At 48.8% G+C, this 69655-nt stretch overlaps 3 protein-coding genes across 5 annotated transcripts; 1 reads left to right on the top strand and 2 right to left on the bottom strand.

Annotated features, from left to right (window-relative positions):
• Positions 1–32015: 32015 nt before the first annotated feature.
• Positions 32016–36859, bottom strand: FOXL1 (forkhead box L1). Of its 2 annotated transcripts, none has more exons than XM_048316772.1 (2): positions 34968–36859; positions 32016–34132 (listed from the first exon to the last, which is right to left on the bottom strand). In XM_048316772.1, the coding sequence occupies exon 2, from the start codon at positions 33968–33970 to the stop codon at positions 33089–33091; it is 882 nt and encodes a 293-aa protein (XP_048172729.1). In that variant the 5' UTR covers positions 33971–34132; positions 34968–36859; the 3' UTR covers positions 32016–33088. The 2 variants fall into 2 exon arrangements, 1 of the variants encoding a protein (XP_048172729.1); XR_007206367.1 differs by having other exon boundaries at positions 33974–34132.
• Positions 36860–39588: 2729 nt separating this feature from the next.
• FOXC2 (forkhead box C2) lies at positions 39589–42318 on the bottom strand. Its single transcript, XM_048316768.1, has one exon. It carries the CDS (start codon positions 41972–41974, stop codon positions 40505–40507), a length of 1470 nt encoding a protein of 489 aa, XP_048172725.1. The 5' UTR covers positions 41975–42318; the 3' UTR covers positions 39589–40504.
• Positions 42319–48759: 6441 nt separating this feature from the next.
• On the top strand, positions 48760–63010 carry MTHFSD (methenyltetrahydrofolate synthetase domain containing). 2 transcript variants are annotated; one of them, XM_048316769.1, is made up of 7 exons: positions 48760–48930; positions 49536–49649; positions 50357–50470; positions 52159–52249; positions 53024–53136; positions 53348–53473; positions 61256–63010. In XM_048316769.1, the coding sequence occupies exons 1-7, from the start codon at positions 48775–48777 to the stop codon at positions 61769–61771; spliced, it is 1230 nt and encodes a 409-aa protein (XP_048172726.1). In that variant the 5' UTR covers positions 48760–48774; the 3' UTR covers positions 61772–63010. The 2 variants fall into 2 exon arrangements, with proteins under 2 accessions (XP_048172726.1, XP_048172727.1); XM_048316770.1 differs by lacking the exon at positions 49536–49649 and adding an exon at positions 49380–49493.
• The last annotated feature ends 6645 nt before the right edge of the window (positions 63011–69655 follow it).

Here is a 69655-nt window from a genome sequence, read left to right as displayed (position 1 = left end):
TACGTTCTCCCGTTGGGAATAGGAGCTCAGACTTTATTGTTCTGCTGAATGGAGATGCTGCCCACGCTGGTGGCCTGGCCATGCTCCCATCCAGGGGGAGGATGGGGACAGGAAGCCACAGGCACATCACAGGGATGTGCACCACTGGAGGTCCTGCCAGTGGGGCTGGAGCCAAATCCATGTCTATTCCAGGGGCAGGTGGGGTCTGCCCTCAACACACCTTGAATTGCAGAATCCAATCAGTAAAATCCTCTCTCCTCCCAAAACCAGCTCACAGGAGTAGTGTGTTGACCAAGCACAAGCTGAGAACTCTTCTTCTATTTGCCATTATTATTATTATTATTATTACTATTATTATTACTATTACTATTATTTTTGTTGTCGTTGTTATTAGCAGAAACACGGTGGAAGACACTCAGATGTTCTGGCCATGAGCAGAGAAGGAAGCTTTGAAATAAAATATCTTTATTGTGGCTGCATATTTCAGCTGGCATCAGATGAAGTCTGCTGTGATGAGCACTGCACAAGGAATTGCTGGAAGGCACCAGGAACAAATGGCAGAGGAAGGCTGACTAGTGGTGAGAAACCCAAAATATCTTCGGAACCACTGGGAATTATTAAAGTTTCGAATGTGCTTCGTGGCATCCCTCTGCTCTTTCATCAGCTGTGGAAGTGATTGGCATTTTCTCTCATTCAAATTTTGGCAATAAGCTGTGCTTTGCATCCCACAAAAGAGGATCCCATGTTCTTATTTCCTTTTCCCAAAGTACTGAGCAATAAACAGAAGCAAAAGGAGCCTTTCCCAAGGCCATACAGGAAGTTTAAGGATGGGGACAGAAATCAAGACCTGAATTTCTGAGTCCATCACTACAATCGAGAAAATGATAATAAAGGATATATAACAGAGGATATACAATGCACATTCCTTAGCCCAAGTAATTTTGGACAGGGGATAGTTAGGAAGTTAGGAAGAGCTGTAGTTGGCTGTGGAAGTTTTCCAGCTAATGCCAGTGCTTGTGCAGGGCTTTAAAGTGTTTAAATGAGAGCACAAACTTTTATCACACTGCAATCACCACCACTTTGCATTTTTCTGATGAAACCCATGCAAATGGTGATGATCCTGAAAGAGAGGAATTTTTACTGTCATCTTTCACCAGGCTCTCCATTCCCAAACTGGTACACCTCATTTGAGCAGACACTTTTGGGAATGGTGTTGCTCAAGATGTCCAGAGCACAGAGTAGAAAACACTGACTCCACTGTCTTTTCTCCTTTCTTTTTTAAGACTCCCTCTTTAGTTTTTTTTTGTCTTGTGGTCCACATTACTCACAGACTGCAAATGATTCCCAAGAAAGCCACAATCAGTGGATTCTCCTGTGTCTGTACAAACAGGACCTGCCATGAGGTCACCGTTTGCAGCCCATTTTTGGTTGGAGCCGTGAAGCCGATTCCCACACACGACCACCCCTCATGAGGGCTGGGTTGGAGAGGACCAGCAAAGCTCCCGTGGTCACCTCCCAAGGCTTGGGCAGCCAGTCTTGGTCAGTGAGTCAGGACATCTTTGACCACCCTGTGTCTGCCACGCAAGCAGGTCTAGAAGGGGATGATGCTCTTAAAGCAACATGGGGCATAAAATAATGAGCACAGGGTGAATTAGTGGCAGGCACTGGGGTGCCCCAGCAGCATCGTGGGGCTCAGCACCTCTCGTGGGGCTGAGCAGCTCAGCGTGGCACACACAGGGTGACAGAAAAGGCTCCTCAGCTGTGGGCAAAGTGCCATTGCAGCCCGGGGTTATCTGGTTTCCAGCCTGAGTTATGACCTCAGCTCTGTTCCCTGCAGCCTTAACCCAGCACTGCTCATTTAGCCCCAGCATCCCGACTGGCAGAGTTGGAAGCAAAAGTTCTCCTCGTCCTGTGTGTTCTCCTCAATGGAGCTGTGAGTCACTCCCAGGGCTGGGAGATGGGTGGAGGAGGCAAGGAAAGGTGTCACCAGAGACAATCCTCGTTTGTGCTCCGTGCCCCTGCATACAGTGGGACTTTGTTCTCCCACAAGCCTGAACCAACACAGGCATCCCTCCTCCCCAGGCACCCCCTTTGCCAAACAGTAGGCAGAGGGAATTAGCCCTCAGCACCAGAAGCGCCAGGAAAGGTGGCAGGTTTGAGCCGTTCATAATCACATTGTAGGAGGAATTAATTCGGAGTTATCACAAAAGGTGACAGAGTTGTCTTGCTTATGAACTGCTGCTGAGTCTGTGTGTACTGATCTGTCGGGGAGAAAAGAGCCAGAAGCCTTTATTGGCTTTGCTGTGCCTAGTGAAAGTGTCTGCCCTCTTCCACGAGATAAGTTCAGCCTTGTTTATTTTCATTTTAGCTGTTCAGAAAGCGCCGTTCTGTGCCGTCCCAGACAATATCCCTGTGCCTTTAAAAAGGAAAGGAAGTGTGGTCCTGGCAAACACAACCGGAGCAATAAAATATAAATCTCTGTAATTGTTGTGGAGACAGAAAGCAAAACAAACTGTACTTAAGTACATTGTAAGAAAATGTCAGAGATTTGAGGGAATGGTCATTAGCATACAAAATCACTTATCTCCCCTGAGTAAGTGAGTTGGATGGAGACCAACCCATTTAATTTCCAGTATTTTTCCCTTTGGGATTTCTTGGAATGTCAGAACTACTATTTTTTCCTCCAGGAAAGAATATTGCCTTCAAGGCTGGTGTTCAGAGGCCACTGAAACAAGCTGAACACAGTGTCAGCTCCCCCAGTCACCCCCGCACATGTGTGTTGACAAATGCCCTGCTCTGGATGTGGATGTCCCTGTGGCCCAAGCTCCCATGCAGGCACCCCAGCTGTGGTATTAGAGCCCATCCAACACCCATGGACTCTTCCTGGCATTGACATCCAGCTCCTGAAACATCTCCCCCTCCCGCCCATGAGGGTGTCCCCGGGTGCTTAATTTGGTGGAATGAAAATTACGGTTTGCTGGAGGTCTGCAATCCCCACAGCCACTGCGTGAAACCTTCCCAGGAACAGCAGGACCATTTTAGTGTCACCTCAAACCACCCGCTGGCCCAGCTGGTGCCTTCCATGCCGGGAAACTCGCCTGGAAAACACTGTCACAGACAGCCACATCTCTGACTCTGCGTCACCCCGCCAACCTCACATCTCCTTCCCTTCTTTCTTCAAAATCTAAATCCTGGAGGGAGAAAGCTGTTGGGAAAAACATGACAGAAAGTATCTCCATGCACCTGGTGATGGGTGAAGTGTCCTTCAGTCCCACCAGAATGGTCCCTGTCCCAGGAGATCCCAGGGACAGGGGATGGGTTGAGGCCGATGGGGAGCCCCACGCTGCTGCTCTTGGTTACACAGCTGGAGAGCCGAAGTGCATGAAGTTATTTGAGACACTTATGGAAACATTTGGGTACCCTGAACTTCTCCCTGCTGGATTCTCGTCCCAGATGGGAAGAAAATGAAGTTCAGATCTTCTGGGATTAATATAATCAGAGAATCTGAGAGGGAAAGCTCGTGAGTCGTTTTGCTCCTTTCTTTGATGAGGGGGGGTGTCTCAAAGGTTAATGAACTGCATCCCTCCCAGCAGGCAAAATGATCCCACCCGTGTTTCAGAGCAGAGCAGGCTTGGAGGTACCATTGAAAAGGCTTATTCTTTTAATTGCAGAACAGGAAAATTGTGTTTCACCTCGCTAGCAAGGCTGTCGCTAGCAAGAAAGTAGTGAACAGTACCGAATGCAAATATCTGGCCTTTTTTTCTCCTTTTAATAAGGTGGCCGAAAGGTCTAAGGGGAAGCAGGGATTTTGGAAGTATGCACAAAGTCAACAGTGCAGTTAGCAATGGGATAGTAAGATTTCACAGCTCTGCTTTGATCAGGATTTCAGCAAAGTGAAGCCATAGCACAGAACGTCCTCTGAACTGAAACCAAGGCAGGCTTTGTCTTTTATCTCAAATATCAGCTCCGAAAAGCAGAATGATATGAAAATGCTGAACTCATTACATTTTACTCGCGGTTTCACAGAAGTGCTCCAGTAAGGGATAGGGGTTCTTAATGAAGGTAAAACTTTCTGGGACACTCTGAGTGCTTCGCAGGGTCTCTGTGGGAGCCAAAGAATGTGTGTCCCCAAAATGTTTTACAATTTGAAGCTGCAGTCACTTATTAATTGTCCTTGGGGTTTGGAGCATAGTGGTGGTTTCACTTTCTTTTCAGAAGACACAGATTTAGCCACTAAGAAGTCCAGTAGGACGGGAATGATTGATTTTGCTTTTCAGACTAATTACTTATTTTCTCCTTGTCACACTTTTTTAGCCCTTTTTCATTATTTTGCTTCACTGCCAAAGTCCTTACCATGTTTGTTTGAACTCACACTCAGGAAAAGAAAAACGCCCATCCATCATTTGAAGCAGATGCTGCTCCAACACCCAGAACTTGGATTGTACCTGGAGGTTGTGTTAGGGTCTTCTCTTCAGAAAATAATTACAGATGGATTTGGTGACATCTGTGGCTTTGTCATCTTCAGTGGATTTGGATCAGGCCTGTAGTTGTATAATAAACATCCATTTTAATCCTGAACACCAAAATGCTGTCCACCACCTGCATTTCCATGGCTAAGGGGAGACAGCCCGAGTTGAAAGAACCTAAGCAGGCAAAACAAACATGATAAGAATTTTACTAATGAATTCCTACCTATTGCTGTTTTTCTAAAGCATTTTCTTCCTCTAAAAAGAATAATTATTAATAAATAGACAATTGAAGTTCAGGAATGTTCTTTGATTTCCCCTTATTCTTGTGAACATGTGATTTCAGACAACAGCAACTCCTCCCAAGCATCCCCTTATCCAAATAGCTGCAGAACCACAAGTGGCACAGAGGGAAGGGACAACCCCCAACCTGTGCTATGGCACTGATCCCGATCCAAACCACTCGGATTTAATGGGAGGTCAGACAGAGCTGGAGGTCAGGACCTATTTGTGTAATTATCCCATGTCTGTTGCTCTTAGCAAAACCACAAGACCTCACCCAGGATGCTTCTGGTCCATGGGGGTGACGGAGCAAAGCGAAGAGTTGTGTGAAATTTTGGGGGTTTTAAAGCAAGTAGAGTTTTCTTAATCTTCTGTGAACTTCACGCTCACCACCACGGTGGGGTTTGTTCCAAAGTCAGCTGCAAATTATGGGTGACAAAATCAAAACCCTCCTTTGGGTTGTTCAGCCTGGCTGAGGGGAAGGGTGTGGGTGGTGGGGAGAATCAGAGCCACCTCCAGCAGCGACTCAAAGTCGGGGAAAACTCCTTGGCACAATTTGGAATCTAATCTTTGCATTTTATCAATGTCTCTGCACTTCAGTACCAGCCTAAGCAACTACTGAGCACACCATGAAAAACAAGGAATAAGATGGAGGCAAAATTTTGCTGTCCCAAGGATGAGGAGTTCTTCTCCATCACAGTGAAGAAACAAGGAAAATGGTGGTGGGAGTACGTGGGATGACAATGCCAGAGACCTGGAGCAGGAGGAAATCTTCCTGCATCCTAAGCCCTCCCCTGACAGCAATGCCATCATCACCCTTGGTTTCCCAGGCAGCTGATTTGCTTTGGATTTCACCAGAGCAAATGTCCACGGAATGATGATTTCTATCTTACATCAGCACATTTTCAGGGAATGAAAGCCCTGTGCTGTTAAGTGGAGCTGTTCACACCAGAAATGACCCACATTCCTCCCGCTGAGGACTGGAATGGGTGCGCTGTGCTTATCCATCCCCAATCAGCCCGCTCAGCAAAATACCTGAAGGAGCATTTCACAAACTACATTGCTCAAATGCCCTTTGACAGCTCCGTGATTGGCCTGGCAATGGTCCTGGGCAGAAAAAGAGGTTAAAACTGTCCTCTAAATGGAGCATTTTTCTCTGGTCTCCAGCTAGGATGCATCCCCAAGGAGAGGAACAGGAGGAGGAAGGGCAGGACAGGTTGGGGCAGCAGAAGTTTCGGAGCTGGTTTGCTCTGTGCTTGCCAGTGCTGCTCTGAGATGCAGCCCCAGGTCCTGATCTTTCCTCCCTCTGTACCATCCCTCTCACAATGTGCCCGTGTCTTTCCTAGCATGGGTTTTTCCAGCAGCTGTTAATTGACTTCAGGCCTTGCTTCTAACTCCAAACCGAAGCCTGAGGCGCTCCAGGAAGGTTACTCCAGCTCGAGGGGCACAACCATCCAACCGAGGAACAAAAAACACAGAGATGTTTATTTTGGGATGCTCTGGCTGCTGGTGACTAACCCCGCTAAGCCTTTGGCCCCGGGATGCAGCTTGGCTTGGGTTTGGTTTTTTGCAAGCTGGCAGGTGACACCACTGCAATTCCCTTTCCCACTCCAGGAGTTTTTTGTGCTGAGGACACACCACCATCCCGGGGGCTGGGTGCTGGGTCAGCAGGGAAAGCCAGAAGTTCCCAGCCCTCAGGCAGCTCCACATCCTGCCAGAGGGCCAGTTCCACACTGTGCTTTTCCAGAGGCACCTCAGGACACGAGGCTTCAGGGACACCTTTCCCTGTGCTTCTCATTTATGAGCTTCCTGCTGTATTTAAGGATTATTTCTCCTCTTCACCTCCTTGACATAATGTAGCACCATTATCAGCTAGAATGGCATTTTACCGCGGCCACCTTTGCAAATTTTTCCGTCTTTTATTTTTTTTTTACAAATTCACTGACTACAGACCCATAAAATGGTTTTCTACTTATTCCTTCTCTTCCCACAACCTTCTTCAGTTTCTGGTTGAGGGAATAGCAGCCCACCTTCTCTATTCCCCATGAACCCACCCATTTTCACCCCTCACCACCAGGAGATCCAGTAAGTCCCAGGCTGACCCTTGAAGCTGCCCTTGTCACAGAGACTTGTTGGAGACTGAGACAACCTGAAGCCTTCACTGACATCTGTATGTGGGGAGAAACAAGGAGTTTTACTGCTTTAAAAGTGCATTCTTTGTAGGGGTGGTGAGAAGCTAAACATGGCTGCTGGAAGGATCAGGCATAAAACACTTTATCTTTTCTTTCAGAAACAGCTGGAACCTTCCACTGCGTTGGAGGAATTTTATCATAATAAATGATATATTACTGAATTTAAACTATTTTCACTTCTTTCTTTTTAATGAGGTGAGATTTATAAGAACCTCCCCATATTCAGAGGATCCACTTCAACCCTTGTTGCCTGTACATTTTCCATGGCAGATGTTCTGGGATGACAGAGATTTTTCCTCAAGGGCTTCTCCACCATGGAAAACGTATTAATATTAATTAATTAATGATTTCATTTCCCCACTCCATTGTACAAAAATGGCACAGAAGTGCTGACTTAACAAAGCAGATGCAAAAGGTTAACAATAAATTGAAATCTTTTTTAATTTCAATAAAACCACACCCAGACTCACAGTTAAGCCATGCTCAGAGTCTTTGCTGTGTCATTGCCTACATATAGAAAATCAAGTGAATAAAAAGGTTTTTTCCCTTTGGCTTCTGTGGTCTTTGTGTCATCAGTGTGGTGGTGACAGTCGGTATTTTCCTCAGGGGCACCATGATGGTTTGTGTTTGTTAAAGAAATTTTGTGTCAGGAGTTTTGTGTCAGGAGTTTTGCATTCAGCTTTACTGCGGAAGCCAAAACAGTGATAATTCAGATTTTATACTCTGTTCTCCATCCCCTTGGAGGCATGGAGAGGTGGATGGCCAAGGGAAAAACAAGCTCAGGAAAGTGCTGAGCATTTCCACGGTGTTGTGGAAATCAAATAGTGCTGGGACTGCACACATCTCTCTTCATCTCCTCCCACTAGATATATTTTTAAATATAAAATTAAAAGAAAAGCAGCCTTCCAACCATTCCTAAATATTAATATATATTAATGGAGGTGCATTTTTACCTGAGCACAGGAGAATGTGCCAGAATTTGCCAGAAACCTACTGGGCTTTTTCCCTTCGGAAAAACCCTCACCCTCAATAGATACCAGTTGGATGATGGAGCACTAAGGAATGTCATCTGGATAAATGTCAGTCAACCTGTGCATTGCTGTGCTCCTCCCTGGTGTAAATCCATGTGTTGTTCCCCATTTACAAGAGTTTAGAGGGGTTTTTATTCTCTAGTCCAGCTAACACTCGAAAATTTATTTCACTGTAATCAGTTTGGGCAGGGGAAAAATGAGGGAAAGAAAGGAAAAAGAAGAGGAGGAAAATTCTCATACAACAAAAACTCCATGACAGCAGAATCCAGATAAACATAGGATGATAAAAAAAACCCCACCTCCTTTGATTTTAGTTGGGTGCCTTGGCTTTTCTGGCTTGGCTAAATTAGCTGAGAGCGAGAGCTCCCGTGCAGTCCCATCCCCTTCCAGCCCATACAAACAGAGGAAGTGGTTTCCTGGGAACAAAACCCACATGAAAGTTTTGCTGATGGTGCTTTGCTTCCTGTCATTTCCTCCCCTCTCCACATTTCACACGTGAACCCCCCAGCAGGACAGAGCACCTGGTGCCCAGGTCAGATTTATTATCTCATCCGAACGGAGAGGGCACAGCTCAGCATCCAGGATCATCATCCCAGTCCCACCACACAATTCAGTCTCTCCTAGAATGGCAGAGGTCGCGTCAGGTTTGTTTGGAATGAGATCCATCCATAAGTGGTGGGATAAGAGCTAAAAGGGCTTTCTCCCCTCCACCATCTCTGATCCGTGTCTTTGCCAGGGTGCCATGGTCATGAGGGCCTCGAGTCACAGGGATTTGTGTCTGCCTCTATTTAAAGTGATGCTGTTGCTGTGTTTACTTTAATTAAAGAATTAAATGGTGACTTAATCAATTTCCAAGGGGTTGGATTTAAAAATGCCTTTGGAGTAACCAAACATCTGCGTCGTTCCAGGCATTTCTGGCCTCACCTGGCTGCAAGCAAAGATCACACAGGGATGGTGTTGCATTATCAACCTCCAGACCTTCCCAATTCTTGTGGAGTAAAGTAAAGCACAGAATCATGGAATGGTTTGGGTTGGAAAGGACCTTAAAGCTCATCCAGTGCCACTCCCTGCCATGGGCAGAGACACCTCCCACTGTCCCAGGTTGCTCCAAGCCCCATCCAACGTGGCCTTGGACACTTCCAGGGATCCAGGGGCAGCCACAGCTTCTCTGGGCATCCCGTGCCAGTGCCTCCCCACCCTCACAGGGAAGAATTTCTTCCCAATATCCCATCTACACCTTCCCTCTCTCAGTTTAAAGCCAGGTTTTTAATATTTAAGACTGAAGGATTAAAACTTAGATGCTTCCATAAGCACATTTCTCAAATCATGGCAAAGATTAAAAGACTTTAATGGGTTAAAACTCCCTTCTCCTCGGTCAAGGCTGCATCCAAAATATTGAATGGACTGTCTTGAATGTGGCAGGAACCTCATGGAGCAGAGACATGCCTGGATCTTAAATACCCTTAGTGTAGTTTACTTAAGTCCTGTTTAGGGAGCCACTGGACATTTAACGGAGCAAGGAAAATAGTCTGGTAAGACTGGGCAAAATAATCAGGGAGCTAGTAGTCAAAAATTCTATTTCCAAATCAAAGCAATAATGTCTTTCATCATAAAAAATGAGATATTTTGTTGTTTTGTTAATTACTTTATGTTAAAATATTGCAAGTCTACATTTTGCAGAACTCTGAAGAACGATACAAGGGAAGGTTCTCTGCTGGACACCTCAAATGTTAATAAACTGCAGGTCTCCCAGTGGTTTATGTCTTGCAAATTAAGCCTTTAACATGTGTTTGAAGAGTCAAACTTCAGCTGTTTCAGTTAATTAGAAGGCTTAAAAATTGCAGCTTAATGAATTCAGTGCTTGTTTATGTTAAACTGTCAAGGAGTTAAGCAAGGAAAAAGTGTGATTTGGGGAACATCTGATTGCAGCCCATGTGGAATTCCATATGTCAGAGAAGCTGGAAAGCATTTTATTGAGCCATTGTCTAGAATGTGAATTAAGTCCCTACTACTTCATAAAAGACTTCTTAGTAGGGTTGACAAAGGATTTATCATAATTATTGCTCTGGCCTGGATCATGATTATAAATGATACGTGCATGTGTTTTGTTTATAAAATTCCCAGTTTGCAATTAGAACAAGCTGCAATTTGCTCTTTCCCTCCTTCTCCTCAGCAGCTGAGCTGAAAATCTACCATTCATTTTCAAAATTAATACCTGTCAAACATTTCTTTTGGCTCCACAGAGCCAGGAAAAGTGAAAAAGAAGAAACGTTTGAAAGATTTGAGCAGAAGGGGATTGGTACCGAGCTGGTGGAGGATAAATGATGCTTCGTATTTGTTGGGACCAAAGCTGCAACCACTTTTCTGTGCGAGGTTGTTTCATTTCTGGAGAGCCAATTTAAACACCCTTAATTATGTGAAGCACCAGCAGTTTGTTTGATTTTAGTGAAATCACTTCAGAGGTTCCTGAACTTGGGTTTTCTCCAAATTGTCGCTGTGTTTGCGTGAGTTTTTTGGGGCAGGTGTGGATGCCACATGCATTAAAAGGATGTGTTAAATTAACAGGGCTCTGTGTGCTCCTCCAGGCAGTGTTTGGATGAGTTTCCAGGAATTGAAAGAGCATCCCAGGACTGACCTGGCCAAGGTGTCTTGGGTGGGAAACATGGAGTGGTCACGCAGACATTTGAGGAGAAGGAAGGAGCATGATGTGCTGTCCTGGAGTCCTTCCGGTGGGAAATACTGAGCTCCAGTGGGAGAAAAGGCAATTTGGGAATAAATCAGGTGAATTAAGGGTGCAACAAGAAGGGGGAGATGGCTCTCACACCTTGGGGTCATCACCACTACCGGAAATTTGGCATCTATACAGCCTGGAAATGAAGAGTCCCAGCCCAGGACGAGGAGTGTCCTCAGTCCCTCTCATTCCAGAGGTGTAAATCCCTTCAATCCCTAACCCTGCATGCTCCAATAATTATCATGTCCAGGTAATTCAGCCTGGACACCTCGAGTCCTCTGCTTTTCCTCCTCTTCATCTCTATTTCCTCAGAGGTTTCTTTTACATCCCAGACTCTTGCCCAGGCTCTTCAGGATGCACAGGAGTCTGGGTGAGGAGTGGCTGATTTCAGACACTGTGGCTTTAACTTTACAACACTTCTAGTATTAAGTAAGTTTATCTCATAAATATGAAAAACTACTCAAAGAGGATATTCCAAGTCCAATGAAATACTCATTGGTAAAAGAACAGACCTGAGCGGGGTTGAAAACAAATTTTTCATAAAATTTGATTCAAAGAAACATTTTGAACACCAAAAAAATCCATTTCAGCTCAGAATTTCAAGCTCTTAAAGGTGTCCAATAATTTTAAGTGTTTCAAATCCACTTTTTACTGCTCAATACTATCTCAGAGCTTGCAAGGAGAACCACAGCCATGCTGGGCTCCCTGAGTGCTGCAAGAATAAACAACTCTGCAGACATGGCCAAGCCTACAAGTCACTTGTGTCACGTGTGGTTTTCCATAAAATCGTGGCCCCTTTCTTTAGAAATTTGGTTTTAAATGCTGTTGCAAACACCAGTGGTACCAAGTAAGCCCCAAATCAATAGATGGCCCATTAAACGTAGCAACAGCCTATGGAAAAGTTTTTCCTCTCCCAGCAAATCAAATTCCCATTTTCCATTCACAAAATTTGTGTGTTGTGTTTTGAAGTTGACTGTGCTGGATGGTGTTCAAACATCAATACATTTTTATCACAGGTTTTGGGGTAGGCTTTTTTTTTTTACATCTGAAAGTTAAAAGCCTAATGGGATCGCTGCACAGAGAGGGAATAGTTCCCAGGGAGGAAGTAATATATGATAAAAAGAAGGGTGTTTGATTTCAAAGACTTCTAACAGAAAGTTTCAGAAAGCCATGAATAGAAAACACTTACACTAATGCTGCCAGCCTACATTATGTATATCAAATAAAAATAAGGGAAAAAAGGTTCTTTTTTTAGCTCTTGGGGGAAATTAAAATAACATTCTTGTCCAGAAGAATATGCAATCGAAGCGAAGGCTTTGTTTATATTTCATACAAGGCAGGGAAAGGAGTTTTGAATTCGCTGGAGCAAATCAAGCTGGATGCATTTCAATGCCCGAGACTGACCACTGCAGTGATCCTTGTGCTGGCCTTTATCCTGGTGCTGGCCTTATTCCTGAGTTATTCCTGAGTGGAATCAGTCCCCACGCTGATTGCACTGATGGCCATCACCAGGGCATCAGACTAAACTCAGACATTAACTAAACCCCTGTTCATAATCTCAAATGTTTTTCATTTCTTCTCACTCCTTCGTTTTTCGTGTTTGATGTGAAGTTTTCCAGAGTGTTTTTCCTTGGTTGGGTTCCTAATTTTTTTCCCTGGAGACAGGATTGCATCCATCATCCTGAGAACATTTCGTGTCAGTTCCCTGTCCCAGTTCCATAAATACGTGTGAGTTCATAAACCTTTCAAAAGGCCAAGTTCTCTCTGAAAAGAAGAAAAATTTTTAACACATGATGAAAGTGAAAAATAAGAGAGGTTTGCATGTGCAGTGTGAGGTTATGGGAGCTTTAGGCAGCTTCTGGAACCCCTGGAAATGTAAAATGGAGCTCTCGGTGTCGTTCCTGCTGGATGGTCCAAGCAGAAACACTTGGCCCTTCTGAACATCAAACAACAATTTCATCTCTGTGGAAACATCCCACAAGGAAAATCCACTTCTGCATTCAACCAGCAGAAGTTGTGCAAACCTTGGCCCAAACTAGGGTGTGAGCTTGCAGAGAAGCTTTAAATCTCACGTATTTAACTTTTTCAAATTCATTTATTTCTCTTTTCCCTTTCTCAGTCTTGTCTCTGAGCAAGTCTGCCTCAGCCAGTCCTGTGTTTGCTCCCAAGCCAAATGCCACCAGGAGGTTTTCCTCCCCCAGGACACATGGGGTGCTCAGCTGTGCCAAGTCCAGAGAAGTGGTGCAGTCACCATCCCTGGAAATGTCCAAAACCCACATGGATGTGGCCCTTGAGGACACAATTTAGTGGAAAACACGGTGGTGGTGCTGAGCTGAGGGCTGGATTTGAGGATTTTAGAGGTCTTTCCCAACATTAACGATTCTACTGAGCAGCATCAGCCACCACAGGCGCAACAAGGAAGAAAGGAGGAAAGGAAAGGAAAGGAAAGGAAAGGTGTGGCTGCTTTCCAGAAATCAGGATTTATCCCTGGATGTGGCAGGACGATCATCTCAGTGCATCCCACATGCACATCCTACCAAAATTCACTGATTTAAAATATGTGCAATTGCTTTTCTGCACCGATTTGCTGCTAACAATGTTTGGCTGGTATTTATTTGTTGGAGCGCTTGAAGAGGGACTTTTATCCACGTGAATATGGGTATTCATCATGGAAATGAATGTATTTATTCTGTAAAGGCTCACCCTGTCTCTGCTCCACTCCTGCAGTTACTTGATAGGAATGTGACAAGAGGAAATTGAATATAAAGTCTACTGGACAGCCAATAAATCAGGCTTATATCTTTCTCTCTACCTCAGACAGGAAGGAACCCAGCTATTTTTAAATCTCTGGTCCATAGAACCAGCCAGAGCTGGTTCTCCTGTTAAAAAAAAAAAAAACAAGGGAAAAATAAAAAAAGAAAAATTAGCAAGATTTTAAAAGTCCTGTGACTTGTTTACCTGGCCACATAGCTCTGAGGGCATCGCCTCCCCTTCCCAGGGGCGCAGCCAAAACCTGCTCAGGGACCGAGGTCAGATCCAACATAGGGCACATTCATCAGCCCCAACCAAGAGCTGGATAAAATAGAGAGCAATAAAAAGCTTTCAGACCACTGCCAGCACCGAGAGCACGGGTCACGATCCTGGAGCCACCCTGTCCAGCTGTGACAAACCCTGTGTGCTGGGTGGGCTTTGCAATCCCATCTCTGCAGCCCGGAGCGTTCCGCTGGAGCCCGTTACTCACACATGACCTCGAGGGGCTGCCGGGGAGGAGGGATTCATTCCAAGCAATCCCCCAGTGTGAATCTCTGCTGATTAACATTTTCATTTGTCTTCCTTTAACAAGCAAGTTAAAGCTGATGAGGAGACGAGGGATTCTTAAGTTTCCTAGAACTAAATTAACTATTCCTACTCGATTCGCTCTGGCTGAGCTCACATTATATTGCCCTCAAGGCTGCTAATTTGAAAAATGGTCTTGGATATTTTCTTTGTAGGTTGGTTTTTTGGGGTTTTTTTCAGTGTTCCTGATAGGGATCCAAGTGCTAATAAGGAGTTAAGTTACATTTCTTGGTAAGATTTCTTAATTGCCCGTGTTGGCTGAAACTTGAACAGTTCAGAGATTCTGTTGATTGTGTCGGCCTGAATATTATTACATGGAAATCCCTTCAGGATAACTGCAGCTTTTGTTGTATCCATTGCATCATCTTCCTAACATTGTTCAAACCCAGCACTATAATAATTTTGTGGATTGGAAGGAAATGGAGTGTGTCCATAAAGCCGTGCCTCTCCAGTAGGGTCTGCACTGTCTTAGAGTCATGGAGTGGTTTGGGTTGGAAAGGATCTTAAAGCCCACCCAGTGCCACCCCTGCCAGGCGCAGGGACACCTTCCACTATCCCAGGGTGCTCCAAGCCCCAATGTCCAGCCTGGCCTTGGGCACTGCCAGGGATCCAGGGGCAGCCACAGCTTCTCTGGGCACCCTGTGCCAGGGCCTGCCCACCCTCACAGGGAACAATTCCTTCTCCATATCCCATCTAACAAAATGGGGTTTGGCCATATTTGCTCCATCATCTGGATGAAGCTTCCCAATATTTTCAAGGAAATATTTCCCAGTGTGGAATTAGCCACAAAGACAGGCAACATACTTTAGGACAGTGTGAGAGAATTTCCTCCATCCATGAGCTCAGAATCCAGGGGCTCAAGATTAACAAGAAGCTCTCTGATTTCTCTGTGCAAGAACACCAATGAAATTCAAAATGTAAGAGGGGAAATTTAAATTAGATGTATGGCAGAAATCCTTCCCTGTGAGGGTGGGGAGGCCCTGGCACAGGGTGCCCAGAGAAGCTGTGGCTGCCCCTGGATCCCTGGAAGTGCCCGAGGCCAGGTTGGATGGGGCTTGGAGCAGCCTGGGATAGTGGAAGGTGTCCCTGCCTGTGGCAGGGGGTTGGAATGAGATGGGCTTCAAGGTCCCTTCCAACTGAACCATTCCATGATGATTCTATGATAGGATTTTCAAAACAAGCAGCTGCAGTGGGACACGTCCCCAGACACGTCCCCAGATGCTCATCCCGAGACAAGCCATGGAAATCAGCGGGGACATCCTGTCATCCCCATCCCCACGGCTGCAGTGCCTCAGCAGTACCTGCCACTGCCATCAGAGCTCATTTCAAACATGCCTTTCCTACACATGCCCCTAAAAAATCCCAGCCTTCAGACAGATCATCCGTTACCCGCATCACCAGCAGCTCCAGAGGCCATTTGTTCCCTTTGAAAAATGGGGTCTCTGAAGGGACAATATTCTCCCTAAGCCGCAGCTCTCACTGTCTCATTTATCAGCTCATTAAGAACGCGGCTGGGCTCGGTGGGGCTGATGTAGGAGATAAGACACATCAAGCAGCAGCCCGTGACAGGAGCACGAGAGCTCTGGCTGGGCTGATTGGACTCAGCTGGCCTTTCCATCCCCAGCTCCAGCAGGAATTCCCACCTACGTCCAATTTTCCTGGTTGCTTTTAGACAGCTCTCACTCCAGCCACGATGAGACTTCTCATTTGTTTTTATTCTCTTTTCAGGAAATGCATCGTTTTCTTCCTCTCTTGTTAAAACTCTCACTGTGTCCCTGCAAACCCGAATCCTTGCTCCACCAAGGAAATGTGTTTCTCGTTTTCCCAGTGTCAGATTCTCAGAAGTGATCTCTGTATAAACTTTCCACCCTTCTTCTCCTGCTGTTTTCTGTCTTGTGTTCAAAAGGCCTTAAAACTGTGTCAATTTTCTGTTCCTTTCTATGGCACAACAATCTTTTTAGCAAATCTCATAAACATCTCTGCTGAAGATGCAAATATAACCCACTGCTGTTGGCTGCATATTTCCTTCTTCTTGGGTAGGCACCAGGAGTTACAACCCACAAAGCTTCCGAGATCAATATAAACATTAAAAATATATAATGGATAAAAATCCTCATTTATTCTGTATTTTGTTATATTCAGTATTCCCTAAACCAAGGAGGAATAGCACAAAATTGATGCTAAATGGAGATTTTAGAGGTTGTTTTTGGAGATTAACCAAACATGGGTTAATAAGTTATTTAAGGGTCTCAGGAATTTTGTTCCTGTAATATTTGCTGGGTTTTCTCCCATCTCTCCTTCGAGACAAAAAACACAAGAACAGGAATGATTTTGTCACTCAATTAATAAAAGTTTTCAGCTTTCTGAACTCTGCTACCAACTGTGGCTGTGCTTGGATTTTTTTCATCTCCTTATGCTTCCCTTCCCACTCCAACAATAAACGTGGGACTTTGTCACTGCTGTGACAAGAAGCAGGTTTGAGGTTTCAAAACGGGAAATTGCTCATTTCTGGTTTGTTCTGTTAAATTTTGGGTTAAAAAAGAAACTTTCCGTGTGGGGGAAGGAGAGTTGCTGGCTCTCTTCATTACCCATTCCCCATCCATCCTCCTGCACTGGCACTTTGCATTCCCAGCCCCTGCTCTCTCCTGCTCCAGGTGATGCTGCCGCGTGAGTGTCACGTCTGTGCTGCACAATTTGCTCTTAAAGTGTCAACAGGTTCCTACAGAGTGAAAAGTTCAGCTCAAGAACAGTTCCATCCTGACCCTTCAGCCTTGCTCCCATCATCCTGATTCCCGCTGCTAGGAGTGGAGGCAGGATCAGAGCTCACATAATGCCCAGCTTTGTTTTTCCCGGTTTATCCTTGCTATCGGTGACTCCGGTGTTCTCGAGGGTTTATTCCCCCTGTCTCCTGGATATCTCTCTCTTTTCACGTCCATTTTTCACTCCTTTGCACAGTTTCTGGTTGGGTGGATGAGATCATTGGCCTGGCAGTGTTGTTTTTGGACAGCCTCTCACCTTATCAGATGGGAGCAGAGTACCCCTTCTACTCGACAAAGCTGCACAGCCGGTGAATTCTGCTTTTGGTGAGAGCTCTGTTCCCAAAAACTCCCCTAACCAAGTGGATTTGTGTGTTTGTTTATTGACCTGAGCATCTGTTTGGTGAGAAACGAGGTGATGAGCCCCCTCTCCCCAGGGCTGGGCTGGGAGCTGATGAGCTTTCCTGCCCCAAGCCCCCCGGGAAGCTGCTCCAACATGTTTTGGGAGCCTGGGAAGTGGGGAAGGAAAGCAGCCAGTCCCAAGAGTGGCTGTGGTGTGACAGCACCTGCAGGGTGATGTTTTTCCATCATCTGCTTGGCTGTTCCCAAATGCTGGGAACTAGAGCCAGCCAGACAAAAAAGGGGGAAGGGCTTTTATTTTTTTTTCCCCATTTGGTCAGAATTGGAAAGGTGAAGAAATAAATCTTTTCCTGACTCTGAGGGTGATGCTGGGTGTGCTGCTGGTCCCACATAAATAGCAGAAATTGGGAACACACCACATAACCCTGTGACTTCTTCAAACAAGGGTTTCCTAAAGAATGAGAATCAAATTATTTCCCCCTCCCTTTGCCTTAAAAAAGATCACAACCTTCCAACTGGGGCAGCATTTCAGCTGCCAGTGCAGCTCTCTGAAGGATGAAAGAGTCTAGAGTAAGTGATAATCTAATTTATTAGCACTAGGGTTGAGAAAACAGGGAGGAGAGAAGAAAGAGGAATCAGGGAGAAAATAAAAGGTGGAAACCTGTTGACAAAAAAATATGCTGTTGTACTGAACTTCTCAAATCCTTGTGGCAGCAGGTCCCACCTTGATGGCTAAACTTAACTTGCAAGCCCACTTTTAAATGCCACAAGCTCACTTGGAGTCCTGACCCCTGGTTTGGGATCCCCAGAGATCTCCAGGCAGAAAAACAGCCTTTAATATACCAAAAATCCTCAAATTTCCATATCTTGATGAGTCAAAATGGCAAGAGCTGACGGTGGGTTGATCCTGTGAATTTTATTCCAGTGAGCAAAGGAAACCTTTGTCAGATGAGTAGTTTTTGTGGCGTTTCTAAAGAGTTCACCTGACACTCAGGAGAGGTAAAGCTGATTTAGCAGGAACAACATGTCTGGGGATGAGCCAGGGAAATGTGCTCACTGACCTGCCTTCACCCAGCACCTCTGGCTGGCACCTCACCAAAAGCATCCAACGTTCAAAACATTCCCTTGTTTTTCTTTCGGGTTTATTTTTCCCCTTTCCATTTCTTCACTTCTAAGTCCCAACCAACTTGAGAAGAGCCCAGAGTAGCATCAGAGACAACAGCTCACTCTTCACCAGGAACAGGGGGAGAAGAAAATCAGAGCATATTTTCAAACCAGATAAACCAGTTCCCAATATTTATCTTCTGTGATGCACCAGTTTCGTTTTTCTAACTGAATGGCTCATTCTCCCTTTGAAACCCACTTGCCAGAAAGAAGATTGATTAAATCAAACAAAAGAGGATATCCCAAGAGCCAGGATCTGGTCAGCTGATGAACTGTCAGAAATTGAGGAAGGTAGAGGATGATTTCTAGTCAGAGCTAGTGAAAAGGAGGGGAAGAAGCAGGGAAACTTTAAGACAGGATTGACTTAAAGATCACCTGAAGAGGTTGATTGTGCCTGTGTGAAATCCCTCACTGCCATTTCCTATGCGATCTGCACCTTTTGAAGAAACACCTAAAACTTTCTCCCGAAGGTGTGTGGTTTGGTTTCCGTGTTAGAGCCTGCAAAATGTGAGTCCTACAGCACCTGGGGCAGGATCAGGGATCCCTGATCTGATGGTTCCACCAGGGTTATTGCTGCAACTCTGCTGAGCCAGGCTCTGTCTGCAGAGGAGAGTGAGGTTACAGCTACTCCAGGTAGTAAATGTGCTAAGGCAGCACTGCTGCTATTCCGTGAGATAGCAGCCAAGGGAATCCGATTTCTTCTCTGTTCTGCTGGTTTCTCAAAGCATTTATAACCTTTAATAACCTTTTCCATTTAGGAATGGAGGAAGAGAGGTGGGCACCGACCCTTCAGCCGCTGGTGGGACCTCCAGACTCCTCTGCCCCAAGCTGTGAGCACTCAGAAGCAGCACAACAAACAGACTAAAGGGATTTACTCCCTTAAGTAATTTAGTGTGTGTGAGAAGGGAGGCATCACCTCCGAATGGGAGGTCAGGGAGGCAGGAGACTGCCTTGAGCATCTCCTGTGGGGTGCCTGAAGGGGAAGGGGGATGCAGGAGACCTGGCTCTCACCCTTTAAGTCAGAGAGAGGAGCTCCAGCACAGAGGAGCAGCACTGGGAGCTCCCTGCTGCAGGTTCAAAAGGCCGAAGGGACTGAATCCCAAGCTGATTTGTTTGCCCTCATTTCCATAGGCATTAGAAGATCCCAGATCCAGCCAGTCCCGTGGGGGGACAAGGCCGTGCGGGCTCTGTTCTACCCGGTGTCACCATAAGAGGGATCCTTTCGCCTGTCCCTGGAGGCTCGCCTGATATTTCTCTTGGAAATGAAGCAAACAAAAGCCGTGTGAGTTGAGTGAAAGTGCAATTACACAACGCTTTGAAGTGCCCTGCTAATCCTCTCCTCCCTCGGGCCATGAGGCACAGCTTTGTGCAGTGACAGCCACGGAGCTTCACCCAAATGTTGGCGCTGGCTCAAAGGTGCTGGAGGAACTGCAACCTCAGGACAACGCTGTGCACATAGGCAGAATGTGGCCCGAAAACCCTGTCCAAAAAAAACCCCCCGTCCTTTTCTTCTACCATGAGTGAGGAGGAGGAACCCCAGAGAAGAAGGAGAAACTCCAGCAGTGATGCAGAAGCACCAGGACTGGTGATGTTTGTGAAGCCCATCTCACCTCCTGGGATGAAACCAAAGAAAGCTGTGTAGGACTGTGGTCTCCATACTAATTTAGGATACCTCAATGCAGCTCCCTCATCCTCAGCTTCAGGATGCTCTGAAGAAGAATAAGGCCACATGAGGCTGCTGTGGACCACACAAATCCTGTCTTCGGCTCAGAAAGGAGCTGTGATTTTGCCTCCTGCCTTCCACCAGCTCCCTCTTGGACCTCAGGGATGCAAAGACAGCAGCAAATCATGGGGCTGTCAGAGGGACTGGGGAGAGGCGCTCCCACCTGCCTGCAGCACCTTGGCAGAGCTGCTTGTCCCAGTGTATTTACACAGCCTTTCATGCTCCTGATGTCAGTGTGGAGACGTGTTAATAACCCAATTAAACCGTTCACCCAGCTATGGCAAATCCCGGCGCTCGGGGAAGGCCGGCGTGTTTTGCTTTGTAATTCTTGGGCCACGTTGCAGCACGCCAAAGCCACGTCGTCGTGGCTGACACGTAGGCCCAGCTCGTCCCCAGAGGGGTCTCATGCAGGATTGAGGCAGTGAAGTGCTAAAACCTAAAGCTGGATGGACACGTGAACTCCACCAGCGCTTCCTGACTGTGTCCACCCCCTCAGGAGGATGGAGACACGCGAGGGCGCGAGGCCACGTGTGAAACGTGGCAGAAGGTGCCCAGCTCGTGGCTTTCAGAGTGAGAAACATCAATTGCCCTTGGCAAGTGGGCTGCAAAGGATGGAATTCCCACGGCAAAGGCACTGGATGGACGGCAGGAGAGCCCAGCAGCTGCCCACTGCTGGGGAAGGGTGCAGGGCATACGTGGCCCTTCCCACACGGGCTGGGAGGCAGAAGGACGAGGGCTCGGGGCTGCCTGGGCTTGCCTGTGCAGGGCTGTCGTGACTGTGCCTCTGCTTTCCCATCCGCCACAGGAAGGCAGGAATGTTTCCCTGCCCCACCAAGAGGCTCCAGTCGCTCCTGTCCACGAAGGGATCACAAGTGTGGAGCTCTGTTTTGCAGAGGTGTTTGCTGGAAAAGATTAATGTCCCTCTGTCACCATCCGTGGCTGTCACTCTCTGGATGTGAGCAGCCTGTGGAGCACAGGTGCGTAAGTGTCCGTATGTCCACATCCACAACAGATCCACGTTTATATCTGATATATTTATATTTGAATGATGTGGTTTGTATTTCCTTTAGATAGATCCAGCTTCCTTCAGATCAAAACCCGTAAGCTCAGAGTGCCCTCAGCGCTGTCCCCTGAACTAAGAATTTAATCCAAACTCCTGCAGGAACAAAGAAATTGACTGTGTTACGTGGTCCCACCAGAAGAAAAAACCTCCCCTCCCAAGAGTCCTTAAGCTTGGATTTAACTGTGGGCATGTTTAATGCCAGCTGGGATCCCCAGAGCTGAAAATCACATCCACAAAGCTGGAATTCACCAATTCACTCAAGGGCTGTTCTGAACTGGGACCAGCTTAAGCCTGTGCTTAAATATTTTCTTGAATCTAAGCCTGTATTAGTGGAAAAGTCATTGTTCCGGAGTAGATTTTTATAGGTCTGTGACTTTGGGGTAGTTTTAGTATTCTCAATAGGTTTTTTCCTTGGATGGCTTCCTCCACTCATCATTAATATCTGGCGTCAACTGTCTTTCTTTCTCATCCATTCCCAGAGACAAGGAAAAAATTTCCCTTCTTTCCACAGATGTATTTATGTTCCCCATGGAAATTCCTCTCTGTGATATATGAACTATTTTCAGAGAAGTTTAGCAAAGCCTAAATCACAAAGGGGAAGAAAACCTCCTCGGCTTGAGTTCATGAGGGGAAAAGTTGGGATTGCAGTGACCTGTAGTGTGAATTTTTTCTTGAGTTTAATTGTTATTTCCATTCAAATCCCTTATATCCTTAGCCATAAATAATACTCCTGAATAATCCTTAATTTTTGTCCCTATTTCTGCCTCCCATAAAATTAGGAGGGAATATTTAGGACCTGCCAAGATGACAAAATGCCCTTTATGGTGGCCGAATGAAAGGAAGAATATAACTTTGGGAGAAAGCAACATGCTTTTCTTCAGCGTAGGATTTCCTCCACAGAGACATCATCACAGACTGTCAGAAGCTGGGCAGCTCTCCAAAGGTTAGAGACGGGGCCAAAACTTACAATTTCTGCTTTGCACAGGGCCAGTTCTGTCTCGGAGATTTTAAAGGCTCTCTCACCACAGCTGTGAAATTCAGAGCTCGCCGATTGCGGCTTGCTCACGGCGTTATCTCGCCAGGCTGGGATGGTTCCCATCCAGAGCTGCACAGGCTATTCCTAGGGAACTAGCTGGGAATTGGTTGTAAAACTGGTTGGGAATTGGTTGTAAAACGCGGATGGCAGAAAGGACACAGCCCAGTCCTGGGAGATGTCTCTGCTGCAGCCACCATGGGAAAGCTCAGCTGCACACCCCTCTGCCTCCCTCCCTCCTCTCCCACACCAAACCACCCCAAACCCACTTCCTACACAACCTCCCTTCTCTTGCAGAGCCGAGTGTGGTCCCTCAGCTGGGTGTGAGCCTCCCTGCTGGGCAGCTGAGTCACCTCAGTGATGTTGGGGTGGTGTTGTGTGAGGCAGCGATGCTGGGCTGTGTGTGAGAGCTGTGTGGAGGCACAGGAAGGAGTGCGGGCTTGGATATTTCACATGTGAAGCTTCCGTGGTCTGTAAGGTCACCCTCTGGGCCGGACACCACTCAGGGTCAGCTCCCACGCCTGCCTAAGCCAGGGACTGCCATGGAGAGAGGCCAGGCTCTGCTCAGGCCACCCAGGAGAGATGTTCTGCTCCTAGAACCCAAAGGCTCCCTCGTTAGCTGAGGGTGTAGCTGCCCTGGACAGAAGGTGGGTGATTCACCTTCAATCCCACAGCGTTCCTTAAGAACAGAAGGAATCACCTGGAGAGAAAACCCTCGCTGTGAAAAACTCCACATCCACATCTCTGCGCCACAGCCACAGGGCTGCAGAATCCACACGGGACTCTGCGCAGCCATGACCCTGGATTTGCATCCCAGCACTTTCCAGTGGATGCAAAGCAATCCAGGGAGACCCTGGGCCTGGGAAAGGTCTGTACAGCCCAGCCCAGCTCTCTGGTGGTCGCCCTTTGGGCCACAGCAGAGCTGCTGGTCTTACCCTGGCTGGGGCAAAGCCAGCCAGGATTTATGGGCTCCCAGTTCTGCTCCAAGCCCCCAAATGCACACACAGGAACCCCCGGTTCATCAGCTCACTGATCCTTCCCAACCTTAGGAAATCAGAGGAGATGGATTTTCCCTCAGATATCACTACTGCAATAAAGTTTGGGAGGCAAACACACAGCCCCTGGCGCTGATCCAAGGGAGTAAGCCTGGGATAGGTTTTCTTTCAAGAATTCCAACTCATTCATGCACTTTCTTAATGATCCAAAGTCTTCAAGGAGTTGCCTTTTAGCTTCAGCTCCCTTTCAATATTTGTCATGTGTGTCAGAGTTGATTCTTCACGCTTCCTCTGTAGTTTTAATGTTCTCAAGGAGAAACCTCATTCCTTAGACATTTGAAAGATATTTTGCCCTTCTGTTGATTTCTTTTTTCAATGGAAGGAAAGAAGATCCCTTTTAAAGCAAGCAGGGGTAAGAGCAGAGGGAAGTGTGTCTCATGTGGAGATGCTAACGAAGAAATCTTAACAAATGACTGGAAAAGGCCATGGAGTCACTAATTCCTCAGTGTATTTGGATAGACAAGCAACAATCTACAGGCAGTAACCACTTGTCCACCACTTCTGGGTTCTTGGAAACCCCAGAATATGTCCTACACCAGCTGGCCCTGCTAAGGAGCAGGAGTGGGAATGAAAGCCTCCCTTCATGCAGCTTTTCTCACAACCTGCCTCCACCTTTGGAAACTCAAGGAAAGGCCAAAAGGTCTCTGCTGGGCCACCAGGGTGGAGTATGACTAGTCCTGTCTTGATAGAAGACTTGACAAGAGCCAAGGCAGAGAAGGCAAGGTTGGGAGGCCAACCCAACAAACCCTGGTAGGTGCCTGCCCAGGCAAAGCCTGAGTGTTGCAAATTAAACACTCAGCGAAGCTTGGCTGAGCCCTGGGAGACAGAACCTCCTCCAAACATCCCCTCCTGCTCCCCTTGGCTCCAAGGAAGTCACACCAGAAGGAGCTTCCACAGCTGAGAGCCCTCTGGAGAGACAGGAGAGCACCTGGGATTTTTGGATTTTGGATGGGGATTTTTGTTTTCCCCAGCAACAGAAATCATGTATGGGTACAATAAGAATTAGAGACTTCAAAGGGCTGAATCACATCTCAGTCTGCTCTTGGGCTGGCTCTGCTCAGCCTCAAGCCTTATCAGGCAAGTTTGGCTACGTGATTGCATTTCACACTCTGAACACAATTATTTTCTTAATTGTATGTAAACTGTGCCTACAGCTTTCTGCCACTTGTTTTTGCCAACAGTTGTGACCTGTTGATGCTCAAGCGAAGTAAAATATCTCTGAAATTAGCTAAGAAAATAAAACTGGGCAATCAAAGGCTTCAAGACAGGCAGCAAAGCAGAGCAGAGCAGCAGCTGAGTGCCCTGTTTTAAGCTTTAACTTAGTCTGCTACTATTTACCCTCATTAAATCCAGAGTCGTCTGGCTTCATTTGGTTTGCCAGAAATTTGCTTTAGGATAATTCAGATCAGAGTCACCAGGCTTTCCCCCTCCACCACCTTTTTAGGACAGAGGATAATAATAGAGGATTTTTTTCCATGAAAGCATATGCAATTTCCTCTCTAACCATCCAAAACAAATAATCAGGAGATTTCCCTGTGTTTGCAATGGGTCTTTCTACTGACCTTCCCTGCAAAGCACTTTAGGAGAAATCAGTGGAAAATACTCCATGAGAAGTGGGTCACAATTGCTGTTATTGTTGCTCAGAAATTCTGTAGCGTCTAATCTGAAACCAGACACAACAATTGAGGGCTTCTCTTTGCCCTTTTCATAACAAACCAATTATATTTAACAGTAACTGCAGTTAGATGGGAATAAATCTGGTTTGTAGACAGAGACATCGCATGTTTATTAATAATCTTTGTGTTTAGTGTTTAGACCAGTTCCAAATCTGAGCTGCAGCAATGTATAAAAACTTTTCTCTTGGCATGGTTGAGTCACCATGACTGACTTGGCTCTGCCACTCTTTTTGAACAACCATAATTACATCAGTTTAAAGCTGGCTACACGAGTCTCAATTAGGAGCAAAGCAGAGATGGACAAAGTTGAGGGTAATTCTTTCAGATGTCGTGGGCAAAGAGATTTATTCAGGCCCTAATTTGAGGAGTTTTGACAGATTTCTTTATCTTTTACCTCACTGGGCTGCTTTTAAATCCCATCACTGGTGGGGATTTGGGAGTTCTTGCTGTGAATCCTCAGCACAAGGAAACCAGGGATGTCTCACCTGCACTGTGAGGCTGTAAGGAAAATAAAAGCAGCCTTTTGGGTGAGTTTAGAGAGGACAGTTTAGGCAAAGGCTGCATTTGCTGCAAGTGAAATTCCACCTCCTCCAATTCCCTAAACCAGATTTTATCCAGCTCCTCCACATGTAACCAAAGGGTGATTTCACTAAAGCCTCAGGTGGTTGGGAGTTTCAGTGCTCTGAAGGTGTTTTGTGTCCTGGCAGATTCTGGAGATCATTTTGATGGCCAGCTCAGAGCAGGAATTGAGCTGCTGTGTGATGAGTGCTGGTGGAGGTGAATCCATGCAAAGCGCCCTGCCCAGCTTTGCATGAGTAAGGATGGAAAGAGATCCCTGGGAAACAGAATCCTCACCTTTGAGCTTTCATGTTTGGGGATGTGATTATGAAATGTTGTGCAGTGCATGCCAGGAGCTCTGTGTCCATGTTGTCCTCAGGATTCAGATCCCTCTGATGGAAATGAGGGAGTCTCTCTCTGGTGAGCTTGAAAAACACAATTTCAGGCTGGTGTTGCCGTGATGCAGCTGATCACAGAGCGCCTGCTCCTTCAGGGACCTCCAGGTGGGTCTCACTGTTGTCGAGCTGTTAATGAGACAGGGACCAAAAGGAGAGAGATCACAGGATCATGGCATGGTTTGGGTTGGAAGGGACCTTAAAGATCATCTCATTCCACTCCTGTCACGAGCAGGGACACCTTCCACTGTCCCAGGTTGCTCCAAGCCCAAGCCAGCCTGGCTTTGGACACTCCCAGGGATGGGGCAGCCACAGCTGCTCTGGGCACCCTGTGCCAGGGCCTCACAAAGAAGAATTTCTTCCTCGTATCCAATCTAAGCCTATTCTTTTCCTGTTTGAAGCCATTCCTCCTTGTCCTGTCACTCCAGGATGAAGAATCCCACTCCAGCTTCCTTGTAGCCTTTTCAGATACTGGAAGGAGCTCTGAGATCTCCACACAACCTTCTCCTCTCCAAGCTGAGCAGTCCCAGCTTTCTCAGCCTCCTTCATAGAGAAAACACTTTTTTTCCCTCATCATCTTCGTGGCCGTCCTTGGACTTTTTCCAACAGCTCCATGTCCTTCTCATACTGTGGCAGCAGAACAGGATTCCAGGTGGGGTCTCACAAGAGCAGAGTAGAGGGGCAGAATCCCCTCCCTCAACCTGTTCTCAGGTTGTTTTTCAGGTGGAGCAGGGAAGGGCAGCACTGCAGCTCTCCTACATTTAAGCTTCTGCAGGACCATCGTGACCACCAAAGCCAGCCCTGCAGAGCTCAGGTGTACAGAGAAAGGCACGGCAAGAAATGAGACAGAGATGATGAAACACAACTGTTTCTGGTTTATCTGTTTATCTTGAGGGAGGTGGATGCTTTCTGATGCTCAGTCATCATTTCTCGTTGGGTTTCTGCTGTGCTGGTGGATGGGTGTAGCAGCAGCTGGGACACGTGGCAGGACACCACCAGCTTTTGCAAGGGATGAAGAGCTCCTTACGCACTGTGAGATCCCAAATCCATCACATGGAGCCTAATGAGGGGGCTGAGCCAGTCCAAATACAACTGTTGAACAGTTTATTTTAACCATCCAATGAGAGTGAAACAACTTAAAAGGATTCATGCTGCCAGCAATCTTTTCCTTTTTTTTCCTCTCTCTCTTCCCCTCCTTGCATGGCATTTGTTAGAAATCAGGATTTTCCTTAACTAAATGTCTTGTGGTCTCCTTAGCTTTGTTTCTTAACAGGGTTGTCTTTATGTTAGTTTTCTTTGGCTTCCCAATAGAAGAGTAACAGATTTCTTTTGAAGTTTTTATTGATGAATGAGCTCCTATAAATAACTCTCTGTGGCAGCAGCTTGATCTCAGAGTTTACTCTGGAATAATAGTAGCAATGGGAATGGAGGAAATTTATGGCAGCATGACATGAAATAGTTTAATGGGCTTCATACTGTTTAACTTAATCTTTACAGATGTAAAAACAGAAATACAATTATTTTAACAACTATTATTACATATTGCTCTTCTAACGAAAACAGAACCTTAGTAAGCAATTGGAGATAAGTAGTGAAGAATTAAGGGGTCCAGCTCACTGTGGATTTGGGAATTACCGTGTTGGGCCAGTGGATTTGCAGAGCTTCATCTGGAGAGCTGGGGGAGATCCGAGGTGGCTGGGAAGGATGGGTCTGCAGGTGGGATTTGGCACTGGCATGGGAAGCTGAGTCACGGGATGAGGATGCTGGAAGCTGCTAAAAACAGTGGAAGTGGTGGAGCTCTGTCTTTGGAAGGAAAAAAATCAACCCCGTGTCTTGTTCCATGTCCCGTTATTTCACCTGTGTGCTTGGGGAGGAGCTGATCCCAATCCCACCCAAGGCAATCGGGGATACTGGGACACATCCCTTGTGCCCTGTAGCCCCATGAGGGGCACAGCTGGAATCCCCCCACTTTAGGAGCAGAAACACTCCACTCACACCAGCCAAAGGATGGGATGGACGGAGGGAGGTGATGAAATCTGACCTGATGAAAGAGAATTTAACTGCTTATCCTCACATGTCTGCTCATCTTCCCATCATGGGTTTGCTCGTGTCTCTAAGGCAATGTCACTTGAGGCAAAGGTGGCCCAGATGTGACTCTTTAAGCTGTGTAAGCTTAGGAAGGTGAAAAGGAAAATCATAAAAATTTTCTGTCTAAATGTCCAGCCCAGAGTCAGACTGGCATTTTACCCAGCCCATGATCCAGCTGGGGGATGTCAAGAACCAATGTGCAAGAGGTGGGTGTAAAATCCAGTATCAGAATTACTGGGAAAGGTCACAAGACCTAATCCAGACCTGAGATTTCCTCTGCATGTGGCTCGTGGCCAAGCCCAGCTCCATTTGCTTCTCGGTGCTTCGCAAAGAGCTTGAGTAAATATTGAAACATGTTGGTGGCTCTGAGTAATTTCTATAAAAAAGGCTGACAGCTTTTGTTTCCTCCTTGAGGGAGCACTATTTGAAGTGAAACTGCAGTGAAAATGATCAGCGTTGTGTGTTTCCAACTGTCTGTTCAGTGGGAAATTTGCGTCCTCCACGGCGCTTTCCAATCCACGGAAATCGCCCGTGCGAGAAAGAGCTCGCAAATTCTTCCTCGATTTCCAAAAATGTGGGAAAGTTTATTTATTTCTCCATGCATTCCTGATTCGCAATGTGCTCTCTAAAAATGTCGCGAAGATTTAGGCTAACTGAGCTCATGCTAAATTTAGCAACTATATTTTAAATAAACATTCTTTACGCTTTGCTGAGCCGGCTTTGAAGCTGGCTTAAAACAAATTGTGTTCGCATAACATGAGCAATGTTTTACTTTGGCCTAAGCGAACATCTGAATAAGTAATAATGTATTATTCGCTATAATCTGAAAATGAGATTTTAGAGGTCTAATTCAGTCATAGGAAAGATTCCTGTGAGGGATAGGGAATCAGGCCTGGATTACTTTTGGAAGGGTCCATTCTCTTCTCTCTGACCACACAAAACTTCCTTTTGGTGTCTTGTTAGGTGCTGGAGCTGCGAGGCTCAGTGAAATCAGCTGTGACTTAGCATGCACTGAGTTTGAGGAATCTGGCCCATTTTAAAGCACTTAATGATTTGTCTGGATAAAGCACTAAAAATATACTGTGGGGAGCAATTATGCAACGTCCAGACTGATGGATTGCATAACCCCATAGACCTTTTCCATCTGTAACTCCTCTCATTCTGTGATCTTGTCTTCTTGGTCTTTCACTTCAAATCAAATATGTGATCTGTTTAATATCCTGAACGCTGTCTCCTGGGAGATCTCGTCTCTGGGTGTGCGGGGCTATGAATCAAGTGAGGAAGCAGATCCTTCTTCCCTTTTTTGCTTCAGGAATTGGCTGCTCCTCACACCAGGCTTAGGAGCAGTCAGCAGGAAGCCAGTGAGTTTGGGTGTGGAAAGGGATGCTCCCTCCTTTATGTGTCTTCTGTGGTAAAAAATTGAAAGAGAATTAACTTTTAAAATGGGGTGGGAGGGAAGGAGAAGAGGCTCCCAAGTCCCTCAGATTGATGTCACCTTAGAACCAGGCATGGACAGCCACACACCTCGAGTGACAAATCCTGAAAGTGTCTTCTGCTCATGCATAAATACCTGATTCTATTTTATACCTGCTATGGGACCAACTTTAGGAGAACACACACTGAGCCTGTTTAAAGACTGGAAGCCCCATTTATGAGAAATTAAACTCCGGAATTATTTTAATATGCCCAGTTTTCAGTTCCCCTCATAGGAAACTCATGTTTGGAGCAAAGCCGCTCTGGGAACCAAACAAGTCCTCTGTGAGCCTCTTCCACTCTGTGATCTCCCCTGCTCCTAGGAGTTAAAGCTGGCTGCAGAGCCTGGAGACGGGAAACCTTGCTGTGTTGGGAGAGGTCATTCCTCTGCAGAGGAAGGGGAAGGCATCTCCATCGCCCACACAAGCAGTGTGCTGTTTATTCTGCATCCCAGGCTCTTTTCTCCACTTCTCCCCAGTATTCCAGACTGGTGTTTATAGCCAGCCCTGAGAGGTTGGGAAAGCCAGGAGAGGGAAGATTCCAGGGATGAGTGAAATGCTGGGTGGCAGTTCTGTGCTTGGCAGCTGCTTTTTTGGCTTGTGAAGCAGGTGTGAAACCATTGGCACCCATTCCTTGCAGCTTGTCGGGTCCTTGATATTTCCGTGGCACGTTGACTGCGCAGCACCAAAATCCACATGGATGTGGACAGGATTAAAGGATGCTCAGCCCCATCCAAAGGGCAGGAATCAGTGTGTTGACTGCACACTCGTTGCTCTGCTGCTGTTTTTATTGCGTGCTTTTATTTTATGTTTTTATTTTATGTTTTCACTGTATGTTTTTATTGTACCACGGCTTCTCCCCTCTCTATAAACAGATGACGTGCAAAAGCCGTGTGTGGTTACTCATCCAGCCTGCTGGCAGTAGGACCCTTTCTCTTGCTATTCATCCCCAGTTACAGCACTGGCCTGATCCCAATTAATTCCAAATTGCCCCTCAGAGCTGTTCACTGGGTTCTGAGTTCACTGGAGTTAGTGTCACTTTTGTGCAGAGCATGTTAAGTTTACTAATTTCACTCTCTCAAGCAAAACCAACATCAAGCTCAATGTGGCTTTTAAACGCTGCAGCTGTACTCGGTCCCACTCCACTCCACCAAAACAGAAATAAGATCAAATGTCAAAGCAAAGCTTCACAAAGAAACGAATTCCCATTGCACAGAAAAAGCTGGGTTTCCAAAAAAATGTGTCTGTGATAAAAATATGCATCGTGTATTAAACTGAGACTCACTGGTTTTGACCACTAAAAAACTGCTCTTGTGCAGAAAGGGCTTGGAGGGGGAGAGGCTACACGTGTGTGAGTGGGATAGGAATAAAAGCCCTGTTTTCAGGTCCTAAAAGTACTTTGAGGGCTGGAATAGGAGCAGAGAGGTGACAAAACTGGGGGTCACAGCTGGGGGACCAAGTTAGGAGAAAGGGAAGCAAAGGAGCTGAAGACACGGGTTAGAAGTGGTGACTGAGAGCATAAATACTCAATTTTGGGAGGTAAAACCCTTCCATGGGCCAGGCTGTGGGGAGACCAGGGATGCAGGATGCCTGTGGGAACAGGCTCTGGGCCTCCATGCCGATCCTTCAGGCAAGTCCTGGGAGGCAGCATCAACCTCCCACCTCACCCCCGAGGCCAAATCACCACACAGGGGGTGGAGAAAGGATTTGAGGTCTCTGCTGGGCTCACGTTCCTCCCCCTGCAGCTTCCTGTGGGTGATGTCACCTCCCAGACCCCAAACAGGCCGGTGATGTCAGTGCCCAGCCCGGAACTGAAACCTCCTGGCCAGGTGGCCACTTCTGTAGGTGGTACCTGTCCCTAATGCCACCCAGGAGTGGCACTGCAGGGCCAGGGGTGGCACACAGGGAGCTTTAACCCTCTCAGCACTCAGCCAGCCCTGGAGTTATGGTGGGGACTGAGCGGTGACACCTTCACAACCTTTTACAAACGTTCCTTCATTTTCTAATTCAGTGCCATAGCTTTGAACAATGCACTCAATAGATATTCAAGCAGGAGCTGTCAGAAATAGGAAGAATATAAAGGATTTTATTAAAATCAAGTCTATTTTGCAAATCTATTTTTAAAAAATAAAAGGTCTTTTTTAATTCTCTTTTTTCACATTGAGAAGCTGCAGCTCGGCCTATCCAGGGATCTTCCTACGAGCATCATTTTTTTGGGAAGCTGAATATCAGTTCCCACCTTTTGGAGGCTTTCTGTCCTTCCCCACGTGAGAGCTCTTTGCCTTGGGCTGCAATGAGCAACCCTGGTTCAAATGTCAAGGAATTGATGTCGGCCTTCCTCTGCAAAAACTGAATCAAAACTCACCTGAAAACCCCACATTTCCAATATCCAGGTGCTCATTTAAGAGCAGGCTTTGTTTTTGAGATGGGGTTGGAGGGAGAAGGAGGAACAATCATTTTGGGAAAGATTTCATGAGTTTCAAGGAACAGGTAATTTCCCAGCAGCCCATTTGTAGCCTCTCCCATCTTTTTGTGGTCCAGCACCAGGATATTTGCTGCCTCCAGCAGTAGGCCCCATTCCTTCATCCTCCAGCACAAGCCAAGGAGTGTTTTACATCACACCAGCCACACTCCTGAACAAAAATACCTTTATTGGATATAGGTTTGGTTTCATAATGAAAATTGGGAATATAAATTTATTTTCCAAAGGGGCATTTATCCACTAATATACAAAAAGCCTCTATTTATGGCAAACAAAAATACAAAATATTCCTGATTTCTTGCAATGTGTCAGGATTCTTCCTTCTTCATGAAAAAAGAAAACTTTAGAAACATAGCTGATGTCTCTTTTTTTTTTTTTTTTCCCCTGGTATTTGTCCCAGCCTCCACAACCCTGCCTCAGTCTTTTTTGGTCAGAAGCAACTGATCCTAGCAAGATATGGAAAGCAGACAAATCTCCATGTTTGCTCATCCATCCCCCTCTTTTTGGCCACATCCATGAGGAGAAACTCTGTGCGGATACTCCAAAGCACCAGCGCTGGGCAGGAAACCAGTTCCACACCGTGCTGGATCAAAGCAAGCAGGAATGTGCAGGATGAGCCTGGGTTGCTTGATCTGCCATTAGTTCAGCTCCAGTTACCTGCCCTTCCCCACCGGGAGGACCAGGCCAGTGGGGAATAGCAGGAATTATTATGTGCCTGTGGGTATTCATGGCAAAATTCTGGGCATTATTAATACCTGTGGGTATTCATGGCAAAACAAATCTCAGCCTCCTCCCCCCGGGATGGGGCTTGGTTTTCAAATGGAAAATAAAAGAAGAAAACAGAGACCTGAAGGGCTCCAGAAAAACCTGGTCTGAGGAACCTGAGGGATGCAAAGACTAAAGGTGCAGAGCAAACCCCACGGGGCTTGGGGGCCAGCGTGGGCATTCCCCCCGTGCCTGCCTCGACCTCCACCGCCCACGGGAAAACAAAGCCGCTTTACCTTCAAAAGTCGCTCTGGCAGGGGGTGGGAGGCAACCGCTAAAGAGAGTCCGCAGCAAGACGCGCCTTGAAAATGCCCTGAAATCCTGAGTCACCTTTAAAACATCGCTTTGGGGTTTTTTTTTTAGGTCTTTACCCCCGTGGTGAGGTCTGAGTCCGATCTCTCCCTCCCATCGCGCCCCCCGGAGCAGCGCTCGGGGCCGCGGGGCGTTAATTGTGGGGCTACTACTGGAAATTAAACACCGCCTCGGAGAAGTGCAGAGGGAAGCAGGAGAGGAAGGGGATGCCGATGTGGTAAAGCCTCCCGTGCACCTGGGAGTCGAGCATGAGAGAGGCGTTGAGGGCCGGCCCGAAGCCGCCGCTGGCCACCAGAGAGCCGCCGAGGCAGCCGGCGGGGCTCTCCCGGGCCGCCTTGGGGGCTGCCCCGGGGGGCGGCGGCCGCAGCCCCTGCGCCAGGATGCTCTCGATGCTGAAGCTGCGACCCCGCGGGCCGCTCTTGTGCGGCGGGGCGGCGGCGGCGGCGGGGAGCGGGGGCGGCCCGCCGGGGGAAGCCGCTGTCCCCCCGCCCGGCCGCGGGACCCCCGCGTCCCCCGGGGCCGCCGCTGCCGCCGCGCTGCCCTTGGCCCGCTTGGGCTCGACGGGGCGAGCGGGTGGCCCCGGCTGCTCGCCACCCTTGGCGTCCGGCGGGGCCGCGGCTTTGGGCTTCCTCTTCCTGCGGCGGTAGTTGCCGTTCTCGAACATGTCCAGGCACCGCGGGTCCAGAGTCCAGTAGCTGCCCTTGCCGGGCCGCCCCTTCTCGCGGGGCACCTTGACGAAGCAGTCGTTGAGGGAGAGGTTGTGGCGGATGCTGTTCTGCCAGCCCTGCTTGTTGTCGTGGTAGAAGGGGAAGCGGTCCATGATGAACTGGTAGATGCCGCTGAGGGTCACCTTCTGCTCCGGAGCCTCTTTGATGGCCATGGCGATGAGGGCGATGTAGCTGTAGGGGGGTTTCTGCGGGGGGTCCTGCCGGGACATCGCCCCCCCGGGGGCGAAGCCGAGCGCGGCCGGCAGGTAAACCATGGACGGGCTGCCCAGGGGGGAGAGGTGGCTGCCGTAGATGTGGCTCATCGCCGGCGGGCTCCCAGCTCCGCGTCTTCCCCCTCGGAGCCGAGCGAAGGGACGGGGCAGTGCAAGAACGTGGGACGAGTCCACCGGGGAGCTGTTTGTGCGAGCTCAGCTCCCAGCCCTGCCTGAAGGAGCTCGCTCTGCCTCTGTCCCTGCTTCATAGCTCTTAAGAAAAAAAAAAAAAAAAAAAAAAAAAAAAAAGGAGGAAAAAAAAAAGTTAAATAATTGTTGTAAGTTTGCTATTATATGTTGACTTAGCGCTGGAAAATAAATTGTCTCTGATAAACAGTCGTTTGTGTTCTCAGCCCACCCACATTAATTAAAATTTCATTGCTACAAAACTCCGAGCACTCTCCACGTGTCTCGCCGGTACCAGCCAATGGTCTCCGGGTTATTCCTTCATTTGTTTATAGAATTAGTCTGTTGATAAGTCTGCCCACCCAAGTCGAATCAAGCTGTGTTTATTTGGAAAAATTTCCGGGCACCCAATATATAAACGCACTGATCTGATGTTTGAAATATCACGTCCACCCTTTGACGCTGTAAGCACACACAGCAGAGCAGGATGTACACTGCTGGAGCTGGGGAGCAGCGCCCAGGGATCCCCGCAGCAAAACTGGGACATTAAACAACACGAAAATTAAAAAAAAAAAATCAAGAAAGGAGAGAAAGGGGTGGATGAGAGGAGGAGGCAGAGCTGCGATCGGGAGGAAGGAAAAGGGAAGGGGGGCTCAGAGGTGGAGGGGTCCTTTGCACCTCCCGCTGCAGGGACCCGGTTTTCCACCCCAAGGAGACCCCCAGGGACCAGCGAAAAGAGACCCCCGAGCAGGCAGAGCTGCGCCGGGGGAGACTGCAGAAAAAGGGGAATTTGGCAGGCGCGGGGAGGAGGGTCAGTATTTGTGAATGCGGGCCTGTTGCTTTATATTATGTACTTTCCTGTTTATAACAAGGAGGGGGATTATAACAACTTTACAAGTGCACACAGCTGGCCGGTGCTTACATTAGGAATTTGTGATGCTCTTTTTCTGTATAAACGTCCAGGTTTGGGGCTGTGTTTTCTGTTGTTGGATTTTTTTTTTTTTTTAATTCACTGACGTAACAGCTTTAATCCGAGGCCCCGAGGGATTCCGATGCAGTTGGAGGCGTCGCCTGTATCCCCAGTCCCCCCGCAGGCTGAGACCTTCGGGAGCCTCTGTTCCGTGAAGCATCTTTTCTCCGGGGCAGGGAAGAAGAGGCCTGAGGGGGATCCTTTCTCCTTGAAAGAGAGATATCCCAACAGCGCAGCTCCCACGAGCCTGCTGGGATTTTTACCTGGCGGGGGAAGAGGTAAAAGCCGAGCTCCGGGGTGTCCCCCAGCAGCACCCGGCCCTGGCGATGCCTCCGCCTCCCCACGCCCGAATTTCCCTGAAAGTTCCCCTTCACCCGCGGGATTTCTCGCCCACTGCCGCTCCCCCGCTGAGAGAAGGAGTTTCATCCCCAGGGTAAAACGCAGCGCGATGCTGCGGAGCTGCAGATGCGGCCTGAAAGCTGCAAACAGCCGGGAGAGCCTGGGAAACGCAGCCGGGGTGCGCAGGGAGGCGGCTTCTCGGGCGGGGGTGTGGGGGTCTCCCCTCTCACTGGCCGGGTCCACGCGTGGGAGGGGAATTCCCCCCTCTAACACCGCCCTCGCCGGTAATTCCGCATCCCTCCCCCGCCCTGCGCACCCCCGCCGGCCCCCGGGAGCTGCAGCACCCAGCCGCCCTGCCAAAAGCGCAATAAATCCCCAAATAAACAAAAAGAGATGTGTAAAAGGAGGGATTTGGGGGCTCCCCGCCTCTCGACACCGGGGACCAGCGGTCCCCGGGCAGCCTCCCCGCCCCTGGAGCATCCTCGCCGGGGAGGGATGGAGCAGAGCGCGGCTGCTCTGACCCGCCCGGCGCATCCTCAGAGCAGCCCCCCTCCTCTTCCCACCTCGGGGAGTGCCCCGCTCCTTGAGACACTCCAGGCACGGATTAGTAAAATAATAAATACTCGCGTGTACGGCAGGACAGTCGCACGGGCTCCCGCGCGCTCCCTGAGCTCCCTCCCCCAGTAAAATTCTTGCTTCCTCCCTTGTTTTCCCCTCTTGGCGGTGGGAAATCCTTGGAGGCGGGGATGCGGCTTTTCTCTCCGTTCCTTCTTCCCAGCTCATGTGCTGCCTGTTATCCCTGTTATCCCTGTTATCCCTTTCCTGCTGGCGGCATCGCTGGAGCTCGCTGCGTTATCCGCACGGGATCGGCCCTCCGAGAGGCTCCGCCGGCTGCGGGGGGGCCGGGGAAGCGACAGAGCGGGGTTCTCGTTGATGCTGTCGGTACCGTCGCTCTCTCCCTGAACGGAAAAAAGAAAAACAAACAACGCGGAGCCGGCGATGGAGGCGCTCCTGGATGGGTTTCCACTCCTCTGCAGCTGACGAGCCCCTTTTAAAGCAGCAGCGAGGAGAGGTCCCTCCCGGAGCCCCCGGGGGGGAGCAGGGCGCAAATGAGTGCTCCCCGTTCCTACTGCAGCCCGGGATGGGGGGAGCAGAGGTGCGAATCAGTGCTTCCCACTCCTGCTGCATCCCAGTCTTGGAGGGAAGATGGGGTGTGAATCAGAGCTCCCCTTTCCTGCTGCATCCCGGGATGGGAGAGATCGGGAATGTGAATCAGAGCTCCCCACTCCTGCTGCATCCCAGTCTTGGAGGGAGCGGGATGTAAATCAGAGCTCCCCATTCCTGCTGCACCCCGGGATGGGGGAACAGGGCAAAAATCAGTGCTCCGCACTCCGGCTGCATCCCAGTCTTGGAGGGGAGAAGGGGTGCGAATCAGAACTCCCCGCTCCTGCTGCATCCCGGGATGGGGGGAGCAGGGGTGTAAATCAGTGCTCCCCGCTGCATCCCGGCCTGGGCTCCCTCAGGAATGAGCTCCTGGCGGGAGCTGCTCGCCCCTCGCCCCCTGGCCGAGCCCGGTGCTGTAGAGATGCGAGGTCGCCCGGAATTGCCCAGGGATCAGGGATGTATTTCCTTCTCTCCCGGCCTTCCAGTGCCGAGTATGGATTTTCTGCAAAGTCCCTTCCAAAATGACAGAAGAGCTCGTGGCCTTCCCCAAAAACCTCTTGGCCGGTGCCTTCCCATGTACTCTAGGGAAGGTGGGATTAATTGGGAGGAACGAGACAGCTCCCGCTGGACTGTGCGGAGGCCCGGGGGAATTCCTGAAGGGAATACGTTTCACCCGGGGCCTGGAACACCAGGGAAACGCTTCCTTGACTGGAAGGACCTTCCCGGCGGGGACGAGGTGGAAAACCGCTGGCTCTTCTCCCCAAAACCGAAACTGTCTGGGGTTTTGGACAGGTTTGGAAACCCGATGGTGAATGGCAATACAATAATATATATATATATATTTGTATGAAATCCATCCACCGTCCTCATCCTTTACCCGGAGCCACCCTGAGTCCCAGCCTGGGGCCACAGGCCACGCAGCAGCATCAGCCAGTCCCCGGGGTGAAGCCTGGCCCCCTTGACCTGCGGGGAGAGGGGCTATGGGGGGGTTTATCCTTCGAGGGGCTGCAGAGCTAAATCTGCTCATTGCCGCCTTCAAAAGTTACCCTGGGCCTTCCTCCTTCCTTCACTTCTTCCTTCCCTCCCCTCTGCTCCGGCAGGGCTGGAGTCACCTGTCGCGACAGACTCCGATCGCGCTATCGAGCTGCCGATCTCAGCTTTCAAACAGAGTCCCAAAAGGATCCCCGCGTCCCGCACGGGGCTCTCGCCTCCCCCGGGACAGCGGCCCACCCCAAAGGGCTCCCCGCGGGGTGCTGGGGGTGACTGGGGACGAGGGACAGGGGCAGGACGGGGCGCAGCAAAGGGACGATGTTCGCAGCCCTGGCAGGAGCTCTCCAGTGGGACGGGAAAGAGGGGAGAGGGGACGGGAGCGGCGCAGATCCCGTGCGGGAGCGTCCTACAGGGGCGAGGTGCGGAAAGAAACACCAAAAAGGAGCTTTGAGGGGAAGGGGGATCCCCAGGAAGTGTCCAGCAGCAGCTGGGAGGAGGCTGCAGAGCCCTGGCGGTGTCCCGAATGCCGGCACCGCATCCCCTGGGCATCCCATCCCTGCCTGAGGAAAAGGGTGCCCAGCGCCCGGGTTGGAAGATGTGGGAGCAGCGGCGATCCCGGGATTTCTCGACGAGTGTGGGAAAACCCACAGCAGGCACCTGACTTCAGTCATCTCCCCGCCAGCGTCCCCGGGATCCACGCAGGAAAAAGTCCCACGGGAAGAGGGTCTGGACCAGGGGAGAATTCTTTCCCCATTAGGTTTTTCCCCCCCTATTTATTTTCTTCTCACCATTTTACTCTCTTTATTTCCCTTTCACCCTATTTTTTTTTTTTATCCTTTACACTATTTATTTTCTCTTATTAAGATAGCGCTTCGGATTTTATTTCACTAAAAAATAAAAAAGAAGAAAATATAAAATTAAATAAAAACCACCCTCTGAGAGCCAGGAAAAACTGCAGGAGATTTTTTTTACAAGAACGTTCCTTAAAACACAGATCAAGTGAGGCTCAGACGTTTTTTTCTCATTTACATCGAGAGTTTCGGTGCTTTTTGCCAACTTTCAAGCGCAGGCGAAATTTAACCGGTCAAAACCAATTTAGATCATCGATTTGAACAGCCTGACGTGGGTATAACCCAAAAAAAAGGGCTACGGGGGGCACTGGAGGGCTCGGGAGCTGGGGAGGGGGCACGGTTGGGAGTTATTCCCTGGAAATGCTGGATGGATGTGATTTTACAAGCTGGGAAAGGAGCCTGGCTCCAGTGAGCTGGGTTTGAAAAGTTTCAAAAACCTCCTAAACTCTGCTTCAGGCTTTGCCGGCATTCCCAGGCTTTCAGGATTGCTAAATCCTGTGTTTTGCCCTGGATTAAAGCTCCTCGGACAGGTTAAAGGATGATTTGGGAAAAACAAGAATATCTGGCAGTGCCCGGCCTTGCGAACAGGAGCTCAAATAGATAAAGGGAAGTTTAAAATCAGCCAATCCTTCAAACAAGAGAGCACTTCAAAACTGTGAAATGATTCTCGAGTGAACTTTCCACCTTGTTTTTTAAGACGCCACAGCGAATCCGGGTTTAAGTGATCGCTCTCACTCCCGGGCACTCGGGATTCCTTTCAAGAAAAGCAAATAAATAAATAAAACGGATTTTTAGGGAGGGTTGTTTTCTGTCCTGGAAAGAGGCGGCTCCGGGCGCAGAGACGCCGAGCCCCGCGCAAGGGCCGCGCTCGCAAGGACGGGGCGAGAGGAGCAGAAATTCCCCTCCCTGTGCCTCCTGTTTTCCCTGTTTTCCCCATCGGAGGCCGGGGAAAACTCCCTAAATTTCAAGGCGGCAGGGATTCGGGATTGAGCGGGCTCAGCCCCGGCTGCCCCCGAGGTGCTTTTCCTTCCCCCCCTCCCCAGCTGAACAATTCCGGCTCTTCACGTGAATTCAACCTTTTCTCCAAGAAAGAATCCTCAGAAACCTTCAGGAAAACGACTTTGTTTTAAAAACAACCAGCGCCGCGTTTTCTGCGTGAAGGAAAGGTGAAGGGAGAAAGAAAAAAACCTGCACGAAACCCCCAGTTTATACACAGAGAAGCGCCAGACTTGGAGCAGAAAAAACCAGCATGGATTTATTTTAAGGTAAGTACAACAATTAGGACCACATAAGACAAACGAACTTCGAAGCAGGTTAAAGCAAATAGTCCTTAGGAATGGTAAAGGTGAAATCTATGATACAAAACATCACACGTCGTAAATAATAATAAAAAAGTATCAGATACTTTGTCTATTTTTTTCCATTAAAAAAAAAAATCCACCAGCAAAAAATAAATTATTTCCTCATCTTGCGAAAAGAACAGCTCTAAAAGGAAAGAAAATCTATTGCATAATTGTACACAGAAGAAGAAATCACTTGTCATTAATTTGGAAGTTAGGAACCGTTGGGCGAGACAAAAATAATCCAGTGAACTCAACTTTAAATATTATATTAATGGCTCTGAAAATCAGCCTGATTAGAAATCCACACATTTTTTACAGCACAACAGAGAACTTCAAAAATACCCAGGACATATATTTATATATATATTTATAAACTTTTTTTTTTCCTTTTAAAACGTATAAATGGTCGTTGTGATATTGGTCCATAACTTATTTTTCTGAGACCCCCTATACTTTAGCATATAAAATTTGCCACTTTTAGATAGACATATATATATATAATTTTTTTAACCTTTTCCTTCTTTTTTTTCTTTTTTTTTTTTTTTTCCTTTTTCAAATGAGAGATCCCCCTTTTTCAAGTAAAACATACTTGTCCGGATTTAAGGAGGCCCAAAACGGGGCTTTTGGGATCTTAAAACTGTGGTGGCCACAAGGTTCATGGGGACGCTGTCATCTTTTTTTTCTGCGTTTGGTGTGGGTTTATTTCTCCCGATCATTTTTTCATAATTATTATTAATAATAATTTTTTTAAGCTTTTTTTTTTTGTTGTTTCGGATGGGCCTAGGCGGGGGGTGGCGGCTACTCAGTACTTAGTGCAGTCGTAGGAGTAGGGGGCGGCGTGGCGATATAGGGAGGGCGCGGATCTGTAGGGGATCTGACAGGCGGAGTTGCTGCTCACCTGGTGCTCGCTCAGCGCCGCGCTCTCCATCCCCAGCCGGTGCGACGTGAACATTTCCCGCACGTTGGGAAAAGTCTGCTGCTGAGAGCCAAAAGTGTGCCCGGGCAGGTGGCTCAGCTCAGCGCCGTGGTTGAGGTACCAGGAGGCCGGCGGCTGTCCCCCCGCAGCCCCTCCGCCTCCGCCGCCTCCGTGGGGATGCCCGGTGCCCAGCGCTCCGTCCTGCCCCGCGGGCAGGCTCAGCGTGCCGAGGGGCGACGGGGCGCCGGTGGGATGCTCGGCCAGCCCGTCCTCCAGCGGAGCGCACATGTGGCCCGGCCTGTCGCCGCTGTAGAGGCTCATGGCCCGCATGCTGCAGTGGTAGCTCCCACTAGTGTCCAGCGCCTGGCTGCACGCCGCGCTGTAGCCCGACGGCTGCCCCGCGGGGTAGCCCAGCGCCAGCCCGCCGCCCGTCCTGCCCGAGGCGGCACTCACCGGGCTCAGGTCCCCCGCGGGGGAAGTCCGCAGGGTCATGATGCTCTCCACGCTGAAGCCCGGCAGCCCGTTGCCGGCCGGGTGATGCTCGGGCAGCGATGCCTCCGGCGAGGCGGCGGCGGGGGGCGAGGCGGCGCTGCGGGGGCTGTCCCGCAGGGCCCCGCCGCTGGCTGGGCTCAGCGTCTCCACCTTGGTGATCACGGGCAGCTCGGGAGACGCCGTCTCGCTCTTGATCACCACCTTCTTCTCGGAGGCCGGCGCCGAGGCGGAGGAAGAGGAAGAGGAGGAGGAGGCTTCCTTAGGGAGGTCGGCGCCGGGCAGCCCGGGGGGCTTGGGCTGCTCCTTCAGCAGCCGTTCCCGGGCCTCCTCTTTCTCCTTGGAGACATCCTTCTTCTTGAAGCGTCTCCGGCGGCGCAGGAAGCTGCCGTTCTCGAACATGTTGTAGGAGTCGGGGTCCAGGGTCCAGTAGCTGCCCTTGCCCGGCTTCTTGTCGTCGCGGGGCACCTTGACGAAGCACTCGTTGAGGGAGAGGTTGTGGCGGATGCTGTTCTGCCAGCCCTGCTTGTTCTCTCGGTAGAAAGGGAAGCGGTCCATGATGAACTGGTAAATCCCATTGAGCGTGATCTTCTTGTCGGGGGCGTTCTGGATGGCCATGGTGATGAGGGCGATGTAGCTGTAAGGTGGCTTCACCAGGTCCTTGGGGGCGGTGGGTTGGTGCGGGTGGTAGGGGCCGTAGGAGCGCCCCATGCCCGCCGCGTACTGCTCGGCGTGGCCCGAGTAGACGCTCATGGGGTTGCCCATGCCGCCGTACGTCCCGGCCGCCCGGTAGTAATTCTGCTCGCTTAAATACGGCACCACTCCCAAAGCGTTGGGGTCCGAGACGGAGTAGCGAGCCTGCATCATGGAGAGGGGCTTCCCGCGGCCGGGCAGGCGAGGAGGAAGAGGAGGAGGGTGGAAGGGCCTCACCCCCGTCCGGGACCCCTTTGCGGAGAAGGGAGAGAGGGAGAGAGCGGGAGAGAGAGAGAGAGAGTCTCGGAGCCGAGCTCAATCCCAGCGTGTCCTCTAGCAGCGGCACCGCAGCGGCATCCTCCGGGTCGCCGGGGGCAGGGTGGTCTCTGGCGGCCTCTCCCTCCCTCTGTATGACTGTGATTCTTGTACACACGCCTACGGCCCGCGGCGGCGGCGGGCACTGCTGCGGGGAGCTGGGCTGGGGGGGCCTGTTCTCGCAGGAAAAGGGAATTTTAGAAAACAAAACAAAAACGAAGAATTTAAAAAAAAAAAAAAAAGTTGGAAAAAAAAAATTGAAAAAGAAAAAAGAAGAAAAAGCAGCCTTGCGGAAAACCCAGTCCTTGTCACAACAACGGCCCGAAGCGTTCCGGAGCCCCCGGAGGGGTGCGGGAGCCGCCGAGCTCCCTCCCGGCCGCGCTGCGCAGCTTCAAAACTCGCCCCGCGCCGCCGCCGCGCTTTTACTCCCCGCTGGCCCCGCCCCCCGCCGCCGCCGCCAGCCAATGGGAGCGCGCGGTGCCGCGGCCGCAGCCAATGGGAGCGCGGGACGCGGCGGCGCTGGCGAGCGGCCCCCGCGCGCGCCCCGGGCCGCGCCGCTCCCGGGCCGCGCCGAGCCCCGCGCCGGGCACCCACAGCCCCCTCCGCCCTGAGGTTTTAACGATTTGGCCCCAAAAAGAGCCCCGAGCCGAGCCGCCCCGGCCGGGGGATCTGCCCGCTGCCAGCGCCGCGGCCAACGGTGAAGTTTTGAAGCACTTTTTGCAGGCAGGTTGATGCCGGGGATGGCGGGAGCGGAGACACCGCGCTTGTTGCCCCGTAGTGCCGGTATCGCGATGTCCCTGTGCCGGGCAGCTCCTGCGTTCGCCTTTTTAAATGCATTTAAGTGAAATTCCTCGGGAGAGGCCGCCGGGTCCGTCCCGAGGTGCTCGCCCGGTGGCGGTGACATCGCGGCGCGCCTCGGCCCCGGTGGCGCCGTCGCTGCGGGTTCAGAGGTTCTTCTGCCGCTTTGGGGGAGTTTGGGGATATTTTATTATTATTAAAAAAAAACCAACAAAACCAACAATAAACAGAGAGCGCATTTAAGCGTCTATTTTTTTTTTCGTTCCGGGCGTTGAGGCGGATTTTCTTGTGCCTGTGAAATCCGCCCCTCTGCCTTCTCCCTAATGAGTTCATTAGAGGCAATCAGAGTGGGACAATTAGGGACGCATGGTGACCAAGTGTAAACTCAAGTGTTGGGGGAAAGCGCTGCGAATTGTTCTGTTCCACCCAAGAGAAAAGCGGATCTGCAGGGTGAAGGAACCAAGGTGAGGAACCAGCGATTTCCCCGTTCCGCAGGGAAAAAAAAATCAAAATATATTTATAATCAAAAATAGCGCTGCAAAATCGATTCGAGCCCGAAAAGACCAAGCTAAGGTTGAAATGAATTCGCTGTCACTTCGGCCGGGCTCCTTGCCGCCGCCTCCCCCGAGCCTGGCTGCTGCCGCTCTGATTCCTAAGCGGTGATTTTTTGGGTTTCTTACACTGTAATTCTGCCTTTCCCTCCTCGCAATTTGTGTGGTTTCGTAAGGCTTTAAACAAAGATATTTTTTTCCCCCAAAGTCGGGCTGGGATTTTGGCTGGCTGCTGAGACCAAGGGTCCCTTTCCCGCTCGCAGCCCGGGCGGTGGGGACGAGACCGCAGCCGGCTCCGGCCGTGGGAACCCGGCGAGGCTGTTAATTACCGGAGATCTTCTTAATAAGAAAGGAAACGATTTTATGCGATAACTGAGGGGAGGGAAAAAAAATAAATTATGAGGCAGCTCTTCTACAAGGAGGGATGGTTAAAAATGATCTGCAATGGAAAAATGGATTGGGAAGTTTCTCCGGGCACTTCAAAACTGTTATTTCATTTTGATGGAAGTAATTTGGAATGTTCGGGGAGGGTTTCATCCACCGAGAAAATGTCCGGGGATATTTTGTTTGTGAAAAAAAAATAGTGAATTCAGCGAGATAAGCTGATACTTTTCATGTAAAGGTATGGTCATAAGAGAAAACTTTCATTTTTTTTTTCTGGAATAATTTGAGAACGACTTCACACTTTTATGTTCGGTTTTCAAATAAATCATATTTCTCCTTACAACTTGGGCTGTGTCTTAGCGTACACAAGAACATGGGATTTCTTTAACGATATAAGTTTTTAAAATGCAGGAATTTTTAAATGCAGAGCTTGAGCAAAGCCACCCCTGCGGTGTCCCAGCGCTGTCCCTTCCTAGAAATATCGTTGATGGAATCTTACCTCCCCTCGGCTGAAAACTTTACCGAGATTAATTTCTACAGAACCCCCGGAAGCAGCAAAAGTTCTTTGCCTGCTGCAGCTGGGCACCGAGCAGAGACTGAACCAGCGGGCTCGGAAAAGCCCTAAAATTCGAATGGCTTGAAGAAGAAAAAAAAAACCGGCACTATGAAAAATACGCAGTTTCCAAACAGGGGAGCGCCGGGAGAGGAGGAGAGCGGGAGGCGCTTGGAAAAGCGGGATTCCCTCCGCGGGGCTCCCTTCGCCCGCTTCCCCGGGGGAGCCGCCGGTTTTCCTCTCGCAGCCTTTACCGGGCGCGTCGGGGGAGCTTTCGCAGCGCTCGGGGCGCTCCCGGGGCCGTTCCCGGGGCCGTTCCCGGGGCCGTTCCCGGGACTGTTCTCGGGCCGTTCCCGGAGCCGTTCCCGGGACTGTTCTCGGGCCGTTCCCGGGGCCGTTCCCGGGGCCGTTCCCGGGACTGTTCTCGGGCTGTTCCTGGGGCCGTTCCCGGAGCCGTTCCCGGGGCCGTTCCCGGGGCCGTTCCCGGGGCCGTTCCCGGGGCCGCTCCGGGCTCACCTGCCCGCGGGGGCTCCGCGCGGCGTGTGTCGCCCCCCGGGGGACACCGCGGGGACTGCAGCGCTCCCCGGCACCGCCCGGCCGGCCCGGGACGGGGACAGGACACGGGACAGAGATGGGGACAAATGAGAGACTGAGCGGGAAAAGGGGAAAGAGGGAGAAGTGTGGGAGAGAGGATGAGTGGAGAAAAGAAGGGGGCAGAGAGGAAAAGTAGGGAAGAAGGGAAGAAACAGCAAAGGAAAGAGAAATGAAGGAGGGAGGGAGGGAGGGAGGGAGGGAGGGAGGGAGGGAGGGAGGGAGGGAGGGAAGGAAGGAAGGAAGGAAGGAAGGAAGGAAGGAAGGAAGGAAGGAAGGAAGGAAGGAAGGAAGGAAGGAAGGAAGGAAGGAGGGAAGGAAGGAGGGAAGGAAGGAGGGAAGGAAGGAGGGAAGGAGGGAAGGAAGGAAGGAAGGAAGGAAGGAAGGAGGGAGGGAGGGAGGGAAGGAAGGAAGGAAGGAAGGAAGGAAGGAAGGAAGGAAGGAAGGAAGGAAGGAAGGAAGGAAGGAAGGAAAAAACGAAAGGAGTGAGAGAGAAGGAGAGGGAGAAAAAGATTAAGAAAGAAGGAAGGAAGAAGAGAAAGAATGAAAGAAAGAGGAAGACAGAAATAAAGGAAGAAAGAATGAAAGAAGAAGAGAAAAAGCAAGAAAGAAGAGAGAAGGAAAGCAGGAAAGAGAACGAGAAAAAAAGGAAAAAAGATGGAGAGAGAGCAAGAAAGAGAGAAGAGCAAGGAAAAGAAGAAAGAAGGAAAGAAGGAAAGAAAGAAAGAAGGAAAGAGAGAAAGGCAGGCTCTGTCGGGCACCGGTGCAATCAAGACCCATTGATGCACATAAATTTTCCCCAGTTTTCCATCTGTACTGGTGAGCGTCTGTACTGGAGAGGGCAGGAATCTCTGACTGCAGGGGGCTGATCCACACCAATTTTCCAGCAGCAGGAGCCATTGCTGTGTTCAAACTGGCCCAGACCTACCCCAGCTGCCCTAAGGTGCTTCCTTCACCAGGTTATTTCATAAGCACAACAATTCACTCACACACTCCTTATTCACACGTGGAAATCCACTTTACAGTGGCCCATAAACCAGTTTCTAGTACCTGACTATTGAAAACTTCATTAAAACCTCTTGCCTTTAAAATCTGTAGCCTAGTTTTAATTTTCAGTATTATTAAGCAGGGCATTATGGCTGGTTTAATGCTTCTTTCTGGGTGAATTTGGGCTGATTTTTGTGGCTGGCCTGGTGTGTTCAGCCTGCAGTTCCAAGGAGTGATTCCTACAGCACAAGATGTTTCTGCCTGCGTTTTTCCCAGGGTCTGGATTAATCTGATTCATATGTCCCTCCCTTTTTTTAGGTGTTTCCACAAACTGTGGGTGTTTCAAGCTGCGTTTCGTTTGTTTCAAAATCCCGGATCCTTTTTTAACCTCTTTCACTGAAATATTTGATTCAGCTTGGTAAAAATGGATTTTAGAAGTGGTTCAGGCACATCCAAAGCCTAATTTAATTTCTAAAGATGTGGTAGCTCTGTCTGCTTCCCAAGGAAAAGAGGCTTTCCCGTGCCATCCGTATGAGCTGCTCCAGGCTGCTGGAGCTGATGCTAAAGGCTGCAGTGACAGAAAAGACCCTGCAAAAGGAATTTGAAGCAAATTTCAGCCCTGTGGAGGCAAAAAAAAGAAAATTGAACCAGCAGAAAAGATGCCACCTGTCAGCAAACTCCTCATTTTTTTTAAGGCAAACTACCCTGATTTGTAGCAAACAGCTCAGGGACTCTTTTCTGGAAGCAAATCCACGGAAGGAATAGCTTTGCTGAGCATGGCTGGAGGGAGATGTAGGTGGTCTAGAAGGATCTCAGCCCTGCTTGGTTGTTAATGGATTCATTACCAGCACTGTTCGCCCTCCCTCGCTCTCCCTTCCTCACAGGGGGGGTGTTGGGGTGGAAACAAGTCCCAGCTGGGGTGGGGACTTTGGGTGATAGTGGACAGGCAGTGCTGGCACTCCCAGCCCAGCCCCAGCAGCGTAAATTGCTCACCCAAGGCCTGATCCCCAACTCCCCGCAGAGAAGGCGAAGTCACTGGGAGTTTTCCGTGAGTAGGAAGTGCAGGAATGAGCTTCAAACATTTCGGCCCAGCTCCACATGGGTGGTCTGTTGTGCCTGGAAGGATTCCCACTGGCTCCAGCAGCACTCCGAGAGCGAGTGGAAAGGCTCTTCCCAAACCCTGTTGTAGGACCAGGACTCCAAACCTTTTATTTTATCTTATTTTTATGCTTACAAGTGAAAAGGTGAAGCCTCACCACAGCATTTATCCCAGTGAGAGGAAAGATGTGTGCCAATGTCTTTACAAGCAGTTTGATGGGTGTTGAACTCTCTGGAATGGGTCTTCATGTCTCTGCTGACTTTGGGCAGCCGGTTGGGTGCAGAGCCCAGACAGTTTGGCTCCTGAAATAGCCAAGTGGGTCTGCACAAGCAGACCTTCCAAGCTTCTGACCTTTGGGGTAAAATGCCAGGTTCTAGGGGGGATATGGGGCAGGCGGTTCGGGAAGGCTGCACCTTCCTGGTACCTCAGCCAAGGGGGAAGGGAAGAGGGCAACGTGCGGCCGGGAGTTTGGGATAAAGGGAGGCTGCGCCCTCCGAAACCTCCAGAGAGAGAAAACCCCACTGGCATGTGCACAGTGGACTCTCTCCCTTCATTTTAATAAAGTTGCAGGACTCCTCTGTCTCCTTTCTGGACAAAAACCTCTGGCGTTTGTGGATTTTCCTGACACCAATATGCTGATATTAATCCAAATTTGGAAATCACTCAGCGCTGGAGGGGGAAAGACTCCTGAACTCCCTGAACTCAGCAGAGTCTTGGCCTTTGTGGGGAAAAAAAAACCTCAGTTCAACAGTGAGAAAAGGAGTTTGCATCTGCCCAGCTCCGTCTGCAACTGTTCAGAGAGGAGCATCCGAATTTGTTCCGCTTTTTTGGGTTGGCACAGCCACAGTTGGCTCTGACGAGGATGAGGATCCACAGCATCCAAGCCAAGCGCAAACTCCAAGGACATTTCCCCCCTTCGCCGCCACACTTTAAAATAAACCTTCCTTGTTTCATTGTTCCCATGACCCCTCCATCCCACTGCGCTCAGGAATGTCGGGATTCTCAACGTCCTCCCTCTTCTTGGGATACTTGTCGAACACACTAATTCTATAAATAATAAATCATGCAAACAAATCATTTATTATTCTATTAAAGGCGAGCAAGAAGTGAACTTTCGGGAAGCCGGCAGTCTGGGAAACCCACGGAGAGGCTGGATATTGTTTTATTCACCAGCAGCCAATTTTAAATGGAAAAATAATTAATGGGCAGGGGTTATTTTACAAAAAGCAGGGCGGGTTTTTACCCCCAGCCATAAGACATGATGGACAGCCTGTGGTGTTTGTATAATGCGGGCGGCAGTCTCACATTAAGGGCCCAGCTCAGCCTTTTTTATGCTTAATTCCAGAAACAAGCGGGGCCCTGAGAGACCTTCCCTCACCTCGCCTCCCCCACTTCGCCTTCGAGGCGTTTTGACCCCTCAGTGCCGCCGTAGCGGCCGCGCGACGCGGAGGGGGCGTGGCCAGGGCGGAGGCTCCGCCTCTCGACTGGCGGGAGGGACGCGGCTGCAGTGACGTCACGGCTCGGAGGGGTGGGCGTGAGGCGTGGCGGTGACGTCACGGCCGCGGAGAGCGAAGGGGCGTGGTGGCTGTGACGTCACGGCGCAGCGGAGGGAGCTGGAGGGGATGGCGGTGACGTCACGGCGGGCGGGGGAGGGCGGTGATGGCGGTGACGTCACGGCGGGCGGGCGAGGGCGGCAATGGCGGGGCCGGGCCGGCGGCTCCCGGCGCTCGCAGGGCTCCCCTCAGGGGCCGCCTCCAAGTGGGAGATCCGGGAGAAGGTGTGGGAGCACCTGGAGGCCTCCGGGCTGGCCGAGTTCCCGCGGCCCGTGCACGGCCGCATCCCCAACTTCAAGGTACGGCGGCTGCCGGCGCTGGGCCGCCTCCTCCTGCTGCTCCTTCCCTCACCCGCCTCGGGTCCCGCCCGCTCTGCAGCCCGCAGCCCAGGCCCGGAGGGGCCCCCAGTTCCCCCAGTTCCCCCCCAGTTCCCCGGGCCAGCGCCCCGCAGCCCTCGAAGGAAAGAAAACAAAACTGCCTTGTGAGTTATAGAATCCCTAAATGGTTCGGTTGGAAGGAACCTTAAAGCTCGTCCCATTCCTGCCGTGGGCAGGGACACCTTCCATTATCCCAGGTTGCTTCAAGCTCCATCCAGCCTGGCCTTGGACATTTCCAAGGATTAACAGAAAATTAACAGCCCCTCAATTAAAATCTGCAGAAATCAGCCTCCCTAGAGGGTGAAAGGTGATCAACTGCCCATCTCTGCTGTGGGCTCCTCGATGATAACACTGATATTTTATGCAAACAGGGTGCCCCCCATGCTGCCACGAGGCTTCTGGGCTTGCAGGAGTTCCAGGCTGCCCGGACAGTAAAAATAAACCCCGATGCTCCCCAGAGGAACGCTCGCTTCCTAACGCTGGAAGTAAGTGCAAACATTCTCCTCTTGGTTCCTTCCCTCTCTCAGGGCTCTCTCCAGGCCTGCTGCTCCCTTAGGGAGCTGGATGTGTTCAGCAGAGCACGGGAGCTGAAGGTGGATCCTGACAAACCTCTGGAAGGTGCCCGGCTGGCGGCTCTGCAGGTAACGGCACCTCGGCACCCCGAGGAGGAGCTGGGAGGGGACAGCAGTGCCTGGCAGCATCTCAGCAACACCTGGCACTGCATCTTCAAGAGTTCTTGTGTGTAGCTCGTTTGTGGACTTTGGATCAATAGGTGTCATGGGATGCTTTGGGTTGGAAGGGATTTTAAAGATAATTCAGTTCTAGCCCCTGCTATGGGCAGGGACACCTTCCACTATCCCAGGTTGCTCCAAGCCCCGTCCAGCCTGGCCTTGGACACTTCCAGGGATCCAGGGGCAGCCACAGCTTCTCTGGGCACCCTGTGCCAGGGCCTCCCCACCCTCACAGGGAGGAATTTCTCCCTAATATCCACTCTATTCTCCCCTAATATCCACTCTATTCTCTCTTAATATCCAATCTGACCCTGCCCTCTGTCAGTGGGAAGCCATTATCACTTATAAAGCTAATTAGAGACATAGCTTTAAAGGGAGGGGTGTCTTTAAAGCTCTGTCCCTAAATATCTTCAAATGTATGTCTTACCTTTTATTTCTTCAATAAATCTTTTAATGGATTTTTTCCCATATTGGAGGGAATTAATGTACAAGCACTACACAATCAACAACACTAACTGCAACGTAACAAATTAAATGTTTGGCCATGTAGTTTTTAGCTGTGTGACAGTAAAAATATTTCTTTAGTGTAAAATGAACCTTTTCCTGTGGTTCCCCAGGCAAGGAAGACTTTGCTGGTTCCCACACCACGTCTGAGGACTGGGCTGTTCAATAGGATTGTTCCTCCTCCAGGTGCAACCAAGGAGGTCCTGAGAAAATGTGCCACGTCTCAGGTAGGAGTGAGGGATCCGGGAGTGCTGAATTAACCTGTGGGACACTGTGGTGTTAGGATGGACTAGCTGGAAGTTGGAAAACCTGAAATATCTTCCTGTTAGGATGTTATTCCTGGGTTTTGTGCACACGACTGCCATTAATCATTTTTAAGTCAGGAGAAAATTTATTTTCTCAGTGTTTTTTGGAAAATCATGAGCAGCTTGAGGTGAGTTAGATCTTTATTCATCCTCCTACATTCTGCAGTTTTGAGCTGCTGAAGCCTCTGAGAAATATTTTAGTGCTCACAGTTTTTTGCATAATCTCAGTAGAATGTTAGGTGCTACCAGGTAGGAAAGATGAGGTTTCTCTGGAATACAACATCCAAAGGAGCACGAATTGTGGCATTTGCAGGCAGTGAGGCCCACACACGTGGTGAGGTTTGGGTTTGCAGCGCGGTCTCTTGCTGCCCTCTTGTGTTACAATCTCACGCTGTACAGCTGAAGGCTTTTGCCAGAGAAACCTGGCAGGTTTTATACCCATCTTTATGCTCGGAAAACTCAACTGGTACACAATGAATAGCTCACTATATCGATTTATTTCCTCCTTAATCTCCTGCGAAAGGCAATAAAGTTCTGCAGTAACCCCATAAACAACTGAGCTTGTAAATGGCTGGTAATTAGTAGTGACTTTCTTTGTTGGAAGTTCTATTGGAGTCATTAACTAATTAAGCTGTTCAGGGTTGAAGAGCACTTTTGAAAGAGACCTTTCTCTTGGCCTGCTGTCTGATCTGGGATCTTACCACTATGTGTCTGGCTTTTCCCCCAGCCCACTAATGAAAAAATGCTGTTGGCAGTTTGTATTTACACAGCGCTGTGCAAACAATCCTTACCACACTGCTGGGAAGTGCCTGACGGGCATTATTGCTGATAGGCAGCCCCAAATAACTCAACTTTTGGGCTCTGTGCTCTGCACAGAAAAAGTTTGGCTCTTTATTGTGATTTTAATATTGGTAATTTATACTTAGCACGAAGTTGGGTTGGTGTGAGGAGCATTTACATTGTGCTGTACACATATATTAAGATCACAAGATATCTCTTTAAAAGTTCTAAACCCCTGATCTTTAAAAGCACAAATAAACATAATTTTTAATTTCTGCAATCTGGACAGAATTTTGGGAACAGATTGAAGAGGGGTGGGTGGGGTTGAGCAGGGTAGAAGAAAAATCATTGTGTCACTTTGTGTAACTTCAGGTTTCTTTGTGCTGTAGCTGTTTGTGTCTAAGTTAACTTTGTGATTTGTGTGTGAGAATTAAACCAAGCATTTGTAATGCTCTGGTATTCCTACAATTAGTAGTAGGATAAAGAAGGGTAGATAGGAAGTGTCACTTGCCCTCATTTTTAGGAATAGATTTCCAAAAAAGTGTTTCAAAATATCAGGTTTTGACCCTAAATAAATAACCTTGCTTATAAAAGTGCCCACCTCCCTCAGCTCTCCTTGCAGTGTGCCAAAATTCTTGTCACTGTAGTAGGGAATCTATTCTAGGATTCCCTAGGGGATAACTTCCCAGACATGTACAGCTTGGCTATACATGGAAGAGACACTTTGAAACGTGGGGAGTTACTTGGATTTATCGAAATATCCTGGATTTCTGCCTCGGTGCTTGGAAGACTGTGCACTCTGCAAACCTCCAAGGCTGTTTTTCCTGCAGGGTGTAAAGGAATACAGCGTGCCTGTGGGGCTGGATGGGAAAGCACAAGTGGACCTGGTTGTTGTAGGATCAGTGGCTGTCTCTGAAAAAGGTAAGGAAGAACTTCCAGCAGAAGGGTCCCAATCCCAATCCAGTGTCAGTAAGGCTACACCACGTGGCAGAGACAGATTTATCCTTGGAGCTGAATTGTGGTCTTGGGTTCTGCCTCCGTGTGTGACAAATCCCTGCTTCCAATCCAAGCAGGAAGCAGCAATGCCTCCAGGATGTGGTGGGCACACAGCAGTGTGGGTCAGAGCATGTTTTGGCCTTCAGGAGAACTATTAAGGCGAGCAATTATTTTTGTTTTAAAAGAATGCAAGCAGGCTCCCTGGTCAGAGATCTGCTCTGCTCACACGGGGTGTGTGAAAGGACATGTGTTAGACCTGCTGATTCAGTACCTATTTGGGGATCAGATTTTGCATTTTCTAGTATTTTGGAAACCTGCTAGTGCTGAAAAATTTTCCACTGACTTTATCCCTTGCCTAAAATAACACAGTTTTTATGTGTGACCCAGACTCCTCTTTACCCACATTAACCTGTGTTGGACATGAATAGAAGGTTCTAAATGCAATGGCTAAACAAGCTGCTGTGTTAATTGCATCAAGTTTGTTTATTCAGAATGGGAAGCTTCTGGGATCTTTTAGGAGTCGTTGAAATTGATGTTTTATTTCATTTCAGTGCTGATTTCAAGGAAAGTTGCATTCTGTGAGAGATGCTGACCTGATTTTTTCCACAGTTACAACTTGCAGGCTGCTCAGTTAATTACATGATTTTAACAATTTTCTGCTCTGCTGTTTGTTTTTTTTTCCACTTTTCTGTGCTTTAGGCTGGAGAATTGGCAAAGGGGAAGGTTATGCAGACATGGAATATGCAATGATGGTGTCCATGGGTGCAGTGCAGGAGGACACACCCGTAGTTACCATCGTGCACGACTGCCAGGTGAGCTCAGATGTTCAAATGTCCCCTCTCCAGTGGGGAAGGAACTCTGTGACACTTCCTGCTCTGTCTGGAGAGGAGACATGGAATGATGTTGGTTTGGCATCTTTATTCCCATTGTCTTTGATGGATTTTCATGTGACAAGACATCAGGAATGGGGCACAGTTTTAGGGGATTTGTTTTTAGCTACTTAACCAAATCTCTTCCTTGTAGGTGCTTGACATAGCAGAGGAGCTCCTGGATGATCATGATTTAACTGTGGATTACATCCTCACTCCAACAAGGACTATCCAGACTAACTGCAAACGACCAAAACCTCAGGGAATAATGTGGCACAAGGCAAGTTAAATCTTAATTCAAGTTAAATCTTAAACCTCTGCTGCTGGTGGCTTACTGGTACCAATAATCCGCTGATAAACCCCTCCATTTTTATATATAAACACATTTTTTATGTTTATAAAAATACTTGAGAAAAGAACAAATATGTTTGTCAGGTGAAACAAAACAGCAGCATCTGTGTGCAGTGGAGTTTAAGTGGCAAAGGTGATGAGGAGAAATATTTCCCTGGAGCTGAGGTTGCTGTAGCCAATGGATTATCAAGTGGTGGCTGCCCCATCCCTGGAAGTGTCCAAGGCCAGACTTGATGGGTTTGGAGCAACTTGGGATAGTGGGAGGTGTCCCAAGGGGTTGGAACTGTACAATATGTGCTCCTCTGTGAAAGGAAAGCACAACCTGCTGGTGGTACATCCCTGTTTCTGTAGTGGATTCACTTTCCAGGGATAAATCTGTGGCTGGAGCTCATTTTCAGGTGGAAGAACAGTGACTTTAAACATGAATCTTTATTTATTAAGAGCTCCTCTATTATGAATTTGGCCTTTCCCCCTTCCCAGGGTCAGAAACTTCCTCAGCTTCCCAAGTGGTTTCAGAAAAGCCTTCAGTGAATTGTTTTACTGGAGGTTCCTGCTGGGAAAACTTTGTGTCATTGGATTTTCACTCCTAAAATGTTCCAGTTAGGGAGCAGACACAATCTTGCATGGGTGAGTACAGCAGGAATGCTGAAATGAGGAATTGTGCGCCCACATCTTGCAGAAACCGAGGAATTCTAAGGGAATACTCCTAAGGAAATCAAAAGTTGTTTGTTAAAAGTCACCAACCAGCAAAGAGAGTTAAATTTCTTTAGGTAATGTATCTACAACAAACAAATTCTAGCCAGGGCTATTTTTATTCCAGTGGTGGGAGAGCATTTTACCCTGCCTGTGGTTGAGGATTTGAGGTTATAAATAAATAAATAACAGCTCTGTCTGTCCAAGTGCATTTTTTCCATTGAATTATTTTTGAATTGTAATTTTTTTTTAGGATATTATTGAATGTAATTGTGTTGAAGGCCTACCCCTTGTGGTCCATCCATCTTGCCAACATACTTTTGATCAGTTTGTCTGTCTTGGTGTCAGACTTCTCAGTAAGTGGCCCTGCTAACACTTTTTTTATTTCTTTTTCTGTGCCTTTAGAAGAAACTGAATTTTCTACAGCTTTCACTGAGAATGGAGCACATGATTGACCCTTTATTTGAATATTTGAATATTTGAGTGTTGATTTAACACCTCAAGCTGGGTTTGGCTGTTCTTTGGAGCACATGTGGGTGAAATAGGAATATTGGAGCAGACCAGGCAGAGCAGGGATAATCATCACTTTTCTGTCTTTTTTGGAACCAGAACAAGGTGTGGTGTCTATATGAAGAAGAAATTACCATAATTCCCCAGGGAAATGAGTGACATTTATTTTGTTTGTGCCTGTGGTGGTAGCTGGATGTTCAGCTCTTGCACAGAGGGGTTTGGAGGTGGGAGGTCTGGTTAATCACCAGGGTGTGAAAAGGGCAGGATTTGATAGGGGCTATTTAAGTGTTTGTCCTTTGGATTTTCCTGGCTACTTCTCCATCATTTTCTCTTCATCCTTTTCTCCTTCAAATCCTGGCTTTGCTGGTGCATTCCTGTCCCTCAGAGCAAAACTAAATGAACCAAGAGGCAGTGAGTAAATAAATCATCCACTTCTAAATACGGGGTTTTGTCAACACAAAGTAGCTTAACTTCATTGTGAAGGTGTGTGAGGTGGAAAACACATTGTAAAAAAAGTTGATCCTTGGGGAACAGGGCTGGATCAGGCCAGGACAATGTTTAGGAACTGGAATTCCAGGTGTTTGCAAACATGGGATTATAGCTGAGGGTTGCTGTCAGGATGTGCTGTCAGGATGAGCAGGCAGTAATGCACACACTGTTTGCAGCTCCAGAGGGAAGGAGGTGCTCTCCCAGCAAACAAATCCATGGCTCCAGGCTCCCATTTCCATGCTGGAGGAGGTGCTGCATTTTCCTGGGGTGCTCTGGTGTGTTCTGTACTGTTTAAAGACTCCAAGGAAGTGGAAGAGCCACAATATTATCAATACTAAAGGATCATTACCAACATCAGCACAAAGCACTCCAGAAACACTTCTAAATCCACAGGCAGTGCTGGGGGCTGTTTGTGGGAAGTTTTGCACCTCTGAGGGCAGAGTTTTGGGACATCAGTATGAGTTACTGGAGGACAGCAAGAGCTGCTGAGAGCTGAGCACTCTGGAAAATTTTATTTGGATGCCAGCTTGGAATTATTTGGCTTCATCTGTCTTGAAAATCTAACCCATTGTTTCTGGGAACTCTAAATTCATGAAACTGCTTGCGTTTTCATTTAAGATTTTCTATGGGTGACTGTGATCTTTATCTGGGACACTGGCTATTATATTTGTCCCAATTATCGAGTTATTTGTGCTGTGCTTATTTTAAATTGAAACTATACAGACAAATTAAAATATTTGGGTTCATGAAGAGGGAAATGAGAGTAGTTGGTGGAAAAATCACTGTATTCTAGCAAGCATTTCCTTCTGGCTTTGAAATCATTCTTCTGCTGAGAATTTTATAGCAGCAGGAAAAGATTTTTCCTGAAATGAAATTAACTGGGGGGGAATCCCTGGGTCTAATGCTGAAATAATGGCAGAGATGGAAACCTTCTGATAACAGCTTTGATTGGGGTCTGTGACAGAATATTTGGAAAGGAAAGCTCAAAAAAATGCACCCATCCAAGCTGGCAAATCCTTTGGCAGAAGGAAACTGCAGTCTGTGTAGCCAAGGGTTGGTTTTGTTGTGTTTTTTGGGATAGTGGGAGCAGGGAGTGCTTCCACACGTGGTTACACATCTCCACACCTTCGCAGAGCTGACCCTCGCTGCAGAGTCCACGGAATGCAGCTTCCACAGATGGATTCCAAATGTAGCTTGCATAAGTTTCTCCTGAGGGACACCAGCAGACTCCACGGGCTGCCAGCTCCCAGAAATATGCCCTTGGATTGTGTGCACATATTTGGACATTTTGTGCAAATGAATGATAAAATGTTCAACTGTGCTGGCCTTGCTGTCCTGGCCTTGTCTGTGCCTTCAATCCCTGTTTGCTCAGTGCTCCTGGAAACAAGGACAACAACAGGAAAAGTGGGGTCAGTCCTGGAGGTCAGAGCCAAAAATGAACCCTTCAAACACCTTCTGCCCACCTGCTTGGAAGGGCTGATGGATCTGCAGCACAGGAGATGTTTGGTGGTGTTTGCAGCCTGTCAGGGCAGCAGCATCAGCCTCAGAATCGTGGAATGGTTTGGATTGGAAGGGATTTTAAAGATAATCTCATTCCACCCCCCTGCCATGGGCAGGGACACCTTCCACTATCCCAGGCTGCTCCAAGCCCCATCCAGCCTGGCCTTGGACACTTCCAGGGATCCAGGGGCAGCCACAGCTTCTCTGGGCACCCTGTGCCAGGGCCTGCCCACCCTTACAGGGAAGAATTTCTTCTGTATATCTGAACTAAATTTTCTCCTCTTTCATTTTGAGGCCATTCCCCCTTGTCCTGTCTCTGCTGAGCAGTCCCTCTCCAGCTTCCTTGCAGCCCATTCAGATCCTGGAGGCTGCTGTGATACCTCCAGGCTGAACAGCTCCAGCTTTCTCAGCCTGTCCCCACAGGGAAGGTGTTCCAGTCCTCCTACCAACTTGGTGGCCTCCTCTGGTCTTGATCCAACATTCCATGTCTTTCTTATGCTGGGGACACCAGAGCTGTGCACAGAATTCCAGGTAGGGTCTCACAAGATCCACATGTTCCTGTGTCAGTGAGATGAGGAGCTGTGGGAAGCAGAATGAAATAGCAGGATAAGCACACCCTCCAATCCAATCCAATCCAATCCAATTCCAGTCTGCCCTTCCCTGTCTGCCTGACTCCAGGATTGCAGTACTTCCAGGGAAATCACAGCACTGTTTGCCTTGGCCTGGGCTGGCTCAGGGGTCAGCATTACTCACTCTGGCAGGACAAACACATCCTTCATTCTCCCCAGCAGAGTATTGAGCGTGGCTCCGATCACAGCTGTGGGGGAGCAGAGGGTGAGGAGAGCCCTGGTGTTCCACAGGGATGCTGCAGGAGTCCATCTGCCACCACGTTTTGGGATGAAACCAGGTGTTACAGGAATGGGTGCTGTGGGTTAAGTGCTGGGAGATTTGTGTTGGCACTCAGCATCCAGGATTTTTTTCCTCAGGTTTCTGTCAGAAAGGGGCCACATTTCCCTCCTCAGCTCCTTTCCCAGTAATTGTGTGCCAGAAGAATTTATCCAGCCTGCTGTCCTCTTTCCCTAAGGCTCTCCCAGCCATGGCAGGGAGTAGGCAGGATTACTAAATGATTAATTGCCTTTGGTGGAGTTATTTTTAACCCAAATCACTTCAGAGTTTATGGCACAGACCCACGAGCTCTTCTGTTGGCCAACCCCGGAGGGCTGAAGTGTGGAACTGCTCTGGGAATTGGTGGCCAAGGGATAATGGGAAACTTCTTCAGCTTTGGTTTCGCTACCAAAGCTAAATCCCAACACTCAATCTGAAGTTTAAAAACATCAATAAGTGGTTTGACCTTGACTTTGTAGGGATGGGGAAAGCTTCCAGTGCTGGGTTTGCCCATGTCCATATAGCTGGATCAGCCAGACTCGAGGTGGAATGTCCCTTAGATCCTGGCTTAGCCTAAAGCAGTAGGTAGGGATAGGGACAGGGATAGGAATAGGGATAGGCAAGGCTGGGGAAGACTGACCATCCAGCACAGCATCCAGAAGTGTGCAGCTTGTTTGAAAGAGAGGAGGAATATCTTTGGCCTCTTTCCACATGGAAATAAATCATTGCAATCCTCCGCAGCTCACAGGACAAAAGGAACTTTTTGCATGATTGTAATGAGCAACACATTGTACTAGCACAGGGTTCTTTTGTTTGCTCTTTTGCAACAGAGCAGAACAAGCTTTTTCCTCTCCCCTGCCACCCTCTGCCCCCTTTGCCCTTTTAGTTCTCACGCCAAAACCCAATGGATTTGTCTGTTGAATTGAAACCCCAAACCGAGTTTCTGCCTTTCCTTGGCATAAAAGTGTGAGAAAATAGGGAAGGGTTTAGAAGTTTTGGCCCAGCTCAAATATTCTCCTAGACCCCAGAGAAGAAAAACCCTTCAGGTAAATCCTGAGTGTCTCTTGTGACAGGAGGGTGTCAGCTGGCAGTGTCAGAACTTGTCTCATGTTTTTTACAAGTGTTTCCTAATAGAAAAATACGCAAGTCCTGGATCAGCTGCCTTTGGTGCTTTGGTGCTGTGAAGGTTTGTTACTGTTATGTCTGCACAGGCTGGATTTTAAGGCAATGACAGAATCACTTCATGGTGGTGTTTGACCAGACCTTTAAAGAAAACAGTTCATAGCCCTTACAAAAATCACAGAATCACTGAGGTTGGGAAAAACCTCCAAAATCATCAAGTCCAACCTGTGACTGATCACCCAGAGCAGAGCACTGAGAGCCCCATCCAGTTGTTCCTTGGATTCCTCTAGGATGGGGACTCCACCACCTCCCTGGGCAGTAATTCCAATGTCTAATCCCCCTTTCTGTGCAGAAATTCCTCCTAAAACATAAATGCTGTTGTCACTGCATCTTCCTGAGGTTGCCAGGAGCCTGAAACAGTAGCTCCAAGAGCTCCAGACTGATGCCAAAATCTGCTTAGTGAGAGGAGATGCCTTGTGGAAGTCAGAGATTGTGCTGTTCCCTGGATGATCTAAATCCTGCCCTTGGATTGTCCTTGAAAGCCTGAGAATTCCAGAGTTTCTCCTCTCAGTGCCCATCTCAGATTGCCCTAATCTACAAAACCCTGAGGGTATGCCCTTGGTAGCATTTTCTTTTCAAACCAAACACCCAGCCCATGCCATGGCAACTGAGTTTAATTTGGGGATGAAAGGAGCTGTTCTTGGGAAGAGGCTGAGGTGGTGCTTTGGGCCCAGGAGTGATTGGTTGCATGAGAACAGAAAAATGTTTTTCTTGTTTGGTTTAATTAGCACGGAGCTTGCATTTCACATTGAAATTTGACAGAGGACAGCAAATGTTCTTAATTGTTGGCCAGTACAATCAGAGATCCTTCAGCCCTTGGTTTGATGTTGTATCACTCAGGGAAGGAGAGTTTGCTGTCAAACACAGCAGTTGGAATTCTTGGCTGAGAAAAACAAATCAGCCCCAGAATCCACAGAGCAATAACTCTGTAAAATCTGAACGTGATCTGCACCTTTCTGAGTGTGGAGGCTCCTGGAGCCCCAGAGCAAGGCCTTGCTGTTTGGTGTTGTGTTAGCAGATCTAGGACAGGCTTTATGGAAATTATATTTTTATTTAATTCTAGCCTGAAATAAAACCTGCTTGTTTGCTCTTCAGAAGATGAGCCCTGGAAACATTAAGAGAATTCTGTTGAGTGACTTTGCTGTCACCTAATCCTGACATTGCCTTCATTGCTTGGCTTTTCCTCGAGTCACTGCAGAGCTGGGCTCCTGTCCCCAGAGAGCTGTGCTTGATGTTGTGCAGATCCAGACTGGCTGTGACTGTAACTGGAGGAGCAGGAATTCAGAGGCTCTGGGATGAGTGAGGTCTGAGCTGGGAGATCTGCAGGCATGTGCTGGGTGGGATGTGCTGCTGCTGGTCCAGTCGAGCGTGCTGAGGGTGGTACCCTGCTAGAGTGGCTCGCTCACATTCTGGGCTACTAGCCTGGGTCTCTGCTAGCTCAGGCTTCGCTTCCCCAGGCTCTGTTTTGCTCCCTAAATTTCAGCATTGGATCTGGAGTTGATGGATGTTGGGCTTGTCCAGCAGCCAAGCAGGAATTCCTCCTCCTTCCAAGCGCAGTGTGCAAGCCAGGAGCTCGACCACATTAGCTGGGGAACCACTGCATTTCCTGCCAGTCTCTGAGTGCAGCCTGGGGCATCTCATGCCTCACATGGATGGGGTTCAGCTGTTGAAAGGAGGAGCCCTTCCAGAAAAGCTCCTTGGGAACTGGGCATGGATGGATGGATGGAAGGAAGGAATAACGGGCTCACAGTGTGAAGTGCAGTGTCCGAGTGCTTCCGTTCCCCGCTCCAGCCCAGCAGATCCATGTGGGATCTGAGGAGCTGTGGGTGGTGTGTGAGGTCGGATGGCACAGAGGGGATGTGCCCCAAGCAGGGAATGTGCCTCCAGCTGGGCCCACATCCATAGGAACCCTGCTCCAAGGCACGCTCCCGCTGCAGCTCCCACCATTGTGTGACCCAGCCCATGGGATATCCTGTTCTGGGGGAAGAGAGCACCAGGAGCTCTGCAGAATGGAAGTGTCTGATGGATTGGGTTGGATTGTGCCAGAGCAGGGGATTGTGTAGGATTCTGCCAGAGCAGGAGCACAGGCCCTCGGTCAAAGCAAACACAGAGGGAGAACAAGGAGAATGCGGATCTGAAAGCACTGGGATAAATAAATGTCAAATTGGAATAGTCCTGACTTTGGTTGGGATTTGCCCGCTGGATCCACATTGTGCTGCTCGCTTCAAGAGTCACTAATGTTTATTTTTGTCCTGCAGTGTGTATTTAGGGAGAGACTTCCCAATCAGGCTAGCAATTAGGAGCATTTGGAATGCTCTGGCACTCTGCATGGCAGCAGGATAATAAGGTTCCTCTCTTTTTTATGGCACAAATGAGCCCTGATGCTCATCATCTTTTTCTGGAAGGCGAGAAATCCTTTTATAATTATTACATCCATCTTCCTCCTTTTTAGGTCAGCTCTGAGATGCTGGGAAAAATCCCCATCCTAAAGACTCTTCGATCCAGGGAGAAGCAGGCTGGCAAGGATGTCACCCTCCAAGATGAACACCCAGCCTTGGCAAACACCAACAGAGCAGCACTTTCAAACAAGAAGGTGATGCCTGCAAATACCCAACCACGAGCTGCTCCAGGCTCAGCTCCAGTGGGACAATCCCATGTGGAAAGTGATCCTGTAAATCCCAGATTAGAGGGATCCGACGCAATCACCACTGTGTATGTGGGGAACTTGCCTGGCAGCCTGAGAGTGAGCGAGCTGAAAAGTGCTCTGAGGGAATTCCAGGTGATTCCTGTGCGACTGAACTGGCAGGGAGCACAGCACAGGGCGTTCCTGGAGTACAGGGATAAAGGAACTGCAGACAGAGCCGTGTCCTCCTTGCAAGGCCTGAGCCTTGGGGGCAACACTCTGAGAGTGGAGCTGGCCAAGAGCCAGAGGAACAAAGGGCGAGGAGAAATCAATAGTCACAAATGAGTAGGGAGGAGAAAAACAACAGAAAAATAAAGGTGTTTTCATTATTTTGTGAGAAGCCAACCTGAGGTTTCAAGGTTTTTTGTAACCCTGAGGTTTCTGCAGGTAAAAAAAAACAAATTTCTGCACAACTTTCCTCACTCCTGCACTTGGGCATGCAAAGGTTTTGTCCCCACAGGTGACAGAGGAGCCATTTCTCTATAAACAGTTGCCCACAAAGTACCCACACTCTGGTTTTGGTGCTGTTTGGTGTTTTTGTTAAGCCTGGCTTAAAGCCCTGCCCCTTGGCACCTGCAGTAAGGTGGTTACAGTCAGTCATTGAAGGTTAGACCTGCCCATTTATACCTGTGAGGTTAAAAGCCAGCAGCAGGAAATCTGTCCTAAAGGTTACAATTCTGTTTACTGAAAAATGGGCTTTGCTTGTTGGGATTTGTAATTTTATTTTTTATAAAAATGGCCAGGCAGAGAGAGATTGTCCTTTTTGTGCCTTGAGGAGTGGCTGTGGGAACGCTGGCTTAGTTCTCGTCTTAGTAAAAGCTGTGATCATCAGGTGGGAGAGATATCTCAGTTTTTTGCTAAATCAGCCCTTGGAAAACCTTACATTTCTTATTTCAGTGTGGCAGAGGAAAGCAAAGCCCAGTTTCCTCTGCTTTTCCCCAAAACTGCCTTTCTGATGGATCAGATAATTATAAAATAGCTGCTTTTCCTGGTTGTCTCCTACAATGTGATTCCTTTGCCTCTGTGAAATTATATTAATTATTGGAGTGGAAATGAAAAGCAGGCACACCATGGTCAAAACTCGTTGGTGCTTAGTCTGGCATGGAATTCTTTGGGAATTTGCTGGACATTGTAGCAGATCCTGTTCCTCTGTGCCTTTGTCACCATCCCTGTGGCTCTTCCACGACATCAGTGATGAGGGTGAGCCAGCACCACACAACTGCTCCAGGTGAAAGTGCTCCCAGGCACTGCCCTGGACATGAACATTCCCTTCCAGTGTAATGGCCAGTAATGATTTATCTGCTGTGCCTCTTACTACCTTTTCTCTTTTCCCTTTTGGTTTCCTATTCCTGAAAAACAAGTTGAATTTTGGCCCAGCCATCCCTTCTAAACAGAAGCTCTTTTGCCAGTGATGCTGGGCACGTAGTCAAAGTAAGCAGCTAAAGGGATTTTTTTTCTTTTAAGTAAGAGTTGGAAACTTTTTTTTAGCCAGGGAGTGCTGTTAAGTATATTTTAAGCAGGTTATTATGCCTCAAGGGTCAGGCATTTATTCAGTATTAAATAAAGAAATCTCATTGTTATCATGTGGCTCTGTAGGGAAGGGCTCAAGGAAAGCATTGGAGCTGCAGAGCTGAATGCAGCCCTGGGATCCCAGCACAGGAAGGACCTGGAGCTGCTGGAGAGAGTCCAGAGGAGGCACCAGGATGAGCAGAGGGATGGAGCAGCTCTGCTGGGAGGAGGAAAGGTAGAGAGAATTGGGATTGTTCAGCCTGGAGGAAGGAAGGCTTGGGGGTGACCTGATTGTGGCTTTCCAAATGGAAGTGATTCCTCCTCCCGATGGGGAGGGCCATTGGACAAGGGCCTGGAGTGACAGGACACAGGGAATGGCTTCAAACTGCCAGAGGGCAGGGTTAGATGGGATATTAGGGAGAAATTCTCCCCTGTGAGGGTGGGCAGGCCCTGGCACAGGGTGCCCAGAGAAGCTGTGGCTGCCCCTGGATCCCTGGAAGTGTCTGAGGCCAGGTTGGACGGGGCTTGGAGCAGCCTGGGATAGTGGGAAGTGTCCTTGTTCACAGCACAGGGGTTGGAACAAGATGATCTTTAAAACCCCTTCCAACCCAAACCATTCTATCATTCTATGAACTTCTTGTAAGGTCAACAAAGGAAAAGTTTCTGGAAAAAATCAGTATTCCATTCTTTCTACAGCTCCAAATGATTTCCAGGATCACTCAGTCCGAATTCAAACAAGCACTGCACAACCCTCTGGGTCTCATTTCAGGGCTTGTGCATTCAGGGCTGAGTCAGGGGTTATGTTACTACCCAAACACACTCACTGCATCATCAGCTTCCAAAGCAGGGGAAAGAAAAGCAAAAAAATAATTACCCAGCCCTGCCTGCCCCTTCCAAACGATGGCAAATGGAGTAATGTGAGCGTTTGCTGTTCCTTTTGACTCTGGGATATTTCTTGCTCTGCTGAAGATGTCCAGGTGACCTTAGCAATTAAAAGCCAGTGACTCTGCCAATGAAAACTTCCAGCATCTCAAACTTCCCCTGTTGCATTACAGATGGAACCACCCTTTTCTGGTCAAATTTGTGGGAATCACGTCCTCTGCCTTATTTCCTTTCTTCCCATCTGAAGTTTGGGTGCAGATCTGTTTATGTGTTCTGTAAATGTGGTAACTTTGCTCGCTTTCCTGTCAGCCCAGCCTGCAGCCAGGGGCCAGTTTTGTTTGGACAAACATCTGGATGTTTTTCTGTTTGCAGTTGTGGTTCTGGGTGAAGCTCCACAGGTGAGCAATGTCCAAAGTCTTTGCTCTTTCCAGCCTGTCACTTTTTTCTGTCATGTATTCCACTGTATTTACCCAATATCCTGCTGCTTTCCCAGCTGGGAAATAAACTCCACACTAAGGAGGAGATGCTACCTAGGGGCAGGCAGCAGGTTGGACACCAGGAAGAATTTCTTCATGGAAAAGGAGGTCAGGAATTGGAAGGGGCTGCCCAGGGAGCTGGTGGAGGTGTCCAAGGAAGGACTGGACGTGGCACACAGTGCTCTGCGCTGGTGACAAGGTGGGAATGGGTCACAGCTTGGATTTGATGATCCTGGAGCTCTTTTCCAACTTTTATGATTCTGTGAGCTGTAGTTAAACTGAGGAAGAAAAATAACTACTTCAAGTAATTATTTAAGAAAAATAATTACTTTATTAGTGTTTTGAATGGACTAGAAAAATGCTGCAGTGATCCTTGTATTTTTGATCCAGGCTATTAATAAATGTCGAGATCTTTCAGGTGCTGCCATCTCAAAGTCAGTAAATCACTCTCTGAAATCAGTGCAGTTCTACCTCAGAGAGTCAGGGCAGCAGAGATGGGGCTCTTGCTGCTGCTCCTCTCCACCTAAAAGACATTTGAAGGCCAAGCTGCTGTTGAATTAAATAACACAAGAGTGCCCGGGGCACAGCCCTGCTCGGCCTTCTGGTGTCTCCAGCTGTCTGATGTGGATTGTCTCTTGTGGGCTGACCCAAGTTCCTCCTGGAGGAAGTAGCAGATTGTGTAAAAAAAGTGAATGGGGCAGTCTGCCCCTCTCAGATCTATTGTTCCAGGCTCTCTGCATGCTCAGGAAGGCATCACTTAGAGCAAAGTTGGGAGGGATTTCTTTAAGTCCTCAAAACTCTGAAAGGCAAGAGATTTTATTGAATCCTTTGGGCTCTGATCTCATAAGAAATCTCGAGGAATTGAAGCCTGCTTATGTTTTACTTTGGCCCAGCCCAAGGCTATGCAAGATACCAACAATCAAACCGTAAAATCCATACCCTGGGGAATTTTCTGTCTGAATGAGCAGCCTAAAGAGGAGAATATTTACTCAAGTCATAATTCCTCATTCTGTACCTGCTGTAGCTGTGGGCTGTGCACATGGATATAAAGCATGCCTCACCTCAGGTGGATCCTGGCCTGCTTTTACTGCGTAAAACTCGTGATAAAATCATCAACAGTGGCAAAGCAGTGCCTGGATGCTGCAGAAAAGTCTGAAATGCTGCTGATAGGTCCCTACTCTGCTTCTAATAGGGAGTGAAGTGATGCCTAGCACAGCCTTGGGTGCAGCAGCAGCAGAGCTGTGTGATGAGAAGGAACGTTCAGCAGTACAATGGGACGCGCTGTCCTGAGCCAACTTTGTTCAAAAGAATTAAAGCTGAGGGCTCTCTATTCTCTGCACAGCCCGATGTCCTCGCCTGTCATGTGGTGGGGCACATTCTTTCCAGCTCCTTTCATGGCACAAACATTTGGGATGCTGTCGTTGAGCTGTCGCTGAGCTGTCGCTGCTGCACTGCCCTCCTTTTGAGGGTTCAGTGCTGGTCTGGAGTGAACTCCTGGAGCTGGGAGGGTTTGGGATCAGCAGTGACCTCCAAGGTGTTCCACAAGGGACGTGACCTTCCCAGGGCCATTCTCCCCTTCTTCCTACCCTCATTTGTGGGAGGAATGCAGAGGGAAACCAGGATGGGATGAACGGAGCCTCCACCAGCTCCATGATGGCGAGCAGGGTGACTTTGGAGGGGTTTTTGTTGGAGGCCATTGGTCACAGCGTGGTGTGTGGCACAGAGCAGTGAGGCAGCACTGGCATCTGCTAACAATGAGGCCGAGGTGGCTCCCTGCCACCCCAAAACTGCACGGGCGTGAGGGTTTTCCTTCAGCCAGCCGTGTCCATGCATTTCCTGGAACAGGGACAAGGCCACACAGCTTCAAGCCACCAAAGACAACAGTAAACAATCTGGGTTGCTGGGTAGGCTCTGAGTGACAAGAGTCAGAGACTGTTTGTTTCCAGGGAGGGAAAAAGGGCAGGGGGAAAATCTCTCACCATCAGGCTCTTTCCTGGATCTCACCTCCAGGTCCACATCCAACCCTCCAGCATCTCCCTGATCCCCTCCCAACCAGCAGCCTGAAAGGACAGAGGTTTCATCCCATTATCTGTGGAGACCAATAAAAAATGTCAGGAAAGGGATGGTTAAACACTGTCTCCAAGTCATGCCTTTTTTTTTTTGGTGTGTGCTTTTTTTATTTCATCATCTTCTACTGCTCCAAAGGGAGAAACAAATGGCTTTTAGGGGAATGTTTCCATTGAAAAATCCAGCACTGGGGCTGTGTTTTTTCTCCACAGGGGCGAGGAGGGGGAGGAAAAGCGTGTGCAGGGATTTCTCTCGTTCCGGTTCCTCTGAAGGAACAGCCCCTCGCAGCACTTCTGGCTCTGGAGGAAACATCTGTGGCTGTGGCCACGTTCCTCGGGCAAACCCCCCTGCTTGGGAGGCTGTTGTGTACCAAATGCTTTGATTTCCTCCTTGCCATCTCTTAAAGATTATCTCCCTCCCAGAAAAGGGCAGCATTTCCCATGTTTCCATGTGCAATGTCCGTGATGTCTGCTATAAACATCATGGAACGTGTCCCTGCCCCTCCTCTGACATAGGTAGCAAAGTCACTGCTTTTCATCTTTCAAAGCCCTGCAGAAATGTTTAGGGTCGTGTATCCTGCCATTGTTCTGGGCTGGGCATCCCACTGAAGTGCCTGGGAGAAATGAGTTCAGGATATGGATCTATCTGGTCCATCTCTGCAGCGGCCCCAGGAACATCCACGTTTTACAGATGGGAAGGCAGAGATGGCTCCTGATAGACTGCAGGCAACTGGTGATTCCCAGCACTTTGGAAAACAACAGGAGGACAGGCCAAAAACCCAGCAAAAGCTCTCAAAAAACCCCCAACCAAGCCCCTGTTGGGCTTTTCTGTGTGACAGTACCAACGATCCCAACAGGAATTTTGTCTCCCAGTGGATACCTGGAGCATCGTGGTGGCTCTGGGGAGCCTTTAATCCCACTGGTCCTCCTGCTCCAGAACTTCCCATCAAGGCACCCAGCACATTCCAGGGACAAAGCTCAGCTCCTGTGCTGGGAGACAAGACACCAAACAGAATTCTTTCCCAAAATGTGCCACCTCCAGAGGTCTCCAAGTCACATAAATGTGTTATGATCCATCCTTCCCACACATTGAGCTAAGCCAGGTTTAGCTTTCTTTAAGGAATAAAGCAAACACACAGGGCAGTTAGATGGGATCAAAAAAAGGGCAGGGAAAGAAGGGAAACATTCATGTGGTGAAAGCTGCCACATTTTGAAGCATTACCATACCCATGGCTTCCACTCCTGCGGATTTTGGAGTGAATAATTGTTCAGACAAGAGCAATACTCCTGTTTTTCCAGAGGGATGTCGTGTTTTCCGAGTGTTTCCAGGCACCTGCACTGCTCAGGTTCTGGAGTGTGGCATTTCCATCCCTCTGGAGGAGGCAGCGCCTGGAGCTGCTGCTCTGCAGTGGCTTTTTTTCACCCCCACAGAGGAACACAATTGCTGCAGCAAGTTCTGCTCCAAGTGAACTCCTGGTACCCCAAAGTCCCTGCAAAACTTTCCAGGCTGTGTCATCCTGCTTTCCCAGGTGTGTTTGCTTATTTTTGCAGTAATTAGCCTGAAGCTGAGCTGAGCCACAGAGCTGCACTTTCTGTGCCATTCCAGGGGTTTTGAGTCCCGCTGCTTTAAATAAAGGAAGGTCTGTGCTCAGGCTCGTGTTCACTCTGCTGGAGCCAAGTGGCACTGCCGGTGTCCCCACATCCCTTTCCATGATGAAACCGAGGTGGTTTGACCTCTAGAATTGCCATTTGCTCGTTCCAGAGATCCTGGGGATCTCTCAGAGGACCTGGAGAAGTGTCTGAGGAAAGGAAATCTCTATTTGTGCCACAGTGACTCCCTCAGTGAAATTTTCCAAAGGATCTGCAGCTCCCTTGCAAAAATTTAGTTCATTTTAAGACTGGAGTTGGAACATTTATCAGGAGTTTGATGGATCAGAGCCACCTCTGATCACAGAGTCATGGAATAGTTTGGGTTGGAAGGGACCTCAAAGCTCCTCTTGTCCCACCCCCTGCCATGGGCAGGGACACCTTCTACTATCCCAGGCTGCTCCAAGCCCCATCCAGCTTGGCCTTGGACACTGCCAGGGATCCAGGGGCAGCCACAGCTTCTCTGGGCACCCTGTGATAATGGGAACTGGGATATTGAGCCAGAAGCTCAATAAGATTTATTCCTTCTGTTGTCTTTCATTAATAATAAAGCCACAGGATCATTTCGACTGGAAAAGATACACTAGGATAATCCAGTCCAAGCACTGATTTTAATATTCTGATTTTAATTCCTTACTGGGCGAGATGAATTCTGACAGGGAAAGTTACTTAAGAGAACAAGGGAGCTCCGTGCCTGTCCTCCCTGGTGGAGGCAATCTGATTATTACTTCTAGGAATAACATCAGCCTCCAGCTGCACATCCACCTGTTTTATCCCTGAGGATGACTCCTTGTGACAGAGATTTCTTGGCAGGGATAAAGCCTCCAGGAGCATCCTGCTGCCTTTTCCTGCTGAGTGTCAGGCAGGAGTTCTGCGTGGAAATACGCTTGGAAAGGGAACAGGTGCTCAGGTGTGGCCTCCCAAAGCATTGCAGAAATCGAAGTCCCCTTCCAAAAGTGACAAGAACTGTTTGGATCCCCTGAGGTCCAGAGATCCCAAACTTCTTGGTTTTCAGGGAGAAATCAGGTACACAGTTATTCTTATGGATCTGAGCCTTTACCTGCTAAGAACGTGGTGCCAGACTCATCCCCTGGTATTCCAAACACCCATTTAAGATTCCAGATGTTGTTCCCACTGGCCAAGTCTCCAAGGTACCCAGTTTTCTGCAAATCTGGATGATCAACCCCATCCGAGAGCATCCTCTGCCTGGTGTCTGTATCCATGGGATACTCCATGCTTTTCCATGCCAGGTATTCCCATCTGTCCCACCTGGGCACGGAACAGGTCTGATCCAGAAGTGCTCCATAAAGGAGTTTCCCCTGATGTGAAGATGTATCCGGATAAAGGGATGTTCCCCCTCACAGGTCGGGATGCCAGAAGGGAAAAATAAAACCGAAATAAAGAAATTTTAAAAGAGATTTTTTTTTAAAAAAATAATTAATTAAAGAAACAAATCAAGCTTTGATCATCCATCTGGTGGAGAAAGAGTCCAAACCCTCTCGAACTTGTCGGGTTTTAAGCCAAATTTTGGGGAAAGCTGGAGGAGCGCGGGCGGGGCCGGCGGTGCCGGATCGTCGCCGCCAGGTGGC

The sequence above is a fragment of the Corvus hawaiiensis genome, chromosome 12 (assembly GCF_020740725.1).
Source record: "Corvus hawaiiensis isolate bCorHaw1 chromosome 12, bCorHaw1.pri.cur, whole genome shotgun sequence".
NCBI lineage: Eukaryota > Metazoa > Chordata > Aves > Passeriformes > Corvidae > Corvus > Corvus hawaiiensis.
This window is presented reverse-complemented; position numbering and strand designations above follow the sequence as displayed.

What these genes read in the sequence shown, in the direction of transcription:
- FOXL1 (XM_048316772.1), bottom strand. Translation starts at nt 33,970, where the DNA reads ATGAGCCACATCTACGGCAGCCACCTCTCCCCCCTGGGCAGCCCGTCC.
- FOXC2 (XM_048316768.1), bottom strand. Translation starts at nt 41,974, where the DNA reads ATGATGCAGGCTCGCTACTCCGTCTCGGACCCCAACGCTTTGGGAGTG.
- MTHFSD (XM_048316769.1), top strand. Translation starts at nt 48,775, where the DNA reads ATGGCGGGGCCGGGCCGGCGGCTCCCGGCGCTCGCAGGGCTCCCCTCA. An exon ending in GAAAATGTGCCACGTCTCAG is followed by an intron (nt 50,471 to 52,158) that starts GTAGGAGTGAGG and finishes TTTTTCCTGCAG; the next exon opens with GGTGTAAAGGAATACAGCGT. An exon ending in CCATCGTGCACGACTGCCAG is followed by an intron (nt 53,137 to 53,347) that starts GTGAGCTCAGAT and finishes TCTTCCTTGTAG; the next exon opens with GTGCTTGACATAGCAGAGGA.